The sequence below is a fragment of the Vombatus ursinus genome, unplaced genomic scaffold, assembly GCF_900497805.2.
Source record: "Vombatus ursinus unplaced genomic scaffold, bare-nosed wombat genome assembly UNPS02011369.1, whole genome shotgun sequence".
Taxonomy (NCBI): Eukaryota; Metazoa; Chordata; class Mammalia; order Diprotodontia; family Vombatidae; genus Vombatus; species Vombatus ursinus.
The window spans coordinates 7,232,072-7,283,692 of record NW_020951147.1 but is presented as its reverse complement, the minus strand read 5'-3'; the positions used below and the strand labels follow the sequence as shown (position 1 = coordinate 7,283,692).

Here is a 51,621-nt window from a genome sequence, read left to right as displayed (position 1 = left end):
GAGGGAGGGAGAGAGAGAGAGAGGGAGGGAGAGAGGGAGGAGAGAGAGAGAGAGGAGAGAGAAGGAGGGAGAGAGAGAGAGAGAGAGAGAGGGAGGGAGAGGGAGGGAGGGAGAGAGAGGGAGGTGTATAATGAGAGCTAGTAAAACCCCAAGACTCCAGTTAGTTCTTTGCCTCCTCCCTGGAATTTTGGTTCATTAAGAGCCAGGAGGGGGTGACTAACTAGGCAGCCTGGACATGTACAGCCATACAGACATACGTGCACGTGTCTATTTGCATACATGCATATACATGTACATCTATGTCTCTCCCTCTCTCTGTCTAAATACTATCTATTAGCTCCTATATACCTTCCATGCCCTAGGCACTGAGAAGACAAAGCCAATACAACAATCCCTGCCCTCAAGGAGTTTACACTCTAGAGTCGTAGAAGCAAGCGACAAATACAAAATTGATACATAAGAAAATCCAATTAAACAAATATTTATTTTTAATTATATTTGATTTTCTGAAATAAGAAAAAAAAACTATTTTTCTCTCCCATCCTCAGAATTAGAAGAAAGAAACAGAGAGACAGAGACAGAGACAGAGAGACAGGGAACTAAACCCCCTTGGGATAAATGTGAATAATGAAGTAAATCAGTTGCCCTATTGGCCATGTCCTCAGAAAGATCCCATGATCTGTGGGATCCTGACTGAGTAATTTAGACTCGCAATGCAGAGTTTCTTCATCTGTAAAATGGGTCACTCCCTCCTACAATCTGTGTAAGGAAAGTGGTGGCTAGCCCTTGAAGCATGGTGGAACAGTATACTTGTGGGCTGGTTCCATTCCTCCAAGGTAGAGATGGTGTCGTCTCTGAACTTTGTTTCTTCCCCTGCACAAAGCCCTGTGTGCATTATTTAATAAATCTTTATTAGATTTGGAAAGACTCAAGAACCCTGATCTATAAAATAACCATCAACAATTCCAATTCATGATGAAACAGGCTGCCCCCTTCCTGCCAGTGCTCTTATAAGCTGGACATCTTGCTAGATATTTAAGCTGGCATCATTCTCAGGAGGCACCTGGGCAATATCAAAAAAGAAATGTGTTGGGGCAGCTAGATGGCACAGTGGATAGAGAACCGGCCCTAAAGTCAGGAGGACCTGAGTTCAAATCCGGCCTCAGACCAAACACTTGTCACTTACTAGCTGTGTGACCCTGGGCAAGTCATTTAACCCCAATTGCCTAAAAATTAAAAAAAAAAAGAGTTTATTTTTTTAAAAAAAAGAGATGTGTTTCTCTGATATCTCTAGAGAGAGAGCCTTCTCTGCACACATTGTCCCTATAAAGTGGGCCTCCTGAACCATGGTATCCCAGTACACATGATGCACTTTGACCTCACCCTGGAGGTTGGGTGAGGAAGGAAACAAAAATTCAGAAGAAGAATCCTTTTTTTTTTTTCATATAAGGACTTTGATTTTTCCAAAATCAGGAATGCCCTCCACCAACAGCAATGACAACATTCAGCACTTCACAGTGCGTTAAAGCTGCAAAGCTCTTCATATTAAGGCTCTCTTTGAGCCTCAAACCCCATCCCATACCATCCCCATGAGCGAGGTAATAACACTCCTCTGCCCAACTGATAGAAGAGGATCCTGAGGGTCAGAGAAGTCATTTAGACTTGCCCATGGTCATACAACTAGTTTGTGGTAGAGGGAAAGTTCAAGGCCACATCTCTTCTTGATCTCATGTCCCACTCTCTTTTGATTACATCACATTGGCTTTAAAACAAACCTACTTCAGAGTGTCTCTCTCTAGTCTTCCCAGTCTCTAGGGTGGGTACCCTGCCTAATCTCATCACCTAGCTCATGCCTTTGTTTCCCTGGCTGCTTCAGGTAATCCCCTATGTCACAACAATCTTTGGTGGCCTTCATGCTGGGAAGATGGTCATGGTCCAGGGCGTGGTGCCACCTGATGCTCAGAGGTAAGGGGGCTCAAGTTCCTGGTATCTAGAGGGCTCCATCATCCTCAGCAACCCCCCAGAAGGTAACGATGGGAAGGGGAAGCGGTTACTTGCTTTGCTCCATAGGACCCAGAACAATAACTGCTTGGCCTGATTTCAGAAGTGCTTGGGTGCTGCCCGTTGTCTGTCCTGTTACCCTCGAGTCAAGGCTCTGAGGGCTCCAGGGCATCTGGGCTAGTCAGCATCTCCCATCCTCACTACCCTGGCCCCGCCAGGTTTCAGATCGATTTCCAGTGTGGCTGCACCCTGCAGCCCCGGCCAGATATAGCCATTCATTTTAACCCTCGATTCTACACCACTAAGCCCCATGTCATCTGCAACACCCTGCACCGGGGGCGATGGCAGCGGGAGGCGCGCTGGCCTGAGCTGGCCCTGGGCAAAGGGGACGGTTTCCTGATCCTCTTCCTCTTTGGAAATGAGGATGTAAAGGTAATAAATAGGTGAAATAGGCAGTAGAGAGCCCTGGGCTGTCCTCAGTCTGGGAGGGAGAGGCAAAAAAGAGGAGGAAGAGGAGGGAAGGAGAGAGAGAAGAAGAGAACAGAGATAAAAGAAGGGGAAAAAGCAAAGGAGAAAAAAGAGGAGGAGGGAAGAGGGAGGGAGGGAGAAAGAGGAAAGGGGGAAGGGAAAGGAGCCCAGGATGTCTAGAAAAAAAGGAGAAGGAGAACGAGAATGAGAAGAGGAGGAAGGCCAGCCTAGACTAAGGGAGGGGTGAGGGGGAATTCTTCAATAGCCAGCACTTGCCATTGAGTTAAGATCCTTCCCAAAAGACCAGCAGTCCCTGATCAGCTCATTCCTCCGCCTACAAGTAAAGAAATGGGTGGGAGCTGGCAGGAGGTAGAGAGAGCTTGGGCCATTTTTCTGTCCAGGTGAGCGTGAATGGCCGACACTTCCTCCACTATCCCTACCGACTCCCACTGTCGAGAGTGGACACCCTGGGCATCTACGGCCATATTTTTGTGAAAGCCGTCGGATTCCTGAATAGCAATGTAACTACCTCTGGGAACCCAGGCTGGGGACAGCGGGACTGTCTGTCCTACAGACCTGGGTGGGCAGGCCGGGGCTTTCTGGTTCTAGCTGAGAGGTATTCAGGGAGAGAAGAGACAAGCCTTTGATACAATTACAGAGGCACGGGATGATCTACAGAGGAGAGAAGGGACTGGGAAGGGAAAGCTGTGAGCTCTTACCTAGGTGGAGCAGATGGCTTTTTGGGCATTGACAGGCCCTGTGGGCACAAAGGAAAAAGACAAGACCCCTCTTTGTTCCAGGTAGCAAATAGTGTCCCTGGGCAGTATAAGGCCCCAGTATGTGGGGAAAGCCCCTAGATTCTCTGAAGTGGCCACTTAGGGATGTTTGCTGGCCACAGCCCCCCCGCCCTTGTCTTTCTATGGACAGCCCTTTGTGGAGGGTGGAACAGAGTACCCAGCTGGACATGTGAGTATAAAGGGGACTTCCCAGCTCTGCCGAGGCGTCAGCCTTGAGCAGCTGGCTGTGCTCCTTTGGCCCCCTGAGCTGTTCCCTCTCCTCCAGGGTGGGGAGGGACCTGAGTCTGGGGGGGAGGGGGGAGGTTACTGTGTGCAAAGGGTGGCAAATGCCCCTCCCTCCTTCCCACCCATTCCCATTCTCAGCTTGCACAAGTCCAAGGGTGCCCTTTCTCTTACAGCTGAGGTCCGAGGGGACTTTCCCAGGCCCAGGGTCAGGCAGGCTTTGACTCCCTGCCCCTCCCCCCCCCCCACTCCTGGTCTTGAACTTTGCCTTTTCTGCACCAAAGTCCCTTCTCCTTGGCCCAGTGGAGAAGACCTGGGGAGCCTAGATGAGTCCAGACCAGGCACCCAGAGGAGCTCACCACGAGGCTGGAGGCATTGGGGGAGGGGAGGGGAGGGATGCTGGTCAGATGAGGGAGACAACGCTCTCACCAACTCCTTTTCCCTTAACAGCCTTTTTTGCTGAAAAGCTCCAGACTGGTGAGTGAGACTTTCCTCCTATTTTGGGGAACCCGCTATTCCTGGGGAGTCCGATGGCTGGGGGCAGGGGGGTTCGAGGCTGAGAAGACTTCCACATGGGTTAAAGTTTAAGGGGAAGACCTAAGCTTCTTCCCGGACTCCTCCCCTTTCTTGGCAAGAAGCTGGCTGCTGCAGGTGCAGCTGTGCAGGAGGGCCTGATGAGACTGGAAGCTCCCTGAGGGCAGGGACTACTTTTTTTCCCCATAATCTCAGCACGAGGCATGGTGCCCTGCACTTATAAATATGCGCTGAATTCAGAGGGGTGAGGGTCCAGGAGGTTTTCTGGAAACATGGCCCCGGGGGCAGACAGCCCTGGTTTTGTCCCTGTAATCTTTTCTGGGCTTGAGGACCCACGACCTGAAGCTGTCTTTCTTGCTGTTGCCTGGGGGATTTGTGGGTGGGGAGTGTTCAGTAAGAAGCTGTGGGCTTGAATGGAGTGGGGGAGGGCATCCTTGGAGGTGAGTCACCTGTTTCCCCTTGGGTCAGCCTCTTCTCCTGGGGGGCCCTCTCTGAACCACGGTCTCCTGGGATCTCCATAACTCTCCCTTGTCTTTTCAGGCAGTTCCTTGCACTTGGCCTCTTCCCAGGGGCCTGTGGCCAGGACAGGTCATCGTGGTGCGGGGCCTTGTCTGTCCCAACCCTCAGAAGTAGGTACTGGCAGGATGGAGGAAGTGAGTGGTCCAAGGGGGAAGAGAGGGAGTGAGTTCCCTGTACGGAGCTTGGTGACCAGGGTAGAGGTAGACAAGTGTTCATCCCCGAAGAGCGGTGCAGCCAGCTACAGGACAGAAGTCAGGGGAAACCTCAAACTTCAGAGCTGGAGGGAGCAAGGAGCCAATCACCCCCCAGTGCCTCCCCCTGAAGGCACTCTATGAGCCAAGGACAATGATGCTAATGACCGACTCTGAAGCAGAAGCTAGGATTCTACCGATTTTAGAGATGAGGAAAGTGAGGTGTGACAAGCCCAGGGTCACACAGAGGATGTGAACCCAGGTCTCCCCTGGCCCCAAGGCCAGCACTCCTTCCACGGCTCTCACAGCCAGGGTCCCCATACTTCCAGGCTCGGTGGGTATCAACGCAGGCAGCCAGTCACCTCTCTTGGGGCCCAGACCAAGCAGCCTGGCCCTGAAAGGCTGAGCACCGTAGCTTCTTTGACAGGAAGGTCATCGAGATGCTTTGCCCAATCCCCTTTCCTTTCTTCCAAACCCCCATACTCTCAAACTTTATCCAACACCCTCACCTCCTGGCCCTCGGCAGGAGAACACACAGGGGGACTGTTATCCGGTCCCTGTTCTTTGTCATCTCCGCTCAGAGGTGACCCTGGGCCAGGCCAGGGGAATCAAGCCGAGAAGACTTCTGTTATGGACCTGGTCTGACTCTGTTTGTCCCTTGAAGCCTGGCTACTAGGGGCTGAGATGGGAGGCCACCCCCACTCCTGAGAGGGTCACCGATGTCCCATCAGGGGATGACCTTGGAAGTCAGCCCAAGCACCAACATCTGCCCCATGCTCTCCCCACCTGGTGGTATAGTAAAAGGCATGCTACCTCTGGAGTCAAAAGCCCCAAGTTCAAATTCCATCTGCAGAACATCCTGCCTGTGTGACCTTGGTCAAGTCACATCATCCCTGTCAAGGGGGGGGGGGGGGGGGGTAGACCACGAGGTCCCTTCCAAGGTCAAATCTATGATCCTATGAGCCTTAGCTTGTGCCTCAGCTATCTGCCCTACATCCCATACAAAAGAACCAAGGGAGGCAGAGAGAAAGAACATATCATCATCATCATCATTAAATGAAAAATTATGTTAGGGATTCTCCAATAATCATCATTATTATAGCTATCATTCCTACAATGCTTTGGATACTCTGTCTCATGTGATCCTCCCGACAACTCTGTCAGGTGGTTGCTATTATCCCCATTTTATAGATGACAACACTGAGGCTCAGGGGAGAGGGGCTAAGGGCCCTGCCCAGCATCACACAGCTGAGGCAGAATTGGAATTCAGGTCTTCCTGAGTCCAATCCTAGCACTTCACCGCCTAGCTGCCCTCCAGTGAGGAGGGCAGGGCATTCTGTTTCTATTTGCTGTTCCACCTTCCCCCTCCCGTGGCCTCCAATGCCTCTCTGGTCTCCCTAAGGAGCAGTTGCTCCAAAAGTTCCTGAGTCCCATGAAGGACTCTAAGGTCAAGGGGGAACCTTAGAGATCCTCTCATCCACCCCACCTTATTTTGCATGGAGAAACCAACCTAGTGAGAAGCAGGGAAGGAACGTGCCCCAAGGTGCCATTCATAGGATCTGATGGGACCGTGGAGCCCACCCCGTTTAAAGCCCTCATACTATAGAGGAGGAAACTGAGGCTCGGAGAAGGAAGTGACTTACTCAAGGTCACACAGATAGGAAGTGACAGAGTCCGAATGTGAATCTCAGGACCTCTGGCTCTTTAACTGGACCCCTTTTGCCTTAAGAAACCAAATTCCAGTCCCTTTCCCCATGCCCTATTTCTTGTTAGCCCCAGCTGGCACAGGACAGAATGCCCCAGACTGTGCCAAGGCATGCAATCAGACACACAGATTCCAAAGGCTGGGAGAGATTAACGCTTTTGTGCCTAAAGTGGATGAGATCTTTTTCCTCCCTTCTTCGGGTGGGAAGGAGAGTAGTTGGGAGTAATGGGAGGTCTTAGCCTCTTTAGCCAACTGTTGCTACTTAAATCAGTGTCTGCCGTGGATAGAGCGCCAGATTTGACGCTCATTTTGCCACTTAATACCTGTGTGACCTTGGGCATGTCCTTTCGAGGGCTCTTTTTCTCAATTTAACGAAAGGGTTGGCTTCTGAAGTCTCTTCTCCCTCTAAAGAACCTACCTCGTGGTGTGTGGTGTAGACATCATGCCCTCTGTGCATGGTCCTGGCTGAAAAGACTGGAGGAGGGAGCCCCGGGGCTTAGGGGGAGCCGCTAACATCTCCACATTCTGATAGGACCAGTTCTACCAGCCCCAAAAGCTCTTGGATAGGCAAGAATCCGCCCATCAGATCCCCGGAATCCATTCCAGGGATTTAGCCAAGCGTGCCCTTTCCCCGTCTCCCTGCCTTTTCCTCCCTCTTCTGTGGTCCAGATTCACACTGAGCCTGCGGGACGATTCCACCCACCCCGCCTTGACGCTCGAGGTCTGCTTTAGGAATAGGACGTTGGCTTGGATCTCCCCGTGGGGCCGGAAGGAGCCCATCTCGTCCCCTTTCATCTTTCACCCACAGCGCTTCTTCGAGGTGAGGCATTGAAGAGGCAGGGGCTGCTGGGACCCTCGAAAGGCGCTCGGTTTTCCTAAACTCGCCCCCAAACGTTAGTCTCTAAGGATGGGTGGGGGGATGCGGGGGAGTGGGGCATGAGGAGAGGAGTAGCACTGCCGGCATCTCCTCCTACAGCCTCATTTCATCGATGGGGACGTGGAGAAAGGAAGTCTCTCACCGAAGCTCATAGAGGTTTTGGTGAAACAGGCAGGGCTAGGGAGGGCTCGTCTATTCTCCGTCCTATTAATGTAGTCGTAACACTAAGAGGAAATAAATACAGTTAGCTTTGGACAGCGGAGAGAGAACTTTCCTCAGAGTCAGGAAGACCTAGGTTCAAGTCGCACGGACTCTGACACATTACTTGGTTATATTGATCCTGGGCAATGGACTTAACATCTCTGTGCCCTGGGCAACTCCCTAAGGCTGGAAGCTGCCAGCTAGGTGTGGCCCTGGCTTGGGAGAAGGATTTCCCACCCCTTCCTCACCTGGAGTTCCCAGTACCAAAGAAATCACTAGTCCTGTTCAAAAAGAAAAACATCTATCCTAATGCCTCCTGCTGATGCTTCCTGGTGTCAGGAAGCTGGGTTGGGTTCTCAAAGGCCATGCCAATGAAATGAACTGAAAAGACTGAGTCCAGGCTTGGGCTGCATACCTGTTGCCTGAAGACCAGCCCAGCTCCATTTGGAGAGGGACATGTCCCCATGGGTGTCACAGGAGGAAAAGTTTTTCAGCCACAACAATCCTCCAAAACCGTCTGAGTTAGAAGAGGGAGGGCTGCTATCAGCATGGGTGAAGGGCATAGCCATACCAGCACAGTAGGAGATCTGAGACCTCTCTACTAGCTCATCATTACAAATGTGGCCAAGTGGAAGAAAGCCAGAATGTGAGTCGGGCGATCCAGGTTTGAATTCCGACCCTGAACTTGCCTGGTGTGGGGCGAATCACTTAACTTCCTGCCTTGGTCTATTCACAGATGAGATGAGGAGGCTAGACCAGGTAGCTTGGGAAGCCCCATCCAGCCCCAGAGCCTCAGATGCCTCAGTCCCAGCTGGCCCGTCCCACGCGCTAGCTCCCAGGGTCCAGGACGCTCTCCCTCTCAGCTTCCGAAGCAAGCCCAAGAGTCTCCATCTTTGTTCCCTAGATCCTGCTCCTGTGCAGGGACAATGGCCTCAAGATGGCCCTGAATGGGAACGCAGCGGGGGCAGCCAGCCTGGGGCAGCGGGCCCTCGGGCAGCTCCGGGAGATTCGGATCAGCGGCAGCGTGGAGCTCTACTGCGTGTGGTGCTAGAGGCCCACGGGAGCATCCCTGGCCCTAGGCCACCCCAGGGCCCGTCCATTGGGAGCCTGGGCCTCTGTCAACTGCCCCATCTGATTCCTGAATCTCACATTGGCTTCATTCCCCAGCTGGCTCAGAGGTGCAGGGGTGCCTACCCTCTCACCCTAGGGGGTCCCTGATCAAACTAACAGAGATCTTGGGCTGGCTCACACTTAGCCAGGGATGCACGCTAATCCGGTAGGTAGGGGGAGAACCGGCATTTGTTTTTCAGAGTGGAAGGGAGAAGGTAACCTTTAAACCTTGTGGGGTTAGGCCCTGCCAGGCCTAAGGCACAGACAGAATGTAGTACTCCATGTGTGATCTGAACCAGGGCAGGACACAGGGGGACCTAACAGAGGTTAGTGATAGGAGATGCAACCCTGTGTTTGTCTTTCTCTGTATCCCAGCAGCTCTCAGTACAGTGCCTGGCACATAGTAGGTACTTAATAAAAGCTTGACTTGACCTCACTCTGGGTGTTCTGCCCTCCTAATGCTTCCTAAAATCTCACTGGTTTTTGGTGGGGTTTTTTGAGCTGCCATGACCGCGCTCTTTGCTGGTCTAGACTGGGGTCCACTAAACCCTTCCCACAGACTGAGTGACCTTGGACATGCTCCCAAACCTCGGGGGCCCGGTTCTTCCCCAGGGTGGTCAGGATACAGAAACCTCTGGGCGTCTCTCTCCTCCACTGAAGGGGTCTTCAGAAGACTCCCCGCTCCTTGGAGAGGAGACTGCCCCCTCCCCCCCACCCCCAGCTGTGGGGCTACTCCTGTCCATCCAGTAGAGTGCCAGTCTCGGAGTCAAGAAGACACAGGCTCAAATCCTGCCGGAGACCCTTATTTGCCTTACTCAGCCCCAGTCTCCTCATCTGTAAAATTAAGAAAGTTAGATGAGGAGTATCCACTAAGGTCCCTTCAGTTCTAAATCTACGTCCTAAGCACCCCACCTCCCTGATGTGGCTGGGGAGCTGCTTCTCAGGGCTACGGCTCACAGAACAAAGGCAGTTTCCTTATGAATGTGGTTTAATGGCTCTATGTGAAGGTTTGTTCTGCCACTCTTAACCAAGGCCAGTGAGTGGGCAGGCGGGATTAGCTGGGCCAGGGGCCAGAGACAGGCCCCTCTCTGCCCCATGGAAGCGCGGGCTCCACACCATCACCGCGACCCCTCACAGCGCCTGTTCAACTGCCTCTCGAAGCTGGCTCTGGTGGGCATCGAAAGACGCCTTGGCTTCCATGAGCTCTCCCAGGGCCTTCTTCACCTCCTCCATCTCGTGCTCAGCCTGCTGGTAGCGCTGCACCATCTCGTAGTTCTCCTGACGCAGCTCCTCCATCATTACGCGGGAGTCTGCGTTCTGCTGCTTACAGCGATTCCGGATTTGCTCCGCCTCGGCCAGCAGCATCTCCACGGACTTCACCACTGACTTGATTTGATCCCTGGACATGGGAGGTGGGTCTGTGGGGGAGAGGGAGGGCATCAGGTTAGAAAAGGGGGAATGTCCCACACTGGACAGCCACAACACTCAGGGCAATGACAGTGGACAAATGATTCAAGTCCAAACAAACCAGGTGTGTGCCTCAGTTTCCTCATCTGTCAAGGGAAAAGGTTGGATCTAATGGCCTCTAAGGTCCCTTCTGGTCTAAATCGATAATCCTATGACCCTTTTTGTTAAATGGCAAACCACAAAGACAGAGACCAACCGGTACCTTCAGACACAAGCACAGCATTAGACTCATTTTATCTAATTGTTCAGGTGGTGCAGTGGAGAGAGCACGGGCCTGAAGTCAGGAAGACTCATCTTTCTGAGTTTAAATCCGGCCTCAGACGCTTCCTAGCTGTGTGACCCTGGGCAAGTCCCTTAACCATGTTTGCCTCAGTTTCCTCATCTGTAAAATGAGCTGGAAAAGGAAATGGCAAACCACCCCAGCGTCTTTGCCAAGAAAACCCCAAATGGGGTCACAAAGAGTCAGACAGGACTGAAATGATTCAACACCAACAAAAATGATTTTTTAAAAGAGTACATGCTATCATTCTTGAAAGGTTTTCAAAGTCGTTTTCCTCTGAACAGCCAAGAGCAGTGTGAGTTATCCATTATCCCCATTTTGCAGATGAGAAAACCGAAGGTTTCCTTCCCCAGAAATCACTCAAGGCCGGACACCTGTTAGGTGCCCAAGCCAGGATCTGAATCCTGAATCTAGTCCAGCACTCCTTCCAAAATGCCAGGGGCAGGAGAATTGTCCAAAGCGAGATGTTTGACAACAACAAAAAAAATCACAATGTAGACTGAGGTCTTCGCCATCACCCTAATCGAGCAGGAGAAGCAGGCACCTAAGCCAGGGCCTGTCCTCACTGGGACAATGGAAAGGATGTGCCCAGCCCTGTTCCCTCGTCCCCAGCCGTAAGCAGCCGCCTCTCCCGCCGCTGGGGCCGTGACCACACTGGAGAGTGTCTTCCTCTACCCCGCCTTTATGTTTCCTGAATATGGGGTGGCAGGATTTAGAAAGAGATCATCGGGCCCAACCGACCATTTGGTCCAAACCCTGCATTCTGCAGAGGGGGCACTACCACCCAGAGAGGGGGAGTGACTTGCCCAGCACCTCGTAGTTAATAAGAGGCAGCAGCAGACTCCAATTGCTTGGGCTCTGAGCCCTCCTTGCCACTGCCCTTCATTCTCTCCTTCCTTCCTTCTGTTCCTTCCTTTCCTCCTTTCTGGGGCTTTCCTTGAGTGGAGGCCTAGGTGAGGCCTTCCCTCTCTGTTCTTCCTTACCGTGGTCCAGCTTCCTGTTCCCCGGGAACAATTCAGCCTCTTTGAGCTCCGAGTCTCCCATCTCCTTTTCCATCCACAAGTCTTGGTCTAAGGAGCCTTGAACTTTCTACCACCCCCTTGGAAGCCTAGACCCCCGCTCCAACTGCCTACCGCATTCACTCCCTGAGCAGTTTCCCTGCTTCCTACTCTTGGCCTCCAATAGGACCAGTCAGGGCTGCATCTTGGCAACCATGGAATGCGGTCAGAACTCCAGCTCCCTGATTACCGGGGGTGCAAGTGGCCATCCAGGCCACCGGCTACCATTGTGGAGGGAAGAGATACCAATCAATGAGGCAAGGGCCGGGGACCAAGGCGACAAGATGGAACCAGGGCCAGTAAGTCGTTGGGAATGCTCAGAATGAGCTGGAGCTGGGGAAAGAGGCTAGTTGGGAACAAAAAAAAAGGATTTCATTTTTAAAGCTATAAATATAAAATATTTTATTAAATATAATTATATAAATGGGGAAAGGGAGAAAGGATAAGACCAGGAACGTGGAAGCGATATTCCCTCTGTCTTCTGTCCTGGTCAGGCAACATCTGGAGTGCCATGCGCCATTTCAGGGACTGAAGCTTAAGAGAGACCACTGAGAAGCTGAAGAGGGTCTGGAAGAGGGTCCAGAGGATGGCGAGGGACCTTGAGTCCATATTCTGTGAGGAAAGGTTGAAGGAACCGGGCATGTTTAGCCTGGAAAAGAACAGTCTTGAAAGTGGTCTCCACATATCTGAAAGGTAGTCTCGTGAGACAAGAATTGGCCTAGTTCCCTTTGGACCCAGAGGGTAAAACCAGGAGCAGAGGAGGAAGGTTGGGGGGTAGGAGGGGAGGACAGGGAGAGCTGCAAAGGGACAGATTTAAGCTTGATTGGAGGAAAGCTGTCCCAAAGAGGAATGGCCGCCTTGGGAGGTGGGTGAGGACCACTTGCCAGGGATGTTAAGGCAGAGACGGGCTCTGATTTGAATGTCCTGCCATTCTGAAACACCCCAATCCTCTCTCCATGACATGTCATGGCCACAATGGCTGACCCCTGGTCTGGGAGGCAAGATGACTGTGTGTGCACATGCATGCACACATATGTGCACACGCGCATGCGCACACACACACACACACACACTCCACTATTTCCACCAGGCTAGAGAAATGCAGACATGAAGGATGCCCCCCAAAGGAAGTGAGCCTCACCAGGGAAATGTGTCCCAGCCTCTAGGCCCTTGGGTCCCCTAAACCCTGGACCCCAGACTCTCCGGGTAGCTAGGTGGCTCACTAGGCATCAATCAAGTGTTAGGCTTGAAGTCAGGAAACCTGAGTTCAAATTTGGCCTCAGACACTTACTAGCTGTGTGACCCTAGGCAAGTCATTTAACCCTGTTTGCCTTGTCTATAAAATGAGTATAATAATAGCACCGACAGGGGTTGCTGTGAGGATCAAAAAAAAAGTGCTAGTTATCATTACCTATTAAAAGGCGGACCCCTCTCATGGCCCACGCTGGGAAACCCTGGCTCACTCATGAGCCAAACTCACTTGTAGAACCATCAGTAGCCAGTGGGAGGCGCTAAAGTCCTGTGCTGCCAAGGTGAGCATCATGACATGCGCCCTCCAGCAACTTTTTAAGACAACCTCAGTTTAGCGATGCCCTGGAGAGGAGGAAGAGAAGCCCCGGGCTCTCAACTCCCTCCAAATGTGGCTGCCTTGCCTCAGTCATGGTTCTGTTTATTTGCATAGCAACAGTGGAGTCAAGCAAGGAAATCCCTGGCTCTGGAGTCTGAGGGCCTGGGTTTGGATTCTGGCTCTGCTACTTACTAACTGTGTGACCTGGGGCACACATCCTCTGTTTCTGGGCCTCAATCCTCTGTAAAATGACAGAGCTGGACCAAGGGACTTTAAGGTCTGTCAGTCAGTCAACAAGCATTTGTTAAGCACTTACTTTGTGCCGGGTGAAGGCCCCACCTAGTTCTAATCCAGGGGCCCTACAAAGGCCTGAAGTCGGGGAAGGGGTCCCTTTGAGGCTCCGAGTATCTCACTGCCCACACAAACTGTCCCTTTCAGTTTTTGCTCCCTTACTCTGGATATGTCTGGAAACACTCTCCCTCGGCCCCCAGGCCCGTCCCGCTCAGTTCTTACAGAGTTCACTCATGAGCTCACAAGCTTCCTTCCCTCTGCTTCATCTTCCTCTATGACTCTGGGGGCTTACCTAGCCTTAATCACTCAGTGGGAGCTGCTTCAGGCAACTGGGACCCGTTAAAGACCTCAGCCTAAAAAGGCTGAGGTCTCCCACTGCATGGGGCGATCTCCAGTCCATTGAACCCAGATGGCTCCGGAAGATAAAGTGAGGCTGGTGACTTTGCACAGCTCTGCCTCACTTAAATCCAGTCACTTGCATGTCATGGCATCACGTCCCTGATGTCATGACCTTCTTCCAGAATGAAAGGCAAACAACACCACTACCTCTGGGGAGCCAGGTGGGGCACCTTCTCCACCTCCCCGCCAGGTAGGAGACTCCCGCCTGCTGCTCAAAGAATCCCTCACCGAAGGGAGGGGGGACTGGCCACTTTTCCTGAAGCAGCTTCTCAGTTGGTAGTATGTTTCCAGGATGCCCCGGATGCTCATCACCATCTCAGCTGCAAGCTCCAAACACCCCTACCCCACCCCTTAGATGTCCCACTCAGCTGCCCTGCTATCGGGTGAGGCGCAGGGGCCTGGGATTGGTGTCTCAACTAGGAGAGCGGATTCTTGGAGCCTGGGGAGAATCCGGATTAAAGATGGAGATCAGCACAGTTTAAACTGTCTAACACCAAAGAGATTCACAGCCCTGGTGTGCAAGCTCCCCGTGCAGTCAGTGGTTTAGGGCGAGGAATCTTTTCTCTGTCCCAGACCCCTCTGGCTGAGAGTGTGATGAAGGCTTCTCCCAATAATGTTTTTTAAGCGTACAAAATAAAATACATAAGATTACAAAGGAAAGGAATTGTATTGAAACATAGCTAGGTCCCAGTAAGTACAAATAATGAATCCCGTGAAGCGGTTGCTTATATTTGAATTCACACTATTTGAAGTTATAATTATGTGAAACATGGTCACTGGTTCCAGCCCAATGCAAACAGACTTTGAATTTGAATAATGTAACCACTTCACAGGATTCATCATTCCCACCAACAGGGACCTAACCCTGAAGCTAGGTGGCGAAACGGATAGAGGAATGGGCCTAGAGTCACAAAGCCTCGTGGTCCTGAATTCAAATCCAGCCTCAGACATTTACTAGCTGTGTAACACTGGGCATGTCACTTAACCCTGTTTGCCTCAGTTTCCTCATCTGAAAAATGAACTGGAGAAGGAAATGGCAAACTACTCCAGTATCTTTGCCAAGAAAACCTCAAATGGGGTAACAAAGAGTCACCTGACTGAATAAGTATTTTTTGAAAGTTCATGAACCCCAAATTAAAAACCTCTAGTTTAGGGGACAGGGTAATGGGTTTGGTTTGGGTAGGATTAGAACCAGACCCTAAATTCACAAGGAGGGTGTGGATTACACCAAGCCACCAATCAGCTCTCAGGACAAGATCCTGCTGACTTTGCTACTAAATTGATTTCTCTGGGCTGTTAATAGACAGTGGCCTAAATCAGATCAAGGACAGAAAGGAAAATAAATGAATGAGATTTGAACCAAAGCTCTGCTGTTTAGAAATCTGTGCGACAGGGCAACCATGGTGAAAAAAGACATTGGATTTGAAGTTTAAAAAAAAAAAAAGGTTTTAAATCTCCTCTATTATTTAATGTAACCCTCCTGGGCAAATCACTTCTCCTTTGCAGAACCTGTTTCCCAACCTTTTAAAGGATGGAGTTGTATTAGAGGATATCTAAGAACCAGGTCACTTCTAAGCCCTGTGAGCCTATGATTCCAAGTCAACCACTCAAACCCCAAGCATTAATTAAGCATCTACTGTGTGCCAGGAATTATGGTAAACACTGAAGATACAATGACAAGAATGGAACCATCCCTACCCTCAAAGAGCTTATATTCAAAGGGAAAGAAACAAGATGCGTGCGTGTGCTACACACACACACACACACACACACACACACAATGAATCAGACTTATGATTTCATTGGTTCAGGGAACTCCCATTGAGTAAGTAAGTTCCCTCTACCATCTGTTCAATTAAGAATCTTAGATTAGTTTACAGCAGGGATGGGAAACCTGTGACCTTCTAGATCCTTGGCCTTTTGACTGAGTCCAAGTTTTACAAAACAAATCCTTTTATTAAAGGGATTTATTCTGTGAAGTTTGGATTCAGTCATTGAGGACCTAGAGGCCCCCAGTTCCCCAGCCCTGGCCTAGGGCACTGAGAAGTTTCTTGACTTGCTGGGGTTCACACACCCAGTATGTATCAGAAGCAGGACCTTGAACCTAGGTCTTCCTGACTCAAGGCCAGCTCTTTTTTTTTTCTTTTTTTTCTGGTTTGTTTTTTGTATTTTTTTGGTTGGGTAATAGGGGTTAAGTGACTTGCCCGCGGTCACATATCTGGTAAGTGTTATGTGTCTGAGGCCGGATTTGAACTCAGGTCCTCCTGAATCCAGGGCAGGTGCTCTATCCACTGCACCACCTAGCCGCCCCAGGGCCAGCTCTCTTAATACATTATGCTGCCTCTAGTAAATATAGTGATTGCTCTGAACTCCCTCTTCCAGAGCTCTTTCTAGCTGTGGGTTCTAGGGGTACCCCTTAGGGGCAATGGGATGGCTTTCTTTAATGTTACTGTCTCCAGCTCCCATTCTATTACCTACCAGTGATTAACACCCCAGTTCCCTTTGACCAATTAACATCAATTATCTTTTCCAAAAGGATATTGACTTTGAAGATAAAGCAGTCACATAAGTACCTTTTCCCTCCATACATGGGGGTGCACTCGCCCCATAAGATGTAAGTCCCTGGGGGAAGTGGGCTCAAACTTAAGCTGCGTTCTACATGGTTCATAAAATAAATAGTTCATAGCCCCACTGAGTTCACATCCTCATCATAGTCCTAGTTACCACCACCAGGTGTGGTCTGGAAGGTCCTTCCTCAGGCTCTGGATGCTGGACAGTCTGTCATGGATTCTGCTCCTGGATCTTAGTGGCTCACCCTCCTGACCCAAGCTCACAAGGTCATTGCCATGTCCAATCTCTACCTAAAAGCAGGAAGGAACGTACCTAACAGAAAAAGGCGACAGCCAGTTCATGCCGGCTCCTGCTGAGAGAAAGGCAGAGACCCCTCCCCTGTCACAAGGCCCTCAGCGGCTCATCCTTCTTCTCCGATGCCAGCAAGCCCAGAAGGAGCCTGCTCCTGGGGAAACTCACCCTGGCTAACTAGTGCTTTTCTGAATACAGACCAGCTCAAGCTCTGTAGTCCATCAAGGGTCACCTCTTTACTCCATGGTCAGTGGACCAGAACCCCCAAAACCTCACTGCCATCTTTGACTGTTCACTCTCACCCCAATATAAAATCTGTTGCTATATCTCATTTTTACCTTCACGATGTCTTCCATCTAGGCTAAGTCAAGTGAACAGGTGTTCATGAAGGGCCTACTATGTGCCAGACACTGTGCTAAGTGCTGTAGATGCAAAGAAAGGCAAAAACAGTCCTTGCCCTCCTGGTGCTCCACTGGAGGGGGGATGGGGTGCAGCCCTCACTGCCTTAAACCCGGATTAGTGGAAATCACCTTCTCATCACTTCTTCTGCCTTGAAGCTTTCCAGCTTACCCTCCATTCAGCTTCTAGAGTGACTTTGGTTTGATCATAGCATCCCTTACTGAAGAAATTCCACTGGTTTCCTCCTAGCACCAGGGTAAGACAGAAAGTTCTCTGATGCCTAAAGCCCTGGAAAACCTGGCCCAGCCAGTATCCTTGCACTTTACTCCCTTCCCACCCCCCATAATCACTTGGATGCTTACTGTAGCCATATGTGACACTCCACCCCCATCTCACTGCCTTTGAACTGGCTGTCCCCTCTGCCTGGAATGCTAACCTCCTCTGCTTGGCTTCCCAGACTGCCTTCAGGACTCAGCTCAACTTCTGCCTCTTACAGGAGACTTTTCCAGGCCCCTCCACTGCTGGTCCTTTCTGAGATGACAATGTGTGTGTGTGTGTGTGTGCGCGTGTGTGCGTGTGTGTGTGTGTGTGTGTGTGTGTGTGTGTGTACATATGTGTGGAAGAATGGACAGATAGACAGACAGACAGATAGACAGATAGATGGATAGATAGATGGATGAATGAATGTTCTACTGTCAACCAGTACAAAAATTCAGACCAATTAGGGGATCAGTAAATAAATGAAGGCATTTATTCAGGGTTGAGGAATTACATTTCAGGAAAATGCCTGTCTTTTCAGACAGAGACGTCCAGGAAAGGAGGGGAGAAAGGGGATTCTTATAGGGTTTAGTCTTGGGAAATAGTCATGTGTATAGTGGATACACAGAACAGCAGAACTGCCGGAAGAGAGTGTTCCAGAAGTGTCTTTGCTATTATCTCTGTCCAGGAACAGGGGTAGTTAGAACCTGCCGATGTATGTGGGGGTCTTCTTGGGGGCAGTCAGAAACTTCTGGTCAGAGCAGAGATTCCTAGGAGTTGACTTAAGCTTTTTTTTTTTTTTTAAACCTGTTTCCACGGCAGTAAGGAGTTCATTTAATCTGCAGGTGAGCAACCCTTTTGGGATCATGCCGACGGGAGAAAGAGATTCCTATCCTCTGGGAATGACGGCTAGAGCCATTTGATGAAGTAGGAATTGTTGGGAATATTCTTGTCCTCAGAAGCGCGGGGGGCACCAGGAAGGCTGGGAAGCTTGAGTGAGGACAAAGCAGGTCCTGTCCTCCCACTCGTAGTGGGATTCCAAAGGGCTCCCTGGAGGGGTTCTGTCCATGCGGGCACAGCTGGAGGCTCCCTCACCTGCAGCGATGAGCAAGGGTTCTGAACCCTTCAGGGTCCTGCTTTTAAGTTGGTAAAATAAGAGGCACGGGATGACAAAGGAAACCAGCTCTATGCGAAATACTTGAAAGCAAGTTCATGGGGCCCAAGCTAGGAACTCCAGGACCAGACGATGTCTTAAGTCCTACGATGCCAGGGGCTAAGCTAAAGCAGGAGGCGAGCCACCTGGGCTGGGAAGAGAAAGGGACCGGCCACATGGCGGCGCTGTGGGCGAACGACAAGGCCAGTTCCATGAGCATCTTCTCAGGCGCCTGGGGAGGAGGAGGAACGGGACGCCAGGATGTCTCCGGAGCCTGCGCAGTAGTTGGGGGCGGAGCTGGAGCTTTGGCGCCTGCGCAGTAGCCACTAGAGGCGCTGGGAGAGTCTCGCCATTTGGCAGTGTTCCTCAGGCTGAGGTCCTGAGCGATCGCGGGTCTCTGGACTGGTCCCCCAGTCAGTCTGTCGAGGGAGGGCCTGTTCTCTCCTGTGTGAAATGAGGGGTGGGAGCGAGTGACCTTCGAGAGACGCGGGGACCCCTTCTTGAGGCCTAGGGGCCCCCCCCGCAGAGATCTGGGGATGCCCCTCCGGATACCCAGGGACCCCCTCCTGAGGTCCCAAGGCCCCCCCCCCAGAGGCCTAGGGGGTCCCTTAGAGATCAGGGGATGCCCCTCCAGATACCCAGGAACCCCCTCTAGGGGCCTGGGGACCCTTCTAGATACCCAGGGACCCCCTCTTGAAGTCCCAAGGCTCCCCTCCAGAGGCCCAGGGGTCCTCAAGAGATCTCGGGACCCCTTTGGGTAGTCTGGGGCCCCTCTATATACTTAAGAACCCCTTTGGAGGCCTAAGGACCCTTCTAGATAACCAGGAACACCCTCTAGGGACCTTTCTAGATACCCAGGGCCCCCCTCCAGAGGCCCAGACTACCCCAGGTAGTCTGGGGTCCCTCTAGATATTTAAGAACTCCTTTGGAGGTCTAGGGACCCTTCTAAATACCCAGGGACCTCCTTGAGAAGTTTGGGGTATCTCTAGATACCCAGAAACCCCCTCTAGGGGCCTGGGGCCCCATAGATACCTGGGTACCCACCAGAGATTGAGTGACTCCTCCCTCCAGAAAAGTGTCCTTTGGGGGTAAAGTGACAAACCTTGGTAACCAGGACGTGGGGCCAGGAGCCCCTGAGACCCTCTGCCCACTGCCTCCTACACAGGGTCTTGAGGAGGAGACAGCCAGTGACATGGAGCTGTCCCAATCAGCCACATCTCCCACTGTCTGAGGGACTGGACAAGAGGAGGAAGCCCCCAAAGTCTCTTCCCGCTCCGAGATTCTTGGCTCTGCCTCTCACTTCCTGAGTGACTCTGAACAAAACTCTCACCCTCTCTGAGCCTGCTTTTCCTCCTCTCCAAGATGAAGGGGTTGGAGTCTATGGACAGAAGGTTCCTGCTCTAATGGTCTATGATGGCCCTACCTCTCCCCCTTCCACAGTAAGGCTTGGAGACAGCCAAGCCCACCTCTGACCTCCAGGTCCACCAGGATCAGGCAAAGAAGCTGCAGTTCCAGAAGCCAGAGGGGAGCACACAAGGAAGGAAGCCAGAGGGGACGTCCTAGTGGAACCTTTCTGGGAGACACTGAAAAACACCAAGGTAGCTGGAACCCTGGACCATCGGGTACAAACTAAATTCCTCAGGTTGGGGTCAAGCCAGGGTCAGGGAGGGAAGACCAGAAGGCAGAGTCAGGTTGTAATCCAAGAGACACCGAAGTACCAGGAAATCAGCATCAGGGAAATTGCTGGCACAAGGGCAGGTCTGCCTCTGATTCCCTTTCAAGTGGCTGTAGCCATAGCTGGCCCAGGCTAATCTGGGATAACTACACTTGCCTTTTGGTAACTGATAGCTTTCTCCCTCACCTCACAGGCACCACCCCAGACTTGTGCCTAGGAATTCATGTCTATGATCTCTGACTTGGTCTCTGCCTATTCTGACCCAGCCCTTAAATGGTTTTGTTCATTTCCCTTCCTTCATGGTCACAATTCAAACACACTTTAATGAAAATGCATTAGTAGACGCACAGTGAAAGTAGAAGCATTAATGGAATTTAACTTAGAAGTGGCCAGACAGGTAAGAGGAGAACAGCAAGAGGGGTGGTCATTAAATGGCTTTTAACAAACACACTTCATAGGAGTGGAGGATGAGTACAGAGAGAAGGCCATCAGATTAATCTCCTAGGAGTGCACTCATAACCTGTGAGAAGAGTTTCACGATGCCAGGTTGTGACAGATTCCAAGGCCTGAGACCCTGCCTGCTCTCTCCCCCTCCCACCTTTGCCCTAAAGGGTCTAATTTTTAAGACCAGAGGGGTTTTAGGTCTCTCCCCATTATTCCCCAACAATTACCAGTTTATCAAAGCCTGAGGGCACAGATAAGGGTGATGCTATGCAACTAATCCTGATTTTCTTCCAGGCCTATGGTGGGTCCTTATGACTCAATAGCCCCCACTTCTATGGCACTGGACTTCTTGCTTGTGTATCCTCCCTTCTGATTTCTCCCTTTGCTGCCTTCTCATTTAAGGTGCATCCCAGTTCTGTATGTCTGAGCCTACGGTGGGGCAGCTCAGGATCAGACAGGGTACCTTCGGCTGAGCTCCTGGCCAGTCTGGAGATCTCATGATTAGTCGGTGCAGTGACCGAGGTAAGCAGCTTTGGGTGTTGCTTCCATTTACATTAGTATCCACTTGTCCTCTCGTTCTTCTGCCCTCGTGGCTCTGCATTGGTGCATACACGTCTGCCCACAGTTTTCAGAATTCCTCATATTTGTTGTTACTTAACAGGGACAGACATCGGAGCTGGACCTCTGATTTCCCACAGATAAAGAATCTCTCTTTACCAATGCAGGTTGCCACCTTTTCTGAAATACAATTTTGGAGTTGGCTCAGAGTCACCCAGGTCTTCCTGACCTGCAGGAAGTAACTGTAAGTAACTTACAATACAGTAATGTTCTGTTACAGTTATAGATCACGATTCAGCCAGTCCCCAATCAATGGACATCAACTTTATTCCCAGTTCTTTGCTACCAGAGATTGCCACTAGGAATATTTGGGTGTATATAGGCCCTTTCTGTCTTTCATCTAGATGCTCATTAGTGCTGACACTGGAAATGAACAGTTCCATGACTTTTCTCACTTAAGCCTAAATTGCTTTCTAGAATATGTAGACCAATTCACAGCTCTATCTAAAATGTGTTAATGTGGCTGTCTTCCGCCAATTTTAAACCATTGGCCATTTCTCTTTATAATTTTTCTCAATCTCACTTCAGAATTGTTTTAATTTGCATTTCTCTAACTTTAGTGATTTGGAAAAGTTTTTCCTAAGATTTTTGATCTTCCTAAGATTTTTATGTTTTTGTTTTTGTAAGAGGGGGTCTATTGGGAGGGTTTCCCTTAATCAGTTTAACAAACATACCTCTTCTCCTGTGTTATATGGGCACATAAGCATACCTCTCCTTTCAAACAGTGTAGAGATGTCCATCTGCATCTTGTTAAAGGGAAAATTGACGACTCCTCATTAGATTTCAGACATGGCTAAGGCTGCCCTCCCTCCCTCCACCCCACTTGTCTGAGAAGCTGCCTCCCTGAAGCCACTCAGCCCTTTCTCCTCTTTCCCTCTTCAGAGGACAGACCTGAGTGCAGTCTAGTAGATCTGAGCTCTAAGTGGGGCAAAGCCTGTGACTTCTCAGACTCTTCCACCTCTTCCCAGAAACCATTTGTGTTGGCCGTGGGGCAGTAGCACACGAGCTTCTCCCCAGCTTTCTGACCCTGGTCAAATTGGAGACCTGAGAATAATGGTCTCCTCCAACCAAAGAGTTGACAGTCGCTGAAATGCTGAGTTCCTGCCACATGGGGCACGTTTGCGCACTCAGCTCAAGGAAGGAGTTCACAGACGATATCCTTGAACCCTAAATCGCTAGGTGGCGCAGTGGGTAGAGCATTGGCCCTGGCGTCAGGAGGACCTGAGTTCAAATCCAGCCTCAGACACTTGACATTTACTAGCTGTGTGACCCAGGGCAAGTCACTTAACCCCATTGCCTAGCCCCCCCCAAACAAAGAAAGGGGAGTTTATTTCCTAGGCAGTGTGATCTGATAATCTAGCCTAGTCTGAAAAGGGCAGGTTGTGAGTAATCCCACATGTAAGTTATGATCTATGATGTCCCTATCTCGACCCTGCTTCTCCAGTAAGACTGTGGAGACACCCAAGCCCACCTCTGGCCTCCAGGTCCACCAGGATCAGGAAAAGAGGCTGCAGTTCCCAGAAGCCAGAGGGAGGCACAAGGACCTCTTTAAATACTGATGACCATCCCCTTCTCTTGTTTTCCTCTCACCTGTCTAACCATTTCTAAATTGTAGTCTATTAATGCTTCTGCCTTTACCATGCATCTAGTAAGGTAAAAATTAAAGTGTGTTTGAATTATGACCTTGAATGAAACCACGCGTGGGAGAGCAAATGAAAGAGTCAGGCCAACTGGTTAAAGACTGTCCTGGTTCCATGATGTGTGGTGTAGGGTCATCTTGAAAGAATTCAACCCCACACTGCCTCCAGACCAGGCAAAGGCATTTATTGAAATTGACATCTCTCATTAAGTGGGCTGAGTTCCAAGAGGAACCAGCAACTTCAGTGAAAGCAAGATGGATTTTTATATAACAGAAGATGCAATCATATAACAGAAATTATGAATATTAAAAAGCAGGAGGGATGTGTTAAGGGATTAGGTAATGGGGGAGGGGTCCCATCCTCGGTGGAATTGTGCATGCGATTACCCACAATGCATATAGAAAAACCCATGGGGGGCAGCATTTATGTATGAAAATGATATAAGAAACTTCTCTATGTCATAAGTTTACTCTAGGTCAGGTCTTTACTATTACAGGCCATGTGCTATCTTGGTGGGGGGGCTTCTATGGTTTGGTGATCAAATATCCTACTTGGGCTGCTTTCTGACTGGCTAGCTATTGTGGTTCCGTCAGGTCAAGGTGGATAATTTCTCTTGAGCTAAATGGATGGTGCGATTGTGGTTGAGTGCACAACACGTCGGTTTAAACGTGAGAGTTAGATCTGGGGGGCAGCTGGGGGCGATGGCTAGGTAAGGGCAGTGGCTATATTGAGTCTAGGGGCCTGTGGTGTGGTTAAATCAGGCCACGCCTGCTGTTAAGTGGGGCCCATGAGGAAATTAGAATATTGGGGTTGAGGGCAGCTTTATTAGGACTCTGTCAGAGACCATATAAATAGGACCTGGCTTCTAGAAAGACAGGGGAACTTCCTATTGTGACATGTCACTTGGAACAGGATTACCCATGTAGTCCCTGAAGCCAGAGAACAGTAACCACATGGGATAAGGTAGCAGAAGACTGGTGCTTTCCTCCCTACTCACACCATGACTCATTGGGCCAGCACATATCCAGGGAAAGGGCAGTCTGTTCAGCAGCCCCAAGTGTGTTTCTCTCCTGGAGGGTATGCAAATCACAGAATGTTACTATACTTCTTGAGAGGGCCCTTCCCCTCGAGAAAGAAGGATTGTCCAGAATGCCTAGGGGTTGCCTCACTGACAACCCTAAGTTCAGGAAAATTTATGGGCTATTTGAGGGCTTTGGGTGTTTTCAGCATCAATTGTATGGTCTCTTTCTATTTTCCGGGGGGGTAAAATAAAGGCTGCCCTCTACCCACAGGGATGTATTGCTCTGGGTACCTGCACAGGAGCCGGGCACCCTGTTACCAACATCTGTGGAAACCCAGACATGAACTCTGTTGGGGGATTTGCTAGAGGTAAGTTGGGGGAGAGAGGTGGAGGGAGGAATGAGCCAAAAAATAGAAATAGAAAATGATCCCTTTTGGGTGGTCCTGAGGATGAGACACCTAGCTCCCATGCCAAGAATGCCCTCACCACTACTTTCTAGCTAGCATCCCTAGCTCAGGATGGCTCAGCCCACCTTCTCCATGACACCTTTCAGGACCCCTCAGCTGCTGTCCGCCCTCAACATGACTTGGCATTTCTTTGGTAAAGATTTTGAACACAGTTAAATGTTCACATGTCGTCTTCCCCGGTAGAATGTGAGCTCCTTGAGGGCAGGTCTTTCACTTTTATTTGTGTTTCCCGCCCCCCCAGACTCCCCATGGCTTAATAGTGCCTGGCACATAGTAGGATGTGGCTGCCGGCAGCTTGGTTCAGTGGACGGAGCACTGGCCCTGGAGTCAAAGGACCCGGGTTCAGATTTTACCTCTGATGTTAACCACCTGAGTGATACTCCCTTCTTTCTGAGTGCCCTCTCTTTCAAGAGAGATCCTCCAGACTCCCACCTTAAGGAAAACACTACAACCTCCAGTCCTGCTGGGCTAGATTCCTCTGTTCCCAATCTAGGAAGGACTTTATCTCCCAGGGTATTCAGCAAGGCATCTTGTCCAAGCCTTGCCAGAACAACTATTACGTTCAGCTAGAGGTAACCCTGCTTTGGGTTCTGAAGAGCTAGGCTCTTAGTGCTTGGGGCAAAGCATACGTTCCAGCACTCCTTGAGGAAAAAACTGGGAAGGCCTTATTTTCACATATGTGTATATATATATGTTTATATGTCTATAACTACAAGCTACATGGCTAAATGAAAACTGCAGCCCAGCCATGCTGCCATAATGGAGGTGGCCTTGATGACTTTGGCGTCTGTCTCTCAGAATCATTATGCACGCGGTGTGAAGGCAACACAAAACACAAAACGAAGTATCCCAATGATCATCTCACCAAGGTCCTGTGAATAGAAAGGAAGGCTGGTCAGTGTGGAAGCCTGCTGCCCTTCACTCCAATCAAGTACTCTGCTCTGGCTAGCTCCCTTGGGAAAAGAAAGGAGCCAACAAAATGAAAAGGGAGCTGAGGGACTTGGGGCAGCCACACCATAGAGGGGAGGAGATGGAAGGAATCAAACTGGGATAGACCCAAATGGGGACCAAACGGGTCTACAGCCTAGGGGTACTTAAAGCTGATAGGAGAACAGGAGGAGGAGGTGGAAAGAAGAAGGTCAAGAGGGGCTTTTCTCGGGCAGTCCAAGTTAGAAGCGGCATCCTTGAGAGATCAAGGATTTCTCATGGTTCTTATGCAATTATTGAATCAAGTGGAGAATTTAAAGACCCTATGATGAATAGTAACAGAGAGTCTGATGAAAAGAAATGGGTTTTGCAAGTTCTTTAGGGACACATGAGGAAGCTCTCACCCACCAGCTTTATGTTCAGGGTAATAAATCTGGCCACCCTTCCACCATTACCCACGTGTCAATTCTGATAAGTTAACATGGTAGGTTGGACTGAAGCCAAGACAGATTATTCTCAGATATTATTCTGAACTGGAATAATGGCTGTGGAGTAACCTTCCTTGAAGAAAGGGAAACTTGGCCCTGGGGGATCATTGAACATTAGGCTTTACCTGTTCCAGTTAAAAAACTTCCCAGAGCTTTAAAAGCAAAGACTTCCTTTCCCAAGGAAAGAACATTGACATCCCCAGATGGGAAAACTGAGTTTAAAGTGAGAAGGCCCATGCCCAGGGCTGAGCTGAGGAAATGGATCTCAAGTACTGTGCACATGCTCTGTTTGGTTCTGACCATAAGCACCCCAGGAAGTCTACACCAGCTCCACAAGCGTGCTTTGTTATTTGCTAAAATTCATCACTTAACCACCATTTATTAGGTAGCTAGTCTCCGTAGTATACCTGACAGCTCTGACAGAGCTGCATCTTCCGTTGTTTCCCGTATCTCAGGTCAATCACAAAGTCGTGACAGTTCTGGGTAATGGCACAATAGGGCACCATGTTCCCCACCATCTCCAAGGCCTCAGCGATGATCACTTCAGGTGGTAGTGGCTGGTATAACTCATCATATATGTTATTCACCCTGTAGTTCTCTCCTTGATCAATGTTAAATGGTTTCTTCTCCACTATGCCATGAGTAGCCATCATAGAAGTAGTTGTTTTACCTTTCAATGTGAAAAGAAGATGCCACTTATGGTGAGCTCTTTCTCAAACAGTCCCATCCTGGGTCCCTTTAGCCCCATGTTTCTGAGAGTGTCCCAAAAGAGTTACTTGTAGGGAAGTCTGGCTGCTTGCCTGGTACTCAAACTCCAAAAGGTTGAGATGTACCCAAGAAACTTCAGTACCCTGGCCTGAATCTGTCTTTCATGATTTTATTTAAACTTTTCCCCTGATAAACAGCTAATTAGGAGAATGTATAACTAGCTATACTTGGGGCTGGAGCAGCTCAAACCAAGCCCCATGACACGCATGATTAAAATAGCCCTTCAGACACCTTTCAATGGAGTCCAGAGAGGATCAGGGTGCTTCTTCCAGCAGGGCTTTGGCCCCGAATGAAAGAATACTCTCCCAATGCACACAAATTATAGGGCCACGGCTACCCTAGAAAGTAGTACTTACTACTTCCCTCCTCAGAGGACGTGTATGTATGAACCCTCCATGGCATTGGGAAAGGGTGTCTGCTGTCATAAGCACCACTCTCAACACAGCTGTGCATCCAAATAAGATCTCAGCCCTTTGAGACTCCCCACCTAGACCTAGGACTCAGCCACACTCAGTGCAATGAGGGAATGTCAGGTGCCCAAGATCATGAAGACACCAAGGGAGTGGAAAGGAGAGGTGGGTGGAAACTTGGCTTTACCAATGTCTGTTGTCCCTGCTGCAGCCAAGTGATAAAGCTAGACTCGTCTCTGATGTGATCATTTGAGCTCCCTCTCTCTGTCTGTCTCTCAGTCTCTGTGTGTCTCTGTCTCTCTGCCTCTCTCAGTCTCTCTCTGTCTCTCTGCCTCCTCTCAACTGACATTGGGGGCAGACTCATAGTGGAAGGCATCAATCAAGCAACAATAATTTTTTGAGGGCTTAGCAGCTTGGCTTCAGCTTAGTTTATATTCTAGAGAGTGAAACAACATGTTACCTGTGTAGTGATATACAAAATGAAAGCAAGGCAAAGACCTTATATAGAAGGTGATGTTCTTGTTGAGCTTTGAAAGAAGCTAGGAAGGTGTGGAGGTGAGAAGGGAAAGCATTCCAGGTATAACAAAGCCCTCCCTCTGTAATCAAGTGACCTTGCAAAAAGGCTTGCCCTTGCAAGTCTACACCCAGCCCCTTATCTGTGTACAATGGAACCACGCATAAGAGGTAATGCTGGGAGACTACTTACCTATAGGCACTAGGTGGATGATCAAATTCTTCCCAACATAAATACCCCAATGGTGAAATTTAGGCTGGAAGAACTCAATTAGGTCACCAGGTTTGGGTGCAGGCTGCAAAATCCAAAATAGTATCATGTTAAATGATTTGGAAAGGAGGTGGCACGTGCTTGAAAAGCTGGAAGGATCCAGAGGCCTGGAGAACGGGCCATACTGGAATCAGTGAAGGAACTGAAGATATTTAGAAGATATGAGGAGCATGGCAGCAGTTTTCAGATCTATGGAGGGCAAGCAGGAGTAAGAAGAATGTTGTTCCAGGCTGAACCAAATGGGCCAAAAGTTTCAGAGAGCCAGAATTATGCTGGATGTTAGGAAAAGCTTCCTCATGGTGAGTGCTATCTGCAAGGGGATCAGGTTGCCTTGGGAAGTAATCCTTGGAGGTCTTTGACCATTTCCCAGTGCTGATGCAAGGAGGAATTCCCACTCAAGCATGCATTGGGTTAGATGCTTTCTGGATTTAGAATCAGAGGGCACGGGTTCCAGCCAATCCCAGGTCTGCCACGTACCAGCTGTGTTCCAGGTCCCTCAACCTCTGTGAGACTTGATTTCCTCCTCTCTAAATATAGGAGTTGGAATAGACGACCTTTCCACTCCTTCCCAGCACTAAATCTGTGAGCCAGAGTGTCCTTCCAGCTCTGAGATTCTGTGATTCTAATCGAGAGCTATAACTCCAGTCAGGCATTGTGCACGCAGCCAGCATATACATATACACACATATGTACATGTGTATTATCTGATATATACATATATATATGTATATTTGTTGTTGTTGAGTCATTTCAGTAGTGTTTGACTTTTCGTGACCCCATTTGGAGTTTTCTTGACAAAGATCATGGAGTGATTTGCCACTTCCTTCTCCGACTCATTTTCCAGATGAGGAAACTGAGGCCAAGCGGGTGAAGTGACTTGCCCAGGGTCACACAGTTTGTAAGTGTCCGAGGTCAGATTTGAACTCAGGAAGATTAATCTTCCTGACTTCAGGCCCAGCACCATGTCCACTGTGTCACCCAGCTGCCTATATGTGTATGTATGTGTGTATACACATACATATATGTACATATATAATAGCTGGCATGTATATAGCACCTACTATGTGTGAGATACTGTATATTAAGCCCTTTACAAATGTTCTATCATTTGAATTCTCTCCATTTTACAGATGAGGAAACTGAAGCAAACAGAGGTTAAGTGATTTGCCCAGGGTCATGCTCAAAAGTGTCTGAAGCCAGACCCAATGGTCTTACCAACTGTGCCTCCAGCTGTCTACACACACACACACACACACACACACACGTGTGTATGTGTTTAGGTGTGTAGCATATGTGTGTTTTTATGTATGCATGTATGCAAAAGGAAGGACCTGAGCCCAAGTCTTGCGACTTAGAGGCCAGATTTCTATCTGCTCTACCATGTTGGTGTAACTCACTTGAGTTAACATATGTTTGCTGAGGGACTCCCAAGGGAACATTTTCAGCAGCTGATGAACATGCTGCCACCAGTATGGCTTGCTAGCACAAAAGCCATCCGTCAATAGCCAAAATAATAATAATTAATAAAACCCAATCGAATGCTACCTTAGAATGTACAGTCAGAGAAGAACAATTTTGTAATGAGATTTCCCTCCTGATTCCTAGGTCAGAGGCCCACTTGAGCCCACCTCACAAATGCAAAACCCTTAATACAGAACAAAAGAGCATGTCTGCCCGTTTCACATATGGACACATCTGTGCATGTGTGTATACCCCATTCAGTAAACTAGTGGCTCTCCATTACCTCCAGGAGCAAACATAAAATCCTCTCCTTGGTTTTGAAAACCCATCCTAACCTTTCCCCTCCCTACTTTTCCAGTCTTCTTAAACCTTATTCCTATCTCTAAAAGCCACAACCCAGTGACAGTTTGGCCTTTTTGGTGTCCCCCACACATGACGCTCTATCTCTCCATCCAGTATCTTCCCCAGCTGTCTCCCATGCCTAGAATGCTTTCCATCGTCATTTCTGCCTAAACATTGGGAAAATAAGACCCCACTGACTTCAGCTTCCACTATAAACGGTTCTCTCAACATGTCAGTAACAACAATGAACAGATATTGGACCTTTCCTGGGTTTTTTCAAGTATTCTTGAATGTCTGAATGACTTCACGGAGCACAGAATGGTTGCTCCTGACCTTTTTCCTGTGTATACTTTTCTAGAGTCCCAATTGTCTTAACTCTGACCTTCATGAAATCTACATATTCTTCATTAAACATAGGTTCTCTTCCACGTACCTTGCAAATATTAGCCTTCACAAATGGACAATATTTTTCAAATACTATATTCATGTCTTCATAGTGTTGTTATATAAAACCAATATTTACCATCTACCAAAGAACAATTGATCAAGAGGAAATGTCCAAAACAATTTGATCGATTCCAACAATGCAAACAGAAACAAGAATAACACATCAACCTCAATTACTGACAGATTGTGTCAATTAGAAATCAGTTGGTGCTCTCTTGGTCAGGGATCAGAGCTAATATTTTTATCAAAAATACTTCAGTAATGCTTAAAATAATGGCTGAGTAATAATGCAGAAAATTCCACTGAAAAGAAAGCCAAACAAAAGAAAAAGGGCAACTCCCCTCTCAAGAAAAAATTAGCATGGAATTGAAACTAGAAAGAAAAAAAAATTGCCCTGGCTGAGTTTCCCCTACCCCCTTATAACACTTAGACTAGGGGCAATATAATGACCTCAGAGGTCCACGTGGTTCCTTCTTCTGCTACTGTAGGAAATTTATATTAAACGAAAAGATAAGAATATCACGATAATAATCCCAAACCCCCAGTTAGGAAAAATCCTAACCTTTAGGCCAAGGTTTGGGTAAAAAAAAGCAGCAGAGTAAACATAAGGAGGGTAACAAGCATTTATTAATCAATCAACCAGTTAAAATTTATTAAGCACCTACTGTGTGCACTGTGCTAAGTGCTAAAGATACAAAAAGAGGCAAAGGACCATCCCTGCCCTCAAGGATGTTAACAACTATATACAAAGCCAGCTCTATATGGGATAAGTACGAAATAATTAACAGAGATAAGATTACCATTGCTGGAACCTTCTAAGCAGTGTGGTAACAGCCGGGCACCCGGGAGGGGAAAATGGGGAAGGAGCAGACCTTTACTTGGACCTTCCCTCAGCCTTCAAGGATGTGATTACAACTGGTGGCTCTAGCCTGGGTCTTCTGCTTCAGAGTACTTGGTCAGCCAATGGCTGTCTCTCTCCTCGCAGTCACATTTCAGTCCGACTTTCTCTTTCTGTTTTCGCCAGTGTTCCCCAGTGCTGCTGTTTGTTTTTTGTTTTTTTTTTCCCCTGGTTCAGCTCTTGAAATCTCCCTTCTTAGCTACCAAGCCATTAAAAATCTCTCTTCTAGACCTGGTACAGAAGTTCCTCAGCTAGTCTTCTTAAGTCTCTCCAGTTCATCAAGGATTTTTTGCACCTATATCTAAAGTATGTGTGTATATAAATATTATGTAAATATATGTACGCATGTAAATAGAAACATGTATATGAATACATATGTGTGGTATATACAATATACTTTAGGATATATACATATATGCATACACACACATACAGACTTGTTCTCACTTGGTTAAAATTCTGGGGTTCACATTTTAGCTCTCCCTTTAGACAAGATGGAGTAATTTGGTTGCGAAAGGGTTCAAAGAAAACATAGAAAGGAGTGCTAAAGCTCAGCAATTAGGTAAGGCCTAATTTCAGACCCCATCTAACATCACCCTGATGCAGAGCCTGAGGGTGAGGTAGACCTGTGCAGTTTTTCTAATCCTCATTCTCCTTGACCTCTCTGCAGCCGTGGACACTACTGATCACTGTCTCCTCCTTGACACTCTTTTCTCTAGGTTTTCAGGACGTCCCCCTCTCTTTCCTGGTTCTCTTCCTACCTCTCTGACCACTCCTTCTCTGTCTCTTTTGTTGTATTCTCCTCCAGACCACATCCTCTAACTGATGGTGTCCCCGAGTTCTGTCCTGATCTCATTAGATAGATCCCACGGATTTAATGATCATCTCTGTTGTTGCAGGATGGATCGATTATCCAATCTTGCCCTGATCTCTCTGCTGACTTCAAATCTCACATCTCCAACTGCCTTTCAGACATCTAAAACTGGGTGTCCAGTAGACATCTTAAACTCAACCTGTCCAAAAGTGAACTCATGATCTTTCCCCCTAAATACACCACTACTTCCTTCCCCATTACTGCCAAGGGCAGCACTATCCTCCCAACCCCTCAGGGCTCACAACCTAGAGGTCGTCCTGGATTCCTCACCATCTCTTGAATATGCCTCCTTCTTCTGACACTGCCCCTGAAGCAGAAGACATACAGTGCCCTAAAAGTTAAAAGCTTTTTAAAGAAACAAATTTTAAGTAAGGGTTGTTTTTCCAGCATCTTGTGAGGCCCCTCCTGACCTTGAGGGCATCCTAGAGTCTCTTTCTCTTGTCTTGAGATACCATAAAACTCTTCCTTATCCTGAGTCCCCTATCCTGCCATCCATCTTCCTCATCCTGTGTCATGACAACCCCTCCCCTTATCTTGTAAGATAAAACAGACCCCTACCCCTCTGTAAGTTGCTAGTCCTCTTTCCAGAGCTAGCCTGCTGCTTTTGCATCAATAAAGCTCCCAATGGTTACAGAGAAGGTCTAAGTGAATTCTTTCACACCTGAACCAGCTCTCCCAACTCTAAACCTCAACACCCCTACCCTGGTGTAGACTCTCATCACCTCGTACCTGGACTACTGCAGCAGCCTGCTGGTGGATCTGCCTGCCTCGAGTCTCTCCCCATTCCATTCATTTATCTGAAATGCACAAAGGAGGAATGAACAAACACAGACAGAATGTGGTGTGGAAACATACCAGACTCTACAAGCAGATACAGAGAAAGGGAAGGGGAAGGTTTTTAAAGGGATGGCAGATGTGAGGAAGAAATAGTGACAAGCAAAGCAAATGTCAGTTTCAGAGGCTACTACCCTCATTAAAGAGGAGTCAAAAAGAGTGAAAATCCCTACACTGGGGGTGGAGGGACCAACCTGGAAGTAACCCCTGCTTGGGGGGCTGGGGTTGCATCTAATAGGGGAGAGCAGAAGAAACGCCCCGTCACTAAGCGCAAGTCTCCACTGCCCGGCCCTGGGAGGATGGGGGGAGCAATCAGGGAGGGCGACCTGCAGGAGAGGGCATGAGCTAGTCTAGGAAGGTGAGATTCTGGGGGGCTAGGTAAGGAGAGAGCAGAGACCTGGAGTGAGGGTGGGGAGGCATATCCAACAAGACAGGCGGGGCCAGGCCTCCTGAGCTTGTATTCTGCTCTAAAATGCTGTGGACGCTGAGGTAGGACTTTGTGGAGAAGCAATAACCCCAAAAACGAAGGAAATGAGAAGGAGCCAACAGTGCAAGGCAAAAATGCCTTATTTGTTTTAAGTATTCAAACCTCCAGGAAACAGATGAATTAATACTGTGAGAGATGGCCCAAAGTGCACTTCCCTCAGGCCTAAGTTTCACTTTTCCAGAAAACCCTGAGGTAAGTTTCCCTTTCTCAAAGTCCAGGTCAGCACAGGCAGTTCCTGGTCGCTCCCACTTCCTGGTACAGGCACGCATCTGGTTCCCAAATATGGGCATGTTTGCTTCTATTGGATATCAGTTGCTGCATTTAGATTGTATGCCTTGAGTACCAGTCAATGGGGGAGAGAGGTAAGAAGGTGGGAGGGGGCACGTGCGAGGGTCGTAAAGCTTTGCCTCTCCCAGCCGGCGGGCACACTCCCTGGCTGCCAAGCTTGAGTGACGAGGGCTGTGCCCTTTCTCGTGAGAAAGAATGAAGACCTTTTCTGATCTCTGATTCAGACTCCAAAGTCTTGATTTCGGTGGTCACCGTCCCACACGATAGTTGAAAAACAGAAACATAATTTGTTTTAAGAGGGAAAAAGTTGTAGAAGACTGATATACTTCACTTCTTCTGGACAATACTGAGAACATCAAAACACATTGATTCTAACAGTAAATATGAGAAGCAGTATAGGGTAGTGGATGAAGGGCCAGCCCTTGGCTAAGGAAAACCTGGCTTTAGTTCCTAATTCTAACACATGCTAGTATCATTTAACTTCTCGGTCACTTTTCGTCTTGGTATAAAAGGATTAACCAATCAGTACCCACAAAGAATTCTCTAAGACTTTAATTACAGATGGGTTATCAAACTTCATCATCTGAGGGAGTTCCCAACACTTCCCCACAGTGACAAAATTCCAAGGCTAAAATAATAAATGTCAATGGTCTGAATTATCTTACGGAGGCAAAAAAGTGTTGACATGAAATGATGAAAGCTGAAGCAAACCACGAGCCAAGAAAACAATATGTACAATAATTGTAACAATGTAAATGGAAAAACCAACCACAAAAAATTCAAAAGCAAATGATGCAAATTACAAAGAATAAGCTTGCCTTGAAAGAAGATATGTAAGAAGACACCCCTTTGCAGAGGTGGAAGGTCCACAAATGTTGTATATTGTACATATTTTAGACTTTTTCAATATATTGGTCAGTTATGCCGATTTCCTGTTTTTCTTTTTTCGTCTTTAGAAAATACTGTTTGTTATATAAAATAGTTCTCTGAGAGGGAAAGGAAGGATACTGGGCAAAATTATAGGGATATAAAATAACAAGATATTAATAAAAACTCATTTAAAAAATTAATCAAGAAACAAAACTCATCAATATGTTGCTTACAGGCAAGGCAAAAGATATAGCTAGATTAAGAAGTGGGTCTAAAATATCTGAGGGGTGGCATCAATACCTAATAAACTAGAATTCAAAGAAAAATCAGGCAAAAAACACTTATTACTGGTACTCCATGCCAGTCATTTCACTAAGTGCTAGGGATGCAAAGACAAAAGAAAAAATGAAGCAGTTCCTTCCCTAATAACACGTACTTATATAAATATAGGAAGATTCTATGCAAAATGGATATAAAGTAGTTGGGGAAGGAGGGCACTAGCAGCTGGAAATGCTTCATGTGGAAGATGTCGGGCTTAGTTTTGTAGGAAATCAAGAATTCAGAAAGGCAGAGGGAGGGGTAAGAGCATTTCAGGCATGGAGAGGATCTGAAAAGAGATGAGGCTTCACCATTAAAACGGCATTGGTAGATTTGGAAAAAGCGTTGAAGTCAGGGTTGCAGAAGGTTTAGAAGAGTGGGGGAGAGAGGACCATAGATTCAGCACATGGAAATATTTTTTCCAAGGGTTTTGAGAAAGAAGAGAGAAAGGTTGATGGCTGGTAGAGATGGGGGGACCTAGTAGGGTGCTTTTTAAGGATGGGAGATACATGGACATGTTTGTAGGAAGCAGGGAAGGAATCAATAGATAGAAGCTTAAAGGATTAGAGAGTGGGGATGATGGTGAGAGCAATCTGTTGGAGAACACAAGAGGAGATGAAATCAAAGGTATGTGTAGAAGAGAGGGCCTTGATGAGAAGAGCCACTAGTCCTAATCAGAGTCTACAGTAAAGGAGAAAATAGTAAGAGATGAAGAGTAGAGATAAAGAGTAGATGAGGAGAAGGGTTGTGAGAGGAAGATAGAGAAGAGGGAATTTGAGATGTAAAATATAAGGCTGAGGTCCTCAGCAGAGGGGGAGAGAGAAAGAGAGAGAGAGAGAAAATTGTGTGTGTGTGTGTGTGTGTGTGTGTGTGTGTGTATGTGTGTGTGTGTGTCACACAAATAGAGGGAGGGAAAGAGAAAGTCTTAGAACTGCTGTATTTAGTAGGATAGAGAATCAATTAAGAAGTTGAAGGATTTCCTTGCTACAATGAAAGCCCATTGGAGAGCAAATAACATAAATGTGTAGTGAGTCCAGTTAAAATAGTTTCCTGACTTATTTGAATTCTGATTGGCAGAATGTGAGTAGGAGTGGAGGAGATGGCTGGTGGGAGTAGTCCATGGTGGGGGTTTGACAAGGTACAAGCACTACAAGACAAGTGTTGGAGAGTAGATAATGTACAGTTGGATTGGTTCCCCAAGGAGTTGAGCTTGGAAAGGAAGAAGAGTGCAGCCAGAAAAAGAGGTGAGAGCCCAGAACAGGACTAGGGGGCTGGAGGGCTGGATAAGGTCCAGACGATGAAAGATGAAGGATGAAAGATGAAGGATGAAGGTGAGGTTTTACGAAAAGTAAAGCAAAGAGAGGGGTGGAAAAAATAGATTTTAGTCAGGTAAATGTCAAGATCAAGTGTTCTTCATCATGGAGGAGAACGCTTTTGGGTGATGGCAAGATCAAAATCGACGGTTCTCATCCCCTAGGTATAGCAGATTAGTAGGTCTCAAGAGTTGAGTAATTGAAGGACCTGGGAGGTCAGGGCTTTGGAGGGAACATCAGCATGTATGTTGAAGGCTGCTAGGGTGAGGGCTGGAGTTGGAGTGGACAGATTTGTGAGCCAGGCACTGAACTTAATTGAGAAAGGAGGAAGAATGCCCTGGGGCCAGATGATTAACAGCCACCAGGATCTGGGTTGGGGAATAACATTTAGAGGGTGTGACCCTCATAGGAGAAGAGGTTGGCAAATGATAACAATGGAGGGAAAGTCTGGAAAGGGCAGGGGAGGAATGAAGATGACTTCGAGTCCTCCTTTAGGACCAGTGGTTTAGAAGTGGGAGAGAAGGTTCAGCCAGGAACGCAGTGTCATCTGGAAGGAAGCCAGGTTTCAGTGAGGCACACAGGATGGAAGGAGCACGAGAAGAAGAGTTGTAAAACAAAGCAGAGTTTGCTAGTTTTATAGAGAGGGAATCTCAAAGGGCTCAGCAGATGGGGCAGGCAGGTGTGGAATAGGCCATTGCAGGGGTTGAGGTGATTCAGGATGAGAGAGCAGGCCGCAGGGGTTAGGGATCCAGAATCACGGGCACTCACAGGGAGAGCAGGAGCGGGGAATGATGCCAGGCTGGGTACCAGTGCCCAGGAGGAGCACCACTTCGTTCCTTTCGTCCCACGAAGGTGGGTGAGCAGAAGGTCAGGGTTGACTTTTGGATTCTGTGCAGGCCTGATATTTTCTACCAGGTGCAGTGTGGCCTAGAGCTTGTGATTTAGTCACTTACAGTCTTTGTATAGGTAAGAGGTAAGTCCTCAAGGTTGCTTTGCATTTGCATTTTTTCCTATTAGTGAAGATAAAGCCTTTTTTCAAACAGATGTAGATAGTTTGCATTTTATCTTCAGAAAATTTCTTGTTCATATTGTTGCTTCTCATTTGTTCAAGAATGCCTTTTGATCTTAAATAGTTATATATGTATATATTATAGAAATGGTATCCCAAAAGTCTTAATGCTTTAGTAGCATCAAAAGCTATGAACTAACAAAAAGCATTTGAAAGGCTACTGATATGACATCTTAAAATATCGATATTTCTTATTAAAATTCAGAGTAACTACCGTCTTATGCTATACAGCACTATAGTAGATTTCTGAACTTTGTAAAAACTTTCATCAGCTACTGCTCTGTGATTGTAAGGATTGTATCTGGAACCCTAGCCTTAAGATCATCCAAAGAACCAGGTTTTGATGCATCCACAACAGTTTTAACATGACTCAACAAGAAAAAGTCTAATAGAGAGAAATAAATCAGCTGACTGACAGGCCTGCTGAGAAAGAGGGCCTCTGCCACTCCACTGCCTGGCCCACAAAATGTATAATGACTGGACGGTCCATCTTGTTAACATTTTAAAAAATTTTATTAAGTAAGTATAACATAAACTTTCAAATGGTTTTCTTTTTTGTATTTGTAGCATTTATGCTTCTGAAGTTATTAAAGCTTAAAACTGTACTAAGACTTTTGGGACACGTTATAAATTAGATGCCAGACTTCTGTAAGAGATAAATGAGGCAAGAGTTTTTTGTTTTCCATTTTTTTTTTACACTCAGTAGTTTCTCTTGTTATTCTAGTAGCATTTATTTTTTAATGCATATACTTTTAAGAATAATTGTAAAAACAATGTTTAACATTTTTTTTTAAATTTTGAGTTCCAAATTTTCTCTGTCTCTCCCACATCTCCCCTTTCCCCTCCCCACTAGATGGCAAGCTATTTGATATAGGTATTACATATGCAATCATAATGCATAGACTTTTACATTTAATTATCTTTTTATGATCTTATCTATCCCTTATTTAGTTATTCTCTCTCGTAACCATTTAATAATGAAAGGCATCTCCTCTAAGTGTTTTTACGACGTGACTATTATGTGTAGACAACATTCATTTAGAGCCTGGTGGCATATAGTCTAAAGTTTTATTGGTTGAAACCTAATTTCTGCCAATTTGATTTCCAGTTTTCCCCTGGATTCTTGTTGAATAGGAAGTAGTTTGTGTTCTTAAGTTTATGAAACAGTAAGCTACTGTGAGAAATGAAAGTTAAGTTTCCACATAAGTAGATAAGAAATCAGCACAGACAGGCTAATTTCTCCATCCCGGAGGCCAGGGGAGTGATAAAACAATTCTAGGCACACAATGTATGTTAGGGGTGGGGCAAATATGGAAGATTATAACCCAAAAGAATTAGGACCAATCCTAATCCAGAAGGGAGGGGCATTTACTAACTATAAAGCTTGCCCCGGCTTCTTTTACCATGAGCATTTTCTCTCCTCCCGAGGAAGTGCACCCACTTCTTGAGCGAACCGAAATGGCGCACTTCAGCCTCTCTAATAAAAAGTCTTTGAGACACCAGTCTTCGGAACTGAGTCTGGGGTCATCTTTATAACAGCTACAAAGTTCTGTTGCTCCTGGGCCTTACGTATCAATTACTTTCCTGTTCTAACCAATACCAAATCATTTTTAAATGCTACTTTCATTGATGCCATTAGATTTCGTGTCACCTTTGTCTCAGGACACATCCTTCTACTCTCACTGAGGGAGCCATCCCAGAACAAAGATTTTTTTGTTAAAGAAAAAAGTTCAAAATATCTGCCAACTTGTCCACAAACCTAACAATATTCCATATCCATAGTTTCCCCCTTTGCAGAGACAGCAGGGAAATGCGTTTTCTCAACTCTCCTCCAGGGTCAAGCTTGATCACTACAATTGCAGAGAATTGAGTTTCTTATTTTCTTGTAAATTTAACCAGTACTAAATTATTTGAAGGATTACTGCTCATTGTAATGTAGTTTGAGGCACCCTTTATGTTATTTTTTATTATTTCCTGCAACTTCTAAGCATTTTGTTCCTCTAAGTCAATATTGTCACGTTGTTCTATGGAATAACTCCGTGGTGGTTGATCAGAGACAATGAAATACATTTTGGGGGGACTTTGGGATGTGAGGGGTTGATTTCTAGTTAATCCCTTTTTGGAAGCCATGTACATCTTGGGCCTTATGTGTTTGTTCAGTTTCCTTTTGAGCTCACCTTCTTGTCCTAGCATGAAGTGAGTCCAAACCTCATTTGGATGACCCTGCATACTGCAAAGATCCATTAGAGAAATGCTTTCACTTCCCTGAGTGTTTCAGGAAATCTTGGTGCCCACCTCCATCTGGGTTGCCCTATGCATTTGCAGGGATCCATCTGAGAAATATAGAGGTTGACCTGTGATTGTAGGGACCAGTTAAAGAATTGTTCATTCAGGATGGCTAGTTTGTCACCTGCCTGTGTGTAGGTGACTTCAAGTCAACCCCTGGTATCACATCCCTGTTGATAAATCTCCACATATGTGCCTTGGGACCTCATCTGGGACTGTGCTTGCACTCTAAGTGGAGAAACCTGGATTTTGTTTTCCCCTTATTCTTTGCCATAGCTAGTTATTTTAATTTTATTCTTTTCTATCTGCTTCGAGTTCAGTCGAGCCCTTATAAGCAGCAGGCAGGAGGCAGCCCGGGAGAACTTTGTAAAATGTTGCTTGTTGAATTTGTGTGTGTTTTCATCTAAGAACTAAGTAGACTTTGAATGACACCCAGGAGGCCACTTCCTCAGAGTTATATCTATGTAAAAAGTGAAAACCTACAAGAAAAAAAACCTACTAAAAATCACTCTGCCATATGAATTGTGCCAAGACCCTTTAGTCAAGGTCCTGGGGAGATGCTCTCCAAAGGACAATGGGGGGGGGGGGGTTCTCCAGGTCCCCAGAAGACTATCCACCAGTGGAGGAATGAACTAGTGTGCCCAAAGCCCCCTAAGAGATTTGTTGGAATAATTGACTGGGAAAGAAGATAAGGGGCTTGACGTTCACTTGATGAGATTACAGGGTGTGGATCTTTTAGACTGGAGTCTGTCCCTTGGAATTAGACCTGGATGTTGAACCCGTCATGGCGGAGGGTACAATGTGCCATGCTAGGATGCACTGAGTCACTCTGATCCTCATGGGCCATGCTGAAGATGATTGATGATGGAGAGTCAGGAGGTCCTCCCCCCTTCCATTATTCTACAGAAAGGCTCTCTGCTTTCTTTCCTACCATAGTAACATCTCTCAAATACTCTCCCTTGCCTCCTTTGGCTCTGCCTCTCCCCTGGTGCAGGTCTTCATCACCTCTTACCTGGATTACTGTTAACAGCTGCTGGGGGTCAGCCTACCTCAGTTCTCTCTCCACTCCAATCCATAATGCATTCAGCCTCTCAAGTGATTTTCCAAATCCATGTCTGATGTCACCCCTCCCCCAACTCAGCGAATTCCAGTGGCTCCCTCTTACCTCTAAGATCAAACATAAAATTCCTAACCTCCCTGTCACCCGCCTGTCCGGTACTCTTACACTTCACTCCGCTCCATGTATTTTCCAATGCAGGAAACAAAGGCCTCTTTCCTGTTCCTCACACAGGACGTTCCATCTTCCAACTGAACATTTTCACTGGCTGTCCCCCCAAGCCTGGAACTCCCTCCATCCTCATCCTGGCTTTCTTCAAGTTCCAGCTAACATCCCACCTTCTGGAAGAAACCTGTCCCAGTCCTTCTTAATAATCTTAGTGCCCTCCCACACAGACTAGGCCTAATTTATCCTCTGTACATCTTGTTAGAACTTGGTGGCTTCCCTTTGGTCTCACCCATTAGACTGTGAGCTCCTTACGAGCTAGGATTGGGGTTCATTTGTTGGCCTTCCTTTGTATCCCCGGCTCCTAGCATGTGTGCCTGGCACACACATAGCTGTCACTTTAAGAAATGCTTGATGACTTCTTAACTTGCAGTTCTGTTCCAGTACTCTCTTTTCCTCAGACTTACAGACTTTCTGGGACTTTTCCTCCTCCCCTCCCGACTCTCTAATCTCTCCAAGGCAATGGAAGCTTGCAGCAGAAGTCCATAGCAGCTGCAGACTGGACCATGAATCCCTAGCTGCCCTCTTCTGCCTTTTTTTAGTTCCTTTTCTGAGGTCTGCTGCTGGTGATTCTGAGGAACAGAAGTTTGTGGGTCAAGAGTTTCTGAGTGTAGGATTTAGGCATCAAACCAGGCTCCAAAAATCACTGTCATCCTCGACTCCTCACTCCCATTCACCCCCATATCCAGCCAGACCTTGTTTCTACTGTCACAACAGCTCTGCGCTCCCAGAGCTGCCATCTTGGGGCAGGCCCTCATCACCTCATGCCTGGACTGCCACAGTACCCTTCTATTTCGAGTCTCCAAGCCCTCCTCCTCTCAGCTACTGCAGTGATATTCTGAAAGAATGGGTCACACAAGTTACTTGGAGAGTGTGGATGCAAAGTGAGTGCAAAAGGGCCTAATTCCGCAGTCCTTCTCACAAAGCTGTCTTGACCTTCCAGGAGTAGTTAGGTGGCTTATTAGAGATGGTTTGTTTTCTGTGTACTTGCATGACTTTGGGTCCTTCGCAGCAGCCTTCTGTGAAGTGAAGTTAAGACTGTCCCATACCCAATATCCTTTGTGGGAATGGTCCCTGATACCCACCTTTTAGGGGAAACCCTGGATATGAGCCTTCCTTATGATAGAGCACTGTTTCTGAGACTTTTCCTGGAAGGATATAGGTGGAGGCAGGCCTTGAGACAGACTCTGGCCATTTCTGGATTCAACCCAGCTCTTTCTCCCGCTCGCCCCAGAAGAAAGCACCCAGGTCCGAGTGAGTCCAGTCTGCTTTACTGCGGTCCCCTGGGCTTTGGGGGCCCAGCTAGAAGGTAAAGACACTGTGGGGCTGAATAACAAACATTCCCCAATCTTTTTACATCCGCACTATCAGGACTCAAGTATAATAGCCAAGGGATTGTCAAGGGCTTGTACCCTCCGGCCACAGGGTAGGCTTCTGTCCCAGATCCCTGTCTTCTCCCTTAGGGAGGCTGGTGCCTGATTCTTGAACTCAATTTCCCTAACTTGAAAACTCTCAAACTCAGGATTACCTGTAAACTAACCCTCGAGCCTAGAAATACTCGTTCTTAGGAGTGCCAATCGTTGCCTGTGCTCTGAAGGAAAAACAGAAAGAAGGCAGACACAGATGGAACACTGGGGCTAGAAATGCCCCTCTCAGGTTCCCCAAGGCAAACCCAGACTGCTTTGGCTTGTGTTTCTCCTGCAAGTAGCAGTTTTCTGCTGGGGGTTGGGGTGGGGGGAGAAGAAAGGTGGTCAGGAAGAAAGAGGGAAACATCCCCCTTCAATAACTGTGCACTTTGGTATGGAAATCTGAGAGAGAGAGAAAGTTCAGGACAAGAAAAAGGATGGGAGGTTTCTTGGGTGGCTCTTATAGACCTAACTCCTGTGACAAGGGTCATCAGTCATCTTGGAGGCAGCTCCATTCACTGGGGGCCAAATGAGAGAAGCTCCCTGTGTCCTCTCAACAAGGAGGTAGGGCTGAGCTTCTGACAAAGATCCAGACCCTGTAATCTCATCAGGCGGACTGAGAGCGACTTAGCTAATAATAATAGCTAGTATTTGTCTAGTTTTAAGGTTTGCAAAGGCTTTACACATATTATCTCATTTGATCCTTACAACAACCCTGGGAGGTAAGTGCTGTTATTATCGCCATTTTACAGGTGAGGAAACTGAGACAGGCAGAGGTTAAATGTTTTGTCCAGAATCACACAGCAACTATGTGTATGAGGCTGGATTTGAACTCAGGTCTTCCTGATTCCAAGTCCAGAACTCTTTTCACTATGGTACCTAATAAATTAATCAGGGTGGTTTCCCCTCAGTCAGCATTCCTCCTCCTGCATCCTCCCATTCTGCTATTATTTTATTTAACAATTTTTCATCAGTATTCAGTAGTGATATTGGATGCTCTTTCTCTGCTTAGCCTTCCCCGGTTTCAGTATTAGACCATATTTCTCTCTGAGAAGGAGTTAGGTTACTTTGTCAATTATAGAGAATAATTTTTGTAGCATAGGTATTTCTCGGTAAACATTTGATAAATTCCACTCGTAAATCTATCTAGACCAGAGTTTGTTTGGGGGCTTTTTCCTTTGGTAATTCCTTTATGGTTTTTTCAGTTTTATTGTATGATATTGGGCTGTTTAAGATCTCTAGTTCTTGTTTGGTAAATGTGGGTATTTTAGATTTTTGTAGGTAATCATCCACATTTGCTTAAAATTCTTGGCTTTGCTAGAACATAACTGGGTATAGAAGGTTCTGATAATTCTTTTTCTTTCCCTCTTGTGTGTGTTCACTTGGTTCATGAATTTTATTTTCATCATTTGGTTTTCCTGTCTCTTGAAGTTATTTCTCATTGCATGAGCTCCATGAGGTTGACAGCCAAACCCGGTACTTTCAGGAGAGCATTTCTGATCTGCGAACAGAGAAGGAGGGACCATCAGGGTGGAAGCCTGCTCCCCCTCATTCTCCTGAACACTTGGCTCAGTATCAAATAGGGGCTAGCCTGGGGATGTGGGGCAACCATACTATACAGAGAGTGGAAAAAATAGAATCTTTGAGAAAAACTAGGATAAACAAAGCTGGGATTATGGGTAAGAAACAGGATGACAATCTGCAGGCATTTAAAACTGAAAACTTCTGGGGCTGGGGAGGAGAAGCAAGGAAGAAGGGCAGGAGGGGCCTTGATAGGAAAATCTAGATCTGAAATGGTAGATCTGCAGCCCAAGGACTTCACCTAGTTCTCTAATAACAAAAAGAGAAGTTGGGAAAGGGGGATTTCGCCATCCACAGTATACAGGCTGTTATTGAAAGGCCTAAAACGATATCAAAATTTAGGGAGACCTAAATCAGGTCTGATTAGGTGTTCTGACCAACCAGCATTCTATCCAGGTAATCCACAAATTCATTGTTTGGTGAAATCATTCATCACCAGCCTTTGTCTGCGACCCTGGGTGTAAATTCTGGCAAATTAAAGCTTACAAGTACCAAGAAGCTAGCGCTGACTTGCCCAGAATCTCAGAATTGGGAAAGAGAGCTCAGGGGTCATCTAATTCAGTCCCTACCCCTCATCCCTACCACAGTACATCTGCCAAGTGGTCATCAGGTCTTTGTTTGAAGGTATCCAGTAAGAAAAAGCGTGCTGCTTCCCAGGACAGCCCATTCCGTGAAGGGGTAAGCTGGACCTGTTAGGAAGTTTTCCTTCCATCCAACCTAAGTTTGCCTCTTTGCGGCTGCTGCCCATGGCTCCTCTTAGACCACACAGAACAATTCCAATGCCTCTTTTCCTGAGGACAGTCCTTCAGATACTTCATACAGCTATCACACCCTGCCTGAGGTTTCTCTTTTCTGGGCTAAACACCAAGTTCCTTCAACTGATCCCCCTAGGACACAGGCTCTAGGCCTTTCCCTGTTCTGGTCGCTGTCTCCTGGATGCTCTGTTTGCCAGTGCAGTTCCTAAAATGTACTGTCCAGGACAATACTCTCGATGTGATCTGGCCAGGGCACAAAGCTGCGAGAGGCGTGCTCCCAAAAGAGCCCATGGAACAGTCTCCCCTAAAGAAGCAGTGAGAATCTGGCCCAAGGATCATTGAACATGAGACTTAGCCAGGATGATTCAAAGAACTTCCCAGAGATTTATACACAAAGCTCCTTTACCAAGGAAAGAAGGACAGCACCCAGATGGGAAAAATGTCTTAAAAGGACTAGAGCCAAGGTCATGCCAAGGCAGTGAACACAACATCTCTAGTCCTCACATCCCCTTATCAGGTCTAACTTCTTGGGATATCCTGGAGGGCTTTACAAACAGCTACACGTGCCTCCTCCATGATTTCCTGAGATACATTTAATCATCTGTTTATATCCACCATTCTTCCCAGTTTTCCTGTTGCTTTTGGAGCACTGCCATCCTTCCAGTCATCTGAGTCCATAGCTTTGTATCCTCCTCAATTCTTCCCTTTCCCTCAGGCCCCTCATGGAGTCATCTCATTCATTTTACCTCTGAAGTAGCTCTCTGAGCTCACTCAGCCTTTGCTGTGCTCAGGCCATCATCATCTCTCACTTTGGACTATTGCAGTGGGCCCCTACATTGGTCCCCAGGCCTCAAGTGGTGTTACCCTCTTTCTCTTACACACACCTGCCATACTGATTTTCCTAATACACAGGTGTGACTATGTCACCTCCCTTGATTTGGTGAAATCACTTAAAAATCTTCAGTGATTTCCTGTAGCCTCTATAATGAAATACAAAATCCTCATACAGACATCTAAATATCCCACAAATTTGGCCAATCACATGTCCTCCACTGTCCTGCAACTGGCTGGCTCTTTCTTCCCAATTTATAGGATTCCATCGCCTACTTCTGTGCCTCGATACAGACGGCCCTCCACCGTCTAGAAGGCACTCCTTCCTTCCTCCTCACCACCTCTTGGAATCCCTAGCTTACTTTGAGACAAAGGTCTTCAGATGCCACCTCCTTCCAGAGGCCTTTCTTTATCTTTCATTTGTTTGTGTTTTCTCCATAAATCAATCAGTCCACAAGCATTTTAGGCACTGAGGGGACAAAGACAAAAAAAAGAAAGCATCCTTGCCATCAGGAAAGCTTATATTCTACCTCAGAAAACAGCATGTACAGATGTTGACGTCTCTACAAAGTAAATATACAGCATTCTCAGGAGACAGTGCCAGGGGCAGAGGGAGGGAATCAGCACTCAAGCTGACCTTTGAAGGAAGCTAGGGAATGTTAGCAGTAAAGGTAAGGAGGGAATCCATTCCAGGTAGGTTGGACAGCCCATGCAAAGTCATGGAGACCACGGGTGTCATGACCTGTGTGAGGAATAACACGGAGGCCAGCTTATATGGCCATAGAGTATAGGAAGCGGAGTAACATATTATAAGGCTGGAAAGGTACGTTGGAGCCTGATTGTGAAGGGCTTTAAAATAAGGACAGTGGAGTCTGAATTTGACTCTGTATGCAATAGGGAGCCACTAGAACTTTTTGAGCAGGGGAGTAACATGGCTACAGCTCTGCTTTAGGAATATCCCTTTGGTAGCTATATGGAAGATGCACTTATGGGAAAAACTGGAGGCAGGAAGACTGGGAGGCTATTTATATAGTCTAAGTTAGAGCTGATGAAGCCCTGCACTAGAGTGTGGCCATGTGAGAGGATGCAAGAGATGTTATGGAGGAAGAATCAACAAGGTTTAGCAACTGATTTGATTGGGGGGGGGGGAGGCCACAGGGGCAAGGGAGATGAGAGGTCTAGGATGTGTCCAAGGCAGCAAACCTGGGTGACTACAATGACGGTGATGCCCTCAACAAATATACAGAAGTATAGGGAAGGAGGAGGTTTCGAGGGAAAGATTATGAATTCTGTTTTCGGACACGTTGATTTTAGAATGCCTACAGGAAATCCAGTTTAAAATGCCCATTGGAAAGTTGGCAATGTGGCACCAGGGCTGGATATTTATTTCTAAGGAGTCATCTGTGTAGAGATGATAATTGAACTCATGGAAGCTGATAAGGAGGGAGGGGGAGAGAGAAAGAAGAAGGAAGAGAGAGAGAATGGTGCACCATGCACGTTAGAGCACTCCCAAAGTTAGGGGGTGGGATATGGATAATGATAAGGAGAATGAGGAAGAGCACTGTGACAAAATCAGAGCAGACAAATACCCAGGAAGAGGTTGGTCAACTGGCTAATGACAGAGAATTGGAGAAGGATGATGATGAAAACCATGAGCAATCAGGAGATCACACGGGACTTTAGAGAGAACCGTTTCAGTTGAAGAATGAGATATGAGGTCCAGTTGCAAGAGGTTGAGAATTGAGTTAGAGAAGAGGAAAGGGAGATAATAAAGGAGTGTAAACAACAGCTTTTTCCAGGAGCATTGCTACAAGAAGGAAGGGAAATCTAGGGAGGGAGCCAATAGGACAGTCAGGTCAATTTCCCTCGAGTATTTACGTTTTTATTATTTTGTATGTACCTACTCAGGTGGAATATGAGGTCCTTTAGAGCTCGAGGGTTTCATTTCATTGCCTAGCGCAATGCCTTGCATGAAGCATGCACCTAATAAAGGCTGAATTGAAGCTGTCATTCATTCAGTCATTCAGCCACGAGCTTTACAAGGGGCCTGCTGCTTTAGAACACACCTGATCACTGCGAGGGACTCCAGATCTCAGTCGGGTCGCAAAGTGTTCACAGTTATTGTTGAGGAGGTTGTAGGGAACCATCTTTCCCACCAGTTTCAAAGCTCGATGCACGATCTGGCTAGGTGGCAGTGGCGGGTCACTGTCATCATACTTATTGTTCACTTGGTACCTGTTGCTTCCAACCATCACATAGAGCAGTTCTCTCTTAAGTGGCGCAACATCGGCAATGACTGACGGAGGACCATAGGATCAAAGATTTAGAGCTGATAAATGACCTTAGAGGTTATGTGCTCCAACCCCCTCATTTGCAAACAAGGAGACTCCACCAGCATATTCGCCTTTCATTCCAAAAAGAAGATGCCTACAGTGGACTCCATCTTAAGCAGGACATCCAATGGGAAGCTGGTGATGGGCCCCACCCTGGGTCAGGCCCAGTGGTCCCTCCAGCCCCAAGTTTCTGACAGTGGCACAAAGGTATCATTTGTGGGAGAGTATCACTATCCTCCCTAACAAGTCCCTGAGTTTTGAGCAAACTCAAAAATGACTGGATTTGATGAATCAGCTTCAATAACCCAATTATGATTCTGAAGTCCATTAATCTACTTAAATTCTTATACATAAATAAATGTGAGAACTGACAATATCTCTGCTTGGAGTAGCACAAACCAGACAAGGGACAAGCAGTGCGGAATGTCTTCTCCAAAAATTTTAGCAGGGCTCTTGTCCAGGATTAGCAAATGCTGTCCCTTTACCAAAAACAGTGGTGTGGTTCTTACTTTACTGGGAGGGAGGGAGCATCAGGGAGAAGGTGGCAGTAAGGAATGAGAGTGTGTGGTTAAATGAAAGATGTCTGTCAACAGAAGATGGCATACCATCAGCTCGGGTCAGCAAGGATGTAGTAACCACTCAGTCCAACATCTTATCTCTCCCCATAGCAGAGACCATGGGACAGCCCATGCTGATGTAGAGGGGGGAGGGGAGGAGATGGAGGAAGAGGGCTAGGCTGTGCTCTTTCTGCTCTGTTGAAGGCCTGCAAGTATGTCCAATGCCTTCTATAGTCTGTGCCCTTGGGTAAACCCCTAATCACCCAAACTCATTAAGGCAAGGGTATATCATAAGAAAACCTTGCAAGGGCTAGCCATTGCCAGTAGATATAGTAAACCACCCCACCTTGAACCCAGCCTTTTGCCTACACACAGCCAAGCCCTATCTAAGAAGTAAAGGAGAGAAACTTCTTACGTGGAGGTACCAGGTGGACAACACAACCATAACCCACATAAACAGCCCAATGTGAATAGCCTCTTCGGAATATTTCAATCAGGTCTCCAGGCTTAGGCTCTTGCTATAAAACCAAAAACAGGGCCGGGTTACACAAGCAGCTTTTGGGAAGGAGGGATAGACCGATAAGCTAGTCCACACCCAAAGGAAAGTGGCCAAGCTAATGAGGGGACTGGGTTCAAGGCCATAAAGAGATTGGTAAATAGCACTAGGATAGAGAGATGTAGTCGAGGCAATCCTTACTTCTACTATCTGAAGGGCTGCCATGAGAAAGGGTAGCCTTGGGGCAGCTGGGTGGTGCAGTGGATAGAGCACTGGCCCTGAAGGCAGGAGGACTTGAGTTCAAATCCGGCCTCAGACCAGACACTTGATACTTACTAGCAGTGTGACCCTGGGCAAGTCACTTAACCCCAATTGCCTTTAAAAAAAAAAAAAAAGAAAAAAAAGGGTAGCCTTGTTCTGCTTGGCCACAGGACTGGGTAGCAAATAGAGGCTGACTGAGGCTGGGTGTAAAGAGAGACTTTCTAGCAATGAAAACTCTCCCAAAGTAAAAGAGGCTGTCGTGGAAAATAGTGAGGTCACCGGGAGGACTTGAGTCTCAGCTAGAGTGAATTAGCTTTTAGAAAGAGTATTTGCTAAGTGGTTTAGTAAGAGCAATTGGTGTATAGGGCATTTACCTCCGGGCCTGGGGCATGTTCTCCCACAGGTATACATAGAGATCCAAAGAAAATGTGCTTAAACTTGGAATTTGAAGGTGGTCAGAGATGCATGCAACATCAGCAATGACTAACAGAGGACCATAGGATCAAAGATTTAGAGCTGATAAGTGACCTTAGAAATTATGTGCTCCAACCCCCTCATTTGCAAATGAGGAGACTCTACCTTTCATTTCTGCCTTTCATTCCAAAAAGAAGATGCCTACAGTGGACTCCATCTTAAGCAGGACATCCAATGGGAAGTTGGTGATATGGGTCCTATCCTGGGTCAGGCCCAGTGGTCCCTCCAGCCCCAAGTTTCTGACAGTGGTACAAAGGTATCATTTTATAGGAGAGTATCACTATCCTCCCTGACAGCCAACTCAAAAATGGTTGGATGTAACCAAACAGTTTCATGAGTGCCCAAAGGGTCAACTCACAACTTTGGGGTACTGGAGGTCCTTTCTTGAGTCTATCACCAGCTTTCTTTTCTGGTTCAGAGTCATGTACCTTGAAGCCCCCTAACCTTCAGGTGGCTATTTTTCTGTACTGGGCTGTCTATAGTTTGTCTATATTTGTTCTTGTATATCTCTGCTCCAGATCGTTCCCTTCTCGTCAGTGGAAGTAAGGGGAGAGAGACAGAGAAACTCTCTTCTTCTCTCAGGAAGTTGGCTCCAATCGAAATCCTCAGAGACAGAACTGAAATTTTCCACTGCTATGCTGGACCCCTCTGGTCTGAATTCACCCATAGACTGACTGCTGTACATAGGCTCAATGGGTATGACTGATCCTCTTGGCCAGTCATACTGCTTTTTTTTTTTTAACCTAGTCAAAGAAACCCACAGATCACCACGTGTACTGTAAACCATCATTTTTACACATTTAAAATTTGGTCTCTTTATCAATTCATTGAGAAAGGGGAGGCCATACCTTGAATACTTAAATATTTAAATACTGACTATGTCTTGGTAGGTTGACTCTCAGCTATTTTATGCATTTTTAGTAGAGAAATTGAACAGAATTTATCTTTCTTTCATTTCCTCCTGCTTTTGGTTAATACTATAGAAAAACTGATGATTTTTGTTTAGCAAACCTGGAAGCACTATATAAATGCTAGCTAGCATCATCATTCATTCATTCCGTTAAGCATCATTTGTTAAGAGCCTGTCTTTTATGACCACCCACCTGATTGCTGCCGGGTATCCCATATCTCAGGTAAGTCAGGAAGTACTCCTGGATGAGTTTGTAAAACACTTCATTGCCCACCTCTTTGAAAGCCCTTTGGACAATCTTATTGGGTGGTAGAGGCTGATATTTGTCGTCATGTTTGTTATTGACCTGGTATTTGTCATCCCCAGCCACTACAGAGAGCCGTTCCATCTTCACCAGGGCTCTATCCTTCCAGGCTGACTTCTTGTTACCTACACCAACACTAGCGTGTTGGTCTTTTAGATTTAAGGGGGGGAAAAGGACAAGTTCAGTGAATCTGTAAGCAGTCCATTTATAGGTAAAGCCCAGCAGTCCTTCAGTCAGTCCCATGCTCCTGACAGAGTCAGAAATCGGTGAGGGACAGTCTGGCTGTCCTGACTAACATCAAACTCAAGTACATGGAAATATTCCCAAACAGTTTCAGTAACCAAGTCAACTATGAAACTCTCGCTATGAACGAACTCAGAAAATTTTGAGAGAGCCTTAACTGACTAGTTTTCTCTAGGGGAGTGTAAACGGTGACATAATAAACAAATGTCACAAAGGCCCTCAGACCAACTTTTTAAAGGCGGGGCTGATCAAGCCGGAAGATGGCTTCCACTACACCCCCACATTGATACACAATGGTTCCAGTTCCTTCTCCCATCTGTTGTAGGCATCTCGTCAACCACGGTCATGAATGATCCTTTAAGCACCAACTCCATAGCCTTTTTGCCTCAATAGAAGATCCCTCCCCGTTGCCTTTCTCCTCCTGAGCTGGGCCTCTTACTCTAACAATTCAAAGAGGTGGAAAAGTGCTCAAAAATTCCAATGGGTGGGTGGGTTGTTAAGGGAATATTACTTTCCTTCAATAATGGCGTCATTGCTGGCCCCCCACAACTAATGGCACCAGGTCCTAGAAATGTTGCTGTGCTACAGTAGGCTTACTACCTTTCCCCCAGCCCCAGCCTTCGTGTAACGCTGTGGTATGGGTCCGTATTCCTTGTCTCTGCTGCAGAGGTGTTGATTTGGTGGGAGGGAGGACAAATGCTAAGCTGTATTTTTTCCATACTGTTGAAAGTACACTCAGTGCCCTCTGAATTCACTACGCTGTCATGTCTCCTGACATCCTGACCCCTTTAAGGATCTCTAATCAGGAAACCTTGCTGATGCTGGTCGTTGCTAATAGGTATCATGCACCACCCCACCTAGACACCCAGCCCCTGGCCTGCACACAGCCAAGCCACGTCTAAGAAATACAGGAGAGAAACTTCTTACGTGGAGGTGCCAGGTGGACAACACAACCATAACCCACATAAACAGCCCAGTCAGAATAGTTGGTTCGGAAAATCTCGAGTAGGTCTCCAGGCTTGGGCTCTCGCTGTAAAACCAAAAACAGGACCAGATTAGAAGCAGTTTGGAAGGAAAAGAGGGATACTCTTGAAAAGCCG

The 51,621-nt window shown here is 47.2% G+C and overlaps 2 protein-coding genes and 3 long non-coding RNA genes across 5 annotated transcripts in view; 2 read left to right on the top strand and 3 right to left on the bottom strand.

Moving 5' to 3' along the window:
• The window catches only part of LGALS12 (galectin 12), a 9,241-nt gene extending 675 nt beyond the window's left edge, over positions 1–8,566 (top strand). The window contains exons 2-9 of the mRNA XM_027856342.1: positions 1,877–1,965; positions 2,220–2,433; positions 2,871–2,990; positions 3,397–3,435; positions 3,939–3,965; positions 4,563–4,651; positions 7,107–7,257; positions 8,420–8,566. Of these exons, the coding sequence (XP_027712143.1) occupies positions 1,925–1,965; positions 2,220–2,433; positions 2,871–2,990; positions 3,397–3,435; positions 3,939–3,965; positions 4,563–4,651; positions 7,107–7,257; positions 8,420–8,566 (828 nt within the window). The 5' untranslated portion in view covers positions 1,877–1,924. The remainder of the gene's footprint in view (positions 1–1,876; positions 1,966–2,219; positions 2,434–2,870; positions 2,991–3,396; positions 3,436–3,938; positions 3,966–4,562; positions 4,652–7,106; positions 7,258–8,419) is intronic.
• Positions 8,567–17,677: 9,111 nt separating this feature from the next.
• LOC114038788 lies at positions 17,678–20,240 on the bottom strand. Its single transcript, XR_003568594.1, has 2 exons — positions 19,462–20,240; positions 17,678–18,803 (listed from the first exon to the last, which is right to left on the bottom strand). It is a non-coding gene; the product is annotated as an uncharacterized LOC114038788 (long non-coding RNA).
• Positions 19,887–21,253, top strand: LOC114038789. Its single transcript, XR_003568595.1, has 3 exons — positions 19,887–19,957; positions 20,881–21,000; positions 21,204–21,253. It is a non-coding gene; the product is annotated as an uncharacterized LOC114038789 (long non-coding RNA).
• Positions 21,254–22,898: 1,645 nt separating this feature from the next.
• Positions 22,899–30,821, bottom strand: LOC114038697 (retinoic acid receptor responder protein 3-like). Its single transcript, XM_027856085.1, has 4 exons — positions 30,652–30,821; positions 27,524–27,626; positions 26,047–26,309; positions 22,899–25,096 (listed from the first exon to the last, which is right to left on the bottom strand). Exons 1-4 carry the CDS (start codon positions 30,652–30,654, stop codon positions 25,028–25,030), a joined length of 438 nt encoding a protein of 145 aa, XP_027711886.1. The 5' UTR covers positions 30,655–30,821; the 3' UTR covers positions 22,899–25,027.
• A 12,399-nt stretch (positions 30,822–43,220) lies between these two features.
• On the bottom strand, positions 43,221–48,331 carry LOC114038643. The gene is made up of 3 exons (XR_003568581.1): positions 48,249–48,331; positions 47,010–47,239; positions 43,221–43,277 (listed from the first exon to the last, which is right to left on the bottom strand). It is a non-coding gene; the product is annotated as an uncharacterized LOC114038643 (long non-coding RNA).
• Positions 48,332–51,621: the final 3,290 nt, after the last annotated feature.

Bases quoted from the DNA above. Each gene is read 5' to 3' on its own strand.
- LOC114038697 (XM_027856085.1), bottom strand. The intron at 26,310-27,523 runs GTAAGTAGTCTC...TCACATTGAAAG, and splicing joins CATCCACCTAGTGCCTATAG to GTAAAACAACTACTTCTATG. The intron at 25,097-26,046 runs GTATACTACGGA...TTCTATTCACAG, and splicing joins AGCTCTGTCAGAGCTGTCAG to GACCTTGGTGAGATGATCAT.